The 72,089-nt window shown below is 37.6% G+C and overlaps 2 protein-coding genes across 3 annotated transcripts; one reads left to right on the forward strand and one right to left on the reverse strand.

The window, feature by feature from the left end:
• Positions 1-2,922: 2,922 nt before the first annotated feature.
• On the reverse strand, positions 2,923-13,565 carry LOC140149529 (uncharacterized). The gene is made up of 6 exons (XM_072171608.1): positions 13,399-13,565; positions 10,166-10,359; positions 7,678-7,838; positions 6,033-6,824; positions 4,273-4,364; positions 2,923-3,051 (listed from the first exon to the last, which is right to left on the reverse strand). Exons 1-6 carry the CDS (start codon positions 13,477-13,479, stop codon positions 2,923-2,925), a joined length of 1,449 nt encoding a protein of 482 aa, XP_072027709.1. The 5' UTR covers positions 13,480-13,565.
• A 1,528-nt stretch (positions 13,566-15,093) lies between these two features.
• Positions 15,094-60,366, forward strand: LOC140150494 (putative methyltransferase DDB_G0268948). Of its 2 annotated transcripts, none has more exons than XM_072172515.1 (7): positions 15,094-15,290; positions 26,345-26,611; positions 30,406-30,575; positions 31,200-31,422; positions 32,496-32,602; positions 33,981-34,109; positions 60,155-60,366. In XM_072172515.1, the coding sequence occupies exons 2-7, from the start codon at positions 26,351-26,353 to the stop codon at positions 60,252-60,254; spliced, it is 990 nt and encodes a 329-aa protein (XP_072028616.1). In that variant the 5' UTR covers positions 15,094-15,290; positions 26,345-26,350; the 3' UTR covers positions 60,255-60,366. The 2 variants fall into 2 exon arrangements, with proteins under 2 accessions (XP_072028616.1, XP_072028617.1); XM_072172516.1 differs by lacking the exon at positions 60,155-60,366 and adding an exon at positions 35,715-36,607.
• The last annotated feature ends 11,723 nt before the right edge of the window (positions 60,367-72,089 follow it).

Here is a 72,089-nt window from a genome sequence, read left to right on the forward strand (position 1 = left end):
GACCACCAAACAAAAATGTTGTGGGAATTGTTTCTCCTTTGCAAATTGGTAATACCGTATTTTGTCAAATAAACGCCCCCGGGGGCGTTACATTTTCCAAACAGGGGGCGTTTATTCAAGGTCAATTTTAGAACAATAATTAGGTAAACTTACAACTCACGCTAAAATGACGAACTATGAACTAGAAACACTGACTTCTGGTTCACTTCCGGGTTTCCAATCCAGATTTTCGCCAAAAAGTGACGCTATTATCGACCATGTGTGCAACTTGGTAAGCTTACTACACAAGATAGCATGGAAATATCAGCATTTTTGAAACATCTTGGTTGAAAAAAGTGGTGGGGGCGATTATTTGAGGGGGGCGGCTATTTGACGAAATACGGTAATTGCATTAAAAAGTGCATTTGCAAAAGAAAGTAATTTGTAATATTTGTAACAAAAATATATGTCAGCAGTACATGTGTATAATATAACAATAGCAGTATAAAAATGTAAAAGTTATCAAATCTTCTAAACTTCTAAACATTATCAAACTTATTAAAACAGAATAGCTTGTCACAAAGATCTATTGAAGCAATTGCACATAATAGTTTAATAACTCTTTGATATGAATGTTGCACCATTTTTTATGTACTAATTAACCATATTTGGTCGCCAAAAGGTGCTGGATTCACTATACTTCAAGAAATTTTTTCCAAGCCCATCCCCCATGTCAAAAAGAAATCAACTGACTGTGCAGCAGTGCACAGAGCACCAAAAAAAAAAAAACCTTAAAGAAATTATTTAACATATGCACATTAGTAAAGAAAGTGATTTGTACCAAAATATTCTTCAGTAGTAAATATGTATAATATAATAAAAGCACATAACATGCATAAACAAGCAGCTTCTTGAACCACAAGTCTCACCTGCTTTCGCGACCGCCTGCTTCCGTAATTACTTTTGGTACAAAAATAGGGCGGTTCATAACCGCAAGATCCCCCTGGCTGGCCGACACCTTGGGGGCTGTACCTTGGGGGTCATAAATATTTTAAACATGTTTACAATGTCATAAGGAACATTCCTGATGAATTTGAGTTTGATTGGTCCAACTTTAAAATTTGACCTTTGACCCCTACCTTTGGGGTCATATTTTAAACATGTTTAGAATGTTGTAAGGATCATTCAAGATCATTTGAGCTTGATTAGACCAATTTGGAAATTTGACCTTTGACCCATATTGAACCCTAAACTTTGACCTTTGGGGTCATAAATGTTTTTAACATGTTTAGAATGTCGTAAGTCACATTCCTGTTGAATTTGAACTTCATTGGACCAACATTTAATTTGACATTTGACCCCTAAATTTTTACCTTTGGGGTCATAAATATATTTGTGAGATCCTTTCACATCCTGGGGTGTGTGTGTACAATTGTGTGTGTAATACCCTCTGGTATTTTGGCGTATTTAATGGTAGATTGGATAACAATACCCAAATCAAATAGACTATACAAACAAGCTTAATGGATTATAGATATAGGAGAACCTCAACATTATGAGGATGTCTCATAGTCTGATTTAAAGCCTGATATTACGGGGCCTCAACCTTAAATGCAGGATCCCCCCAGTCTTCAGAACCTTTAAAGTAGTCATTTTTGTAAAAATCCATGAATAATGAATATCTTGTTTTACTATTCATTTGCATATAGTGAAATCTTTTCAAGTTACTTTTGCTGATAGGATGTTGTGTAATGGCTGTGCCCAAGTCCAGTATGGTGGATTTTATCAATTTATAAATAAGGAATATAGCTGCCAAAAGGTAAGTGCTGAATTCAAGTCATCTGCAGTACAGATGAGGTGATGTGAGTAGTGTCTAACCGATATGATCGGTAAAATAATAATCGGCCTGATTTTGACCTTATCGGTCTCTGAAAAATTCTTATTGTTTACCGATTTCCTATACCGATTTCAATAGTGTTGTAGTTTGAGTCAAATCTGTTAAAAATACATTATTACTGATCGTCAGAAGCCAAGAATAAATAAAAGTTGATGTCATCAGACAACATTTTATCAGTAAAATGGTTTAAATGTTGTTCCTAATTTACTAATTGGGTCAATTTCCTAGACGTTGGCGTTTTATTTGATCCTCTCTACATTGCATCAACATTCCACCAAATTAATAAAATAATCCCAGTTCAGTTATTGCAGCAAATTTTAAAATACAATAATCCCGGTTCAGTTATAGCACAAGCGTTAGTGTATCCTTGTATGATTTTTATGTAATCACAATGCTGATGATGATTGACGAATTCTGAGCTGAAATACTCGATCGCGCACGCGAGGTGCATGCTCCTCCGGTTTTTGAGTCGTTTGCCACGTGGCAGATGCCCCTGATCATCGCAGGAATTCCCTTATTCTCACACGGTTGAAAAGTAATCATATGCTGTCACCTTAAGCATGTCAATGTGCTATTCCAGTTGAAATCCATAACCCCCTTATACGGAAGGCATAACATCTTCCACACAGGAGGTGTAGATTCCAAATGGGATTACCAGCATGGGTTACTCTATTTGACATCTACACCCCCCAGTGTGGAAGATTTTAGGTCATATCTTTCACACAAGGTATGGATTTCAACTGGAATAGCTTCATAGATGAATTCCTTATCTGTGTTTACATGTATCACTGCTACAATGTATTATCCAACACATTCCTTACAAAAATGAGTCAAGTATCTCAGTGCTCATCCTACACAAACATATCGCCAAAAACTGCTTTTGTTGCAAACCCCCATATATCAGTGATTTTTTTTTGATGATTTTTTGATGTGGTCTCAAAATTGGGCAAGTGGATGATAAAGGGGTTTTACAACAAAGCTCTTCATGCTATTACACATACCTCTGTATGCAGAATCTACTGTGTCCATTGCGAAAACAAAATAGGTTAAATTTTTCTTCTGGTGTTCCGAGACACTCGCAATGTTCTCTGCGTTGGTTGACTTGCATCGGCATTTGATTCATCAGAGGGTGCTGCTCTTATTGGTTGAACAGCTCTATCAACAGCCTCAGATACCTACAGAAATGTCAATAATAATTAAAAGAAACATAAATTCTATTCCAATTTTCTGTAAGCCAACCTTACTGATTGGCTATTCTAGTTGAAATCCATACACCCCTATGGAAGACAGGACCTTAATCTACCACACAGGGTATGAGAATTTCAAGTGGGGTTACTTAAATAGGTGACTCCAACTGAAATCAACACCCCCTATATGGGAGATCAAGGTCATGTCTTCCCCATGGGGTATATGGATTTTGGAATCTGTCATAAGCATTTTAATTTTGATCTCCACAAAAGGGGTTTCAAACCAGGTTCATCAACAGAACTTGATCTGTCAATCACATCTAGGCCAAAACTAAACCAGCTACGCCAAAAGCATTGCTATACAATACAAAAAGCTTGAAATAAGACTGGAAAAAATGTGCATTTCCCGGAAAGATAAACCAAATTTCACTCTATGACAGAAAAGTTTTCATTAACCCTAACACCCAGCCTTGCTTTTTGTTATCGGAAGTTAAAGAAGATCCGAAAAAGGAGAAAAGATGAAGAAAGAAGTCACTTGGCACCCGCGGGATTTGAACCTTAGACCCCCCCCCCCCACATGCCAAGCACACGATCATCACAGACCCTTGGATTCACGCATGCACAGTGGTTTTTATCATGGTATTTTGTGGTATCTATGGCTGTTAGGTTTATTATAGACTTCAATCTGGAAAAATATATACATGTTATCTACCCCTAACAGTAACACCCAACCCTGCTTTTTGCTATCGGAAGATCCGAAAAAGGAGAGAAGATGAAGAAAGAAGTCGCTTGGCACCACCAGGATTCAAACCTTAGACCCCCCATGCCAAGCACACGATCACGGACCGGTAGCTTCACAGGTTACGCTGCCCCGAGCAGCGATTTAGTGAGCATATAACACTTAAAGTGATAGTATCATCGCTGACCCTGGGATTCACGCATGCACAGTGGTTTTTATCATGGTATTTTGTGGTATCTATGGCTGTTAGGGTTATATAATTTCTTGTTATGTATTTATGCCATGAAAAAGTGAAGTCCAAATTCTAAATTTTCCTTCCAAATCCTGTAATTCCTCATTCCTCATAAACAGGCTTTTAAATTCACCTTTACTGCACATCCAAGATGGCCACTCATGCCATGGCAGCCATCTTGGATTGCATGGAATGGAATAAAAGTTGTGTGCGCATGCAGGAAGTGTTAAGTACTTACAGCTCTCATTCTGCTGCGTATATCTTGTACTGTGTTGTCTAATGATGCATCACCTGTATTAGGTGCAGGATTTACCACACTAGAAGGTGCCACTGTAATGTAACCAGAATTAAAGAGAAAATCATTATTATCAATATCAGGTTGTGAAATCCGCCTGTATATCATATAGCAAGCCAAGAGAAGTATTGTTTTTTTCAATCAGAAATCAAGAAAATTTCACCATTTTGTAAGATTAATCACTAGCAGTGCTTTTCAGTGAGAGAATGGGTGAGGATTAGGGTGGGCCGAAAAACACCTTTTTTCTCGGATCGACTTGGAACTCTCGGAGAATTTTACTAGGGTACATACTACTATTGTGCTAAAATATCAGTAAGATCAGACATGTTTAGCCCAGGCAGTAGATTTTCAAAAAGTCCCTACTTATTTGCCATTTCTTACTGTATAACTCTATATAGAGAAATCAGTAGAAACAACCTGGGAAAAGTAGGCATTGAGATGACATCATAGCCAATATTAAACAATTTGGGTAGTTTGTTTAGACCCTCCAGAACATCACCAAATAGCAAGCAGTCTCCAATTGGTTACCATTATTTTTTGCTAGAGACCTGTATTTAGTTAAATGTTGATGATATTTGAGTTGCTAAATTAAGGGGTAGGGGTAGCATTATGGAGCATTTCCCCAGTTCTACTGAGTCAAATTTCACAATCTTGGTCTTGTTGGGTAGATATGAACTGCAAAAGTACAAACAATACATGAGATATGAATTTAGTGCAGCTCTGACATGACCAGGGGTTAAAGGGCCATGTGACCCCTGATATGTAGGAATTTTCCAGGCTGTGTGGCCTTTTGACCTCTGGTCAAAACATGGATAACCGAAAATCATATAGCATTTATTTTTGGCAATGCTGCAGTTCATATCTGTGCAACAATACCGCATTTGTGAAATTTGACTGAGTAGAACTGGGGAAATTCTCCATAATGCTACCCCTACTACCCTTAATATAGCAACTCAAATATCATTAATATTTGACTTACATGCGTGTCTTTAGCAAAAATAATGGTAACCAATTGAGACGGCTTGCTATTTGGTGATGTTCTAGAGGGTCCAAACAAACTATCCAAAATGTTTAATATTGGTTAGGTGGCATCTGAATGCCTACTTTTTCCCAGATTGTTTCTACTGATTTCTATATAGAGTTATACAGTAAAATATAGCAAAAAAGTAGTGATTTTGTGAAAATCTACTGCCTGGGTAAACATGCTCCAATATTACTGATATTTCAGCACAATACTAGTATGTACCCCAGTAAAATTCTCCAAGAGTTCCAAGTCGATTCGAGAAAAAAAGTGTTTTTTGGCCCACCCTAGTGAGGATGTACAATAAAAAACAGTGTATATAGAAACATTTGTCATGACAATTTAAATTTCTGAACGCAGCAATAAAACAGTGTGCCTTATGGTCAGTTTTTCACCAGATGAGTCAACCTCCCTTTTACATGGTACTAACCAATCACAGGCTCTGGAGAGTTTGATTGACAGGATTATCTGATGCGAACTACATGTATTTTCTTTATCTCAGACTATTATTATCATTCAGGCTTTATAGACATTGCTATATGTTCTCTGTGTCTTAGAGTGCCAGCAGTAAATCAAGTCTAGTAATCAAGACACATAATAGGCCTATGTACAGAACAAAAGGGTAAATATTTTGACCACAGACAACCTGTTGAGTACTCTTTTCCTCATAAAACACACTTACCAGCAGCTTTATCAGACTCTATTCCCAAAGCATCCTTCACCTCTTTCTGTTGCTGTGCTTGTACTTTGTGTGGTACAAACCCAGGACCTCTTGTACCGCTGTGAGAGGCTCTACCACTGGGAAAACTACACCTGTCAAGAGCCCTTTGTTTACTAGGACGTCCAAGACTCAAGTCCGATCCAGATGGTAGCTGTTGATCGTCTCCTGTTGTATAAATATCAGAGCTCTGCCTTTTCCGACCTAATCTCCTGATATCGGAATCTGATTGCTTCATTGTTGAACTAGTACTTTTTGGTTTTGCACCTTCTCTGTCAAAATCTCTTACCCTGGTGGTTTCAGTTTCTTCACCATATGAACGGAAACCTGGCGGTAGTTGAGGTCCGATTTCTTCTGAATGAAGCTCAACTTTAGGCACAGCACTTGGCATAGGTTTGCCATGTGGGTACGGATTGAACCCTTCTGGGAGTGTTGCGTGTGCTGTAGAGATCCGAGGAAATTCTGAACTCGGTTTAGCTGGACCAGTCCATTCTGATCTGGGGAGGATTTGTGGTGGGAGGGGTATTTGTGGTAGCAAATCACTTTCAACATCATCTGTACTTCTTGCGTTATCAAGATCTGTATTTTGAGATCTTCCAGTTTGACCCTTTTCTGTCCTTGAGTCTGGTTGTATCAATGTTTCATGGTCCCCGGTTCCAATCTCATCTGGGTTAAGAACCTGTTCTTTGCTAGTAGATGCAGATTCATCTGGTGCTATGGATGATGATGCAACATCAGTAGTTCCAACAGCAGAATCTGCAAAGACAAAGACATTAATTGGAAACAGCAAATAAGACCTTCCTGATATGAAAGTTTGCATCAAGATTTTAAAAAAACAGATCAAAATACAGATTTTGCATCATATCAATACATAAACTATACACAGAACAATTTAGATGTCTTAGGCAAACTTTGATGCAAAGTACATTGTTGTTTATATTCTACATTTAACACATTGTGCCAAAAATGTGTACCAAGTGCACAGCTGAGTATGATAATTGCTCAAGCTTCAAGATGCAAATTATCATTCCATTTTGGGCTGCTGCAGATACATACTGGAAGTACATTATGTGCCCTCCATGAGCAACAAACCAAAATGGCAGATTTGTGTTACACACAGTACCATTTTAATGACCATTTCGGTAAATCTCATAAACCAGAGATGTCGTAACTATGCTCGCTAAATGATGTGCGATTGGCATGACGCGTACTGACGTCAAATGACGACATCTCAGGTGTACTCGCAAAGGCTTCTGGGATTTACCAAAAAGGTCAATAGGGTCAATGTATTGTGAAATACACAAAATATTTGGCAATTTTAATTAAAATTTTTGTGTTTCAGTCTGGTAACCAATAGTGTAATGAAATCAAATCGCCCATGATGGTGACCTAGCGCCGACAAGGGCAGCTCTTTGGTCAAAGGGTGACGCTGTCACACAGCCATGGAAACACCCAGGAAATCACTGACCCGATAGGCATAACCCGGAAGTGCCTCCATGTGAGGTCAAAAGTGTTTTCTTACCGTTTCACATCAGAAAACTTTATTTTAGTCCAAAGTATTAATTTAAAAATATTTTGAACCACCTGCAGAGAAATAGTCTGGCTATACCTTTTTGTTGCGTTTCCAACACCCTGATTCTCCTGGCAATAGCCTTCCTCCTGTCTTGAAGCTTGAGTCTTGTATCATCTACTGTCTCATACTCAGGAGCATAGGTCACATGAAGGATGCCACCATAGAATGGTCGGTCATCTAGCTTACGCTTTGCAACTCTGAAGAAAGAAGCACATTTTAAGTAACTCATACTCAATACTCATGTAACAATTGTCATAAACAGATTTGCATGAATCAATTGGACGTTTTAAAGTCTGCACTGTACAAATATCAAAAAGATTACTATCAGGGATACCAGTGGCCTCCTGAAGTTGGGAAGGAAAAAAATATTTCATAAAATACTAAATGCGAAGCGTAGCGAGCGGAGCTCTCGTCCCTCACGGCGTGGGGTCCAGGGGCTCGCTTAAGGGCCCCTGGCAGGGTCGAGGGAAAAGCCCCTGTTGGGGTCGAGGGGCAAAGCCCCCAAGCCAGATGGTTTCTGCACATTTAGCACCACAGGAAAGGCCATTTCAGAGGGTAAAAGAACATTTCAAAGCTCCTGGCTTGTTCTACACTTTTAATAAAAAGTGCTTCCTTCTTCCAGAAAACATGCTTTAAAGTTTTGAGTTTCCTATACTTTTATGCACAAGAGACACTCTTAAAAAATGTTTTTTGGCTTTTTATTATATGACCAATATGGCTGTTGTTGATATATGTGAAGCAGAAAAATAAAACAATAATTAACAATTTGTGCTTGGCATCCACTGCCTCCCCACCCCACCCCACCCACCCCCACCTCTTGGTTAAAATTTCAGGACGACAAACATTTTAGCAGATTTAGCACCCCAAAAGAGACCATTTTTGATAAAAAAAACCTGTTTGGGACTTTTTTGAAAAAATGCTTCCTTCATCCTAAAAAAGTGGTTTTAAATGTTCTGTTTCCTATACTTTTGTACACGGGAGACATTCTTCAAAGTGTTTTTTTGGCCTAATAACATGGCCTACATGATTGAAATTGATATATGTAATGCGCAATATAAAAACAATGATTCATCAAATTTTTTTACCCCCCCCCCCCCTTCGGGTATGTGGGAGGGGGCCCACATGGGGGGGGGGGGGTACTTATGATTGTGCATGAAGAATACATTGTACCCGGACATTGTATGATAAGAGTAATTTGTAAAATTCGGTATGTTAAACATACAGAGACAGAGTGATGTCACTACAAATTGGGACTAAAATAGTAGGCCTAAAAAGGAAATACATAGGCCTACACACACTCAACCACCCCCACCCAACCTCCCCCACCCCCATGTTCACAACGACGGCTACACAAAGCCAAAGGATACAGCTAAAAGGTTCATATCAAACCTTTGACCGAAGTTCATTTCCATTTAGACTTAAACATGACTTGATATTAGAGTATAGGCCTATACGGCATCAGCATCATCAGTCCAGCATCATCTCAAACGTCATCGTTCATTAATACACATTACATACTTCTTACTTGGGTAATATTTGTTGAGGAAAAAGAGATGAGTTTTTGAACGCAAAAGCCGACACACTCAGTATAATATGCTGGTCCGATAATGGACTAAAATTCATCAATTTTGGGCATGAAAAGGTGTTCTCAATAATATAAAAATTTGACCACATGCATGTTAAATGAGTACCATTATCTAGTTGAGTCATCCAGTCATGGTCCTAAGGAATTTTCATTTTAAAATTGGAGATTTCCTCAGATTTTTTTCCTTCCAACGGGAGATTTTTTTGCGACCGGCCGACCGGAATTTTTTTTTTTTAAACGTGCGGTCCGGATTTCCGGAAATATCCGGAAAACTGGCATCCCTGTACTATATAAATCTTTTACAGGAACAACATAGGCTCCTTACGGTTTTTGACCATGATCATTTTCATACATTAAAAAAAAACTTTACTTTTTTCTGAAGAGGCTAAATGACCCTACATAATGACCAAAAGCTTGACAAATCTGAAAATCTTTTTAAATTTTTTCAAAAAAATTCAGTCAAAATCAACTATTTCAGCAAATGATTGTTTTAATTTTCCCCACAACGCAAAAGCTGGGTCTGTCGGGCCCATAGAACAGGGTTTTCTTTTTCATCCCCTTATTTTACATATCCCGTACTGACTCGAGTAAGTCCAATCTCATTTTAACTTGAAATATTTTGAAATTTGGGGTGGGACTTTACTCAAATCTTGGCCAAAATGTTTTAATAGAGGGAAAAACTATTTAAGTAAGCTCTTTTTTTTAATGGCCTATCAAAACAAGGGCCTATTACAAAATTTATAGGGTCTTTTACAACCAAATTGTAGGTCTAAAAAGAGATGTTTCCCCCTTCTCATTGCCCAGAAATGTCAAAATTTTAGGGTGGCACTTTACTAGGATCTAGGTGGATTTCTGGAATTTTGCCAAAATTTTTGGGGACTTTACTCAAGGGTGGAACTTTACTCGCGTCAGTACGGTAATTGTTTCAACATCCCTCACCTTGCAGCCTGCAGCTGTTGATACTGTATCCAGTAAACTTCAGTGAATTCTTCCTTATCAGGGAAGTCATCTAATAGTCTATACTCCTGAATGGCACCGTACAAAGAACACTGATCTAGAAGTTCTTTGGTAAGTTTAAGGGCTGGTACACCTTGCACCAATAGAAAGCGTGATTCATCATTGATGGTGTACACCTGAACAAAGATAAAAAAATGAAAGACATTTTAAGGATTCAGATGATATTTTAGAGTACCATTGACATCAATGTTGGAAATACTATATATAGTTGGGAGCTCAGGGGTGGCAAATTTAGAATTTGTCTACACAGGAACCCTCAAATTTTAATTTTTTGGGGCACCCATTTGCAAGGCCACTGGGCAAAGACAAAGAAGGGCACCAAGGCCAACAAGTGATGAAGAATGCCTTGATCAGTTGACAAAGATCTGGGGCACCAAAGATCCTGCTGATGTGTCATTTGAGTAACTTTTTCGTGATCGGCATTATTTACTTCAGAATCTCCACTGCTTTACATGGGGTCATGCTTCACTGATTCTGATGTGATTTAAGATAGCTCTGAGCTGTAACCTCACATCCATCGTCAGTTATCAGTTGCCTGCCCTGGACTGAGGATAGACTTCTTGATCAAATCCTCCAGTCCTCACGTACGACCATGAATATCTGCCATGTTTGATTAGCTGTCCAAATTTCAAAATTAACAGAATAAATAACCTCCATCCTCCGGTGCCAAAAATTGCACCGCTGTCCGACTGAAAATCGATAGCAAAGCACTCTAGCATTGAATGCGTAACTATCGTGTGCAAATTCAAAGCTAGAGTTCTTGAGTAAGAAAATGATTGATCGAGAAGTCTGTCCTCAATCTCATGCGACATACTACGTAAACGGTCCCTGAGAAATATGCCACCAACACGTATAGTAACAGAATTTAAAGTAGGTAAAAGGGGGTTATTTCAGGCTATGTTTATCATGCTTTATTGTCATTATAATTAAATATGTGGTTTTACGTAATATGTTTACCTCCCAAAGCTATACGAACAAACATTAGCCACGGATGTGAGGGCATCTGTGAGTAAAGATAGTGTTTCTCGAGCAACTCAAATGACATGTCGGCGAATTGCTAACATTGACGGTTAACCTCTTTAAATAAATTAATAAATTTCAGCGACATTAAACTTCCCAAATAATTATTATTTATACGTTTGAAAATTGGTGACAATCGACTGAATGAAGTACCGGTACGGTATTATAGTAGATTTTGTGAAGAATCATATAATTTGCCTTTGTTTGTGATATTGCGGGAAACATAACAATAAACATTACCTCGGCCTAGCCAAATTTGGTGGTCAGTGCCGTTCCAATAATTGAAGCTCCGACCGGGAGTTCCAACAGGTAGGGGAGATTGGGGTTAGTTGAAACATTTTTCACAAAATCGTCTTTTTAACGCAAACCGATTACTTTCAAGAAACACTAACCATATCAGTAAAAACATATACATACATGCTACAAATACAGCCTTAAACTTTATTGGACCTGCTTATGATTATTCATATAATCCAATTTGAAAATTTGAAAAAAAGTGTTTCAACTAACCCCACCCCTGGGGTAAGTTGAAACATAGGGTAGGGTTAGTTGAAACACGGCTTGTAAAAATTTCAAAATAATAATTATTGTGTTGTTAGGGTTATACTTCCCTTGAAGGCACCCTTTAACATACAATCAGTGTGAAAAAATGAATAAATAAATATGTGGTAGTGCGGGTCAATACTTTGGACACAAGGTGACGAGTGTCACCATGGACCAAAATATGAGAAGCCTAAAATATTATAAAATGTACTTTCTGTGTGCACTTTTTGCTTGTATTATTGCTTTTTAACCGTATTAAAGCAATATTGAAGAAATGGTAAACATGTTACAAATTTTTAAAAAGTCAAATTTTTAACCATATTTTTCTATGCGATTTTCATGTGTCAACTAACCCCACCTCAAAAGTTTCAACTAACCCTGATGCCTATTTTTACATTTCAAAGTTCATTACACAAAATAAGAAATACAATAAAACTTTTATTTAACATTATTCTGGGACTTACTACTAGTGCTTATGATACTCAAAAAATAATCCCCTGAATCTTCAAACAACATGGAGATAACGCATCTTTTCTGAGGGGTATAAAAATTAGTCAGTACCGGTAAGTCAAAAAACAGATATTCCTTTCCCAAGCCAACACTGGTGGGGCATCGGTGCTGTTGCTAATTTGGTGGATGACCCTTACTAATACCTATTACTAGGTGCCAGTATTTTACCAAATTAATTTTTTGTGTCAGAAAAAAATACAATGTTTCAACTTACCCCGCGTTCCAACTAACCCCAGTCTCCCCTACTGTGTATGGTTATGTGTTTAATGTGCATTCACATACACACTTAGCCGTCGGTACGAAGAAATCGTTGCTCCCAAAATGATTGCAAATTACACATTTGTAATCATTTTTCACCACAAAAAATAATATGATATGATTATGAAAACACAGGTGAGCAATGTACAATGTATGAATATATGGAGAGGTCAAACAGGTTGTTATTGATATTTTGCGGCATTTATAATGAAAACAATTAACACTGAAGACACCCAATGGCACCTGCTACAACTTGAGAACAAGTCCTCAAACGTTCGAAATTTGTAGTTACTACAACTGGTGTCAATGAGGATTGAGTGCTCATTACAGACCGCATCTTATGTGTGAGTTACAGTTTTAAACAATTGGATGGTTTATATACCAGCTCCATACATTAGTACATTCGTAATTCATGACATTCGATGTATAGAATCAGAATCAGAATCATCAAGGATATCCCGCCTATTAAATTCAGGCACACCCCTTCAAGTTCGCTGTCACAGCTGTGTTGAAGGGTCCGTTGAGCGAAGCTTTATTTTTTCCTTAAAATCTTTAGTCCATCGAGATCTGTATAATGACGAATCCAATACAAATGGCGAAGAAAGCTCATTAAAAACACATCAAAATCCACAACAAAAAGTAAATGCTCATAGGGTCTACTCTAATCTAAGCTCTACTATAAAGTGTAAGTTCGTGCAAAGTAAAAAAAAGTACAAGTATAGATGATTTCTTGATTACAATAATCGAGAAAATACAATCATTTTGAAGACATGGAAAATGAATGATCGTGGAGGGTGTGTGACTGAGTCTTGTCTACTTCTCACCTTTACAGCTTTTTCTCTCCTTCCTTCACGGTATGCAGGTCTTGTGTGACAAACCTGCATACGTCGATGATGCTGAGCCATCAAGATTATTCACTCCACAAGTAAACAATGAGGAAACGTCATTTTTTTAAGACAAAATTGTGTGAACTCAAAAAATTACCAAATCCAAAATATGTTAAACGCAGCCCGTTGCCTATTGATAGACTTTTTAAAGTCTGCAAGAACGTTTTGTTATTTACCAAGACTTGAATGCAGACATACGATCGCGTAAGAGCTGAGTAAAGACTAACTTCAGGATGCATAGCGTTAGACACGGGAATATTGACAATACTTGATAAACTTTCAATTCAATGCAATACGCATTGAATTGGAATTGGAATTGAAATTATTTTAGTTGATCAGGAATTGAATTGGAATTGAATCAAAATAACTTTGTGTGTATGAGTCTATGAGAAATTGGAATTGCCAATGATTTTGATCAAATTGAAACCTGAAACGAAAGAATGTACCCCAATTCAACTTGAGTTCAGCCCGGGGAGTTCAGTCAGTACTTGAAACCATCAGTGCTTGACTGCTTGTGATATTGGGAGGTATAAAAGGATAGCCTAATTTACTGGGTGAGCAATTTAAAATTATGTTTGCCCTCAAATTAGGAAAAATAACTTACTGGATGGGCAGCAGTAATTACTATGGTATCCAGGCATTCGGACTTTCAGAAATCGGAAATTCTTTGCTTAGAATTTCGGGCAAGTTTGATGTACAACGTACCCTCCCCCTAAATGCATCTTTGGACATTTAAAAATCTTATAGGGGCCTACTAATTATCACTCACCATTACTCCTAGGTAGTAAACGCAGTAAATTTAGATGGGAAGGACTAATAATATTCTTATTTGGTATTAGAGTGAAATAATGTTTTTACTGTGTAACTTTTTGTCACAGATATGACTCACAGATTAAAGAAATAAATTTAATTATACACTCTCAGAAAAAAGGCTCAACTTAGAACCTTTTTTGTCCTGTATGCAGAACCCTAAGCAGTAATAAGGTTCTGAAACCTTAAAAAGTTCTATAAAGAACCTTTAAGAGTTAAATAGGACTGGGGACATTCTAATTCATTCATTCAGGGACTCATCACAAAGTTAAGAAAAGTAAAACGTAGTGTTAACCTTTTTTGGTACTAAAAAATTTATTTTCTTGGATAAAAAAAAACTTTTTTTTTCTGTTCTACTAAGAACCTTTTGAGGGTTCTTTCTTTAAGATTGCTTAAAGGTTCTTCAAGATTAAGGTCTACAAACTAGAACCTGTTTCTTGGCTACAGAACTTTTTTTGGTTCTACAAAGAACTCAATTGAAACCCAATGAAATTCTTTCAGGTTTTGAGAAGAAAGTGCTCAAAATAATATTAAGTTTTAGCTTCCTATACCATGTGTAGGCCTACTTTGTGTACATGTTCCATGGTACTAGGTAATATGATAATACCGGTAATATTATATGGTGCTCAATTTTTTTTTCTTGGGGGGGGGGGGCAAAATAATTTACTGGATGACTTTTGGGCAATGGGCAAGTTGTATTTTTTCCCCGTGATTGTTCATTTCATGTGGTACCGGTACATTTTGCACTGGGAAATATATTTTCTTGCATTTGGGAATCCCAATTTCTGGAAAGGACATATAGTGGTATGCACCCTGAAGACTGTACGACATGCTGCTTATACCTGGGGTTATTTTTTGTCAATTTCGGCAGCGAGTCTGATGCCACAAAAACACCCGAATTTGTGTTCTTTTCAGGTTTTGTCCACACTTGCAATGTGTTTAATGTGTTGATAAAGGTATAGGTGTATTCATAGTGACTTTCGTAAATCAGACACTGCGATTGAACCGAAAGGAGAAAGGTAAGCTTAAACGTAATATACGGTAATATAAAATCAAATCATCAAGAACTTTGAACTTGGTGGACATACCCTATACAAATAATGCGTAACATGCACGATTTGAGGTTGAGGGTTAGGGTACTTGTATCTGTTGCGGCAACACAGCAGACGTAGGAGCTCGTAGGGCATATGAATGTACATGTATTCAAAAAAAAAATATAAAAATTGTACCTCTATCAATTGGCTAGTTCACCACGTAAACTTATGGCTCAAAATTCGGACCGCTCGCCAATAAGTTTACTGCTTTCTATGTTTTGAAATTTGTTGACGTTTTAACGATCCCAGATTCCCGGTCGCTTATTTTAGCCGTGTCACGTCACATGCATGGCTGGTGGGTACCAACCAAACTTCAGAAAAAAAAAACCTCGATCGCCGATATAACGATGTGATATGGGACTTACATAGGATTACACAGAGATATTTCTTGCCAAAATTTGACCATTTCTAGGCAAGTTGGCTCTACTTTGTCTGCGTTATATGAAAAAGGACAGTCTTAAGTAAGTATAAGTGCAACGCTTTTGATGTTTTGATGTTTTGGGAGACTGGGAGGATCAGAACAAAAAAATGATGGAGCCTATTCTTGACTGTGTAATATTCCTTCAACCAGTTGCCGTGCGGTAACAGTCTTATACGATGGACAGATAGTATCAGTTTGTGAATGAGGACATCGTATAAGTTCCTTGTACTATCAATTGGCAACAGGGCAACAAAGTTACAAACACTTAATTCGCTAAGCATTATTCAATGCGCAGCAACACGGCAACACGGCAACAAACACAAAATTCACTAAAGAAAAGTTTATACGGCAACAAGGCAACAAACACTACAATCAACGCAAAAACAGAAAAAATCATCGCTCAATCTCGGCAACACGGCAACAAACATGAAATTCACTAAAGAAAATTTTATACGGCAACAAGGCAACAAACACTACAATCAACGCAAAAAAAAAAGAACAAATCATCCTTCAATCTCGGCATCACGGCAACAAACACAGAATTCACTAAAGAAAAGTTTATGCTTCCTTGTTGCCGTGTTGCCCTGTTGATGATAACTTTTGCTCGATATTTTACCTTCTTGTTGCCATGTTGCTGGTCAATTTATTTTTTTAAAAATTAATGTATTTTAGTTCCCTCGTTGCCGTGTTGCCACGTTAAAGATAACTTTTGCTCAAATTTTTTTTGCACTCATTCATATTCTGCCTGTTTGTTGCCGTGTTGCCGTTAACTTTTGCTCGATTTTTTAAAATTTTGATTCCAGCTTGTTGCCGTGTTGCCCTGTTGCTGGTCAGTTTTTTGGGTTTTTTTCTTGTTATTAAATTAATTTTATCTTGTTGCCCTGTTGCCCTGTTGCTGTTAACTTTTGCTTGATTTTTTAAAATTTTGATTCCAGCTTGTTGCCGTGTTGCCCTGTTGCTGGTCAATTTATTTTAAAAAATTTAATGTATTTTAGTTCCCTCGTTGCCACGTTAAAGTTAACTTTTGCTCAATTTTTTTTGCACTCATTCATATTCTGCCTGTTTGTTGCCGTGTTGCCCTGTTGCCGTTAACTTTTGCTCGATTTTTATTTTCCCTGTTCATTTTTCACCTTATATTTTTGCCCACTTCAAAATTCAATTCCAAATTTGTTCGCTACCAGTATTCGTCACACGTCACTCATTACGCGTTGCCGGGCAACAAACACAAGTACCCAAACCCGCAACCTCAAATCGTGCACTGTCTAAAATAATGATTCGTACCCAATGCACAGCATGGGTACGAATAAGAAGTATCCAAAGACAGTGTACATGGATATCCATGGAGGAGCTGTCAAAAATTACATATTTCAAAACCAGGATAACTGCGCCCATTATGAAAATTCACACAAACCCATCATTTTCAAAAATCACTGAAACCCTATATTCCATTTTTGAAAAATATGATCCCTAATGTTTACTTACTTTTGTTCAGCAAAAACCAAATTCCAGTATGTCAAATTCATGTCTCAGAATGTTTATATTTTGTAGACTGATAAATGTTTCCATATATTGCACCCAAGTGTCAGTGCTAAACCCCTCATGTGGAGCAAATAATATTACAAGAAGTCAATTTGACCAACCACATTATAGATTAGGCTGTTCTTCCCCCATCCATATTGTTTTGAAGCATGAGTCCAGCAACATCTTTAATCTACTCAAGGCTAAATGACAGCATGACATAATTTCATTGGCCAACATCAAACATGTGATACACATGGTAGACCTAAGCCAAGCTCTTTCAGTGAGTATGAAATCTCTGTTACCAGTGTATTGAAAAGCACATGTTCGGTGAAGTGCATCAAAGAAATAAATTGTTTTTTAAAGACTTGATACAGACTATTAGGCAACATGCTGTAGGGCGCACACCACTAAATAATCATCCCATTGAAACACGTGTAAAAACACCGGTTTTCTTTGCTCATTTTGAGGCCTTTTGGGCTCGTTTAAAAAAAAATTATGATGACCATTCGATTGCAAATCGATGAAAGTTTAACATATGTTTCAATGTATGGGGGTCCTTCCACCTCGTTTTACCCTCTACGTGGGCGCGAACAGCGCCCTCACTGTTTTTGACATGCTCTCAAGACTGCAAACCCGATTCTGCCATTTTTTAATTCGCGGACCTATTTTCTCAATAATTTTAAAAATGCGACATTTTCGGCGACTCAAATTTATGTATAGGCTTTACACTTTTATTTAAGCTATAATTAGTCTAGAGACCAGCCCAAAATACCTCAAAAGTTTCTGTTTTTTACGAACTCATTAGGGTTACACAAATGGCGCATTGATTTAGTGGTGTGCCCCTTCAACGGAATAATGATGTTCATAAAATCGAATTTTGTTATATTTTTCTTGAAATATAAAATGTTGTGAGTAAAACACTCAAGGTTTGAGTGCTCTGTGACATCCACATCAAGAGAAATGTTCTATCAAAGATACGTGGTGCATTCCAAAAATGTGCACATTTTCAACATTTTGACCATTTGTGCTTATTTCCCTAAATTAAATGTTGTGAGTAAAACACTCAAGGTTTGAGTGCTCTGTGACATCCACATCAAGAGAAATGTTCTATCAAAGATACGTGGTGCATTCCAAAAATGTGCACATTTTCAACATTTTGACCATTTGTGCTTATTTCCCTAAATTTGCATTAAATACCAATGCTCAACATATAGTCTTTGACCGTTTATCTGCAAAAACCGCTTTAAAATGAAAAGAAATTAGGTTTCATAATGGCAAAGGTCTATATATTAATGATTTTGCAACAATCACACCCCCCCCTTATAAAATAATTAAGATTTGAGAGGTTCAAAGACTTGTGCCGATTTGTCACCTTAAGACAATTTTGCTTCAAATCTGAGAAATCTTAGTTTTCTCACAATTTTGGACAGTTTCTTTAACTTTGAAGGCCTCTGAGAGAATAAACTTAGCGCGACTTGCATCTAAAACGCATTAAATATATTCACTAACATAAAAACTATCTATTTAAATCAAAAAACCGCAATTTAATCGAAAGCCAACTTCAATTTTGGCTGAATCTCTCAAGAGCACGATTTACGCCTAGGCCCTTGAAGGGCGCACACCACTAAATAATCTTCCCATTGAAACACGTGTAAAAACACGGTTTTCTTTGCTCATTTTGAGGCCTTTTGGGCTCGTTTAAAAAAAAATTATGATGACCAGTCGATTGCAAATCGATGAAAGTTTAACATATGTTTCAATGTATGGGGTCCTTCCACCTCGTTTTTCCGCTTCTGAGGCCGCTTGAACACCGCCCTCACTGTTTTTGACATGCTCTCAAGACTGCAAACCCGATTCTGCCATTTTTTAATTCGCGGACCTATTTTCTCAATAATTTTTAAAATGCGACATTTTCGGCGACTCAAATTTATGTATAGGCTTTACACTTTTATTTAAGCTATAATTCGCCACTCTTTCTGATTAATAAGTCTAGAGACCAGCCCAAAATACCTCAAAAAGTTTCTGTTTTTACGGAACTCATTAGGGTTACACAAATGGCGCATTGATTTAGTGGTGTGCCCCTTCAGCGGAATAATGATGTTCATAAAATCGAATTTTGTTATATTTTTCTTGAAATATAAAATGTTGTGAGTAAAACACTCAAGGTTTGAGTGCTCTGTGACATCCACATCAAGAGAAATGTTCTATCAAAGATACGTGGTGCATTCCAAAAAATGTGCACATTTTCAACATTTTGACCATTTGTGCTTATTTCCCTAAATTTGCATTAAATACCAATGCTCAACATATAGTCTTTGACCGTTTATCTGCAAAAAACCGCTTTAAAATGAAAAGAAATTAGGTTTCATAATGGCAAAGGTCTATATATTAATGATTTTGCAACAATCACCCCCCCCTTATAAAATAATTAAGATTTGAGAGGTTCAAAGACTTGTGCCGATTTGTCACCTTAAGACAATTTTGCTTCAAATCTGAGAAATCTTAGTTTTCTCACAATTTTGGACAGTTTCTTTAACTTTGAAGGCCTCTGAGAGAATAAACTTAGCGTGACTTGCATCTAAAACGCATTAAATATATTCACTAACATAAAAACTATCTATTTAAATCAAAAAACGCAATTTAATCGAAAGCCAACTTCAATTTTGGCTGAATCTCTCAAAGCACGATTTTACGCCTAGGCCCTTCGAAGGGCGCACACCACTAAATAATCTTCCCATTGAAACATGTGTAAAAACACCGGTTTTCTTTGCTCATTTTGAGGCCTTTTGGGCTCGTTTAAAAAAAATTATGATGACCAGTCGATTGCAAATCGATGAAAGTTTAACATATGTTTCAATGTATGGGGTCCTTCCACCTCGTTTTTCCCCCTTCTGAGGCCGCTGAACAGCGCCCTCACTGTTTTTGACATGCTCTCTCAAGACTGCAAACCCGATTCTGCCATTTTTTAATTCGCGGACCTATTTTCTCAATAATTTTAAAAATGCGACATTTTCGGCGACTCAAATTTATGTATAGGCTTTACACTTTTATTTAAGCTATAATTCGCCACTCTTTCTGATTAATAAGTCTAGAGACCAGCCCAAAATACCTCAAAAAGTTTCTGTTTTTTACCGGAACTCATTAGGGTTACACAAATGGCGCATTGATTTAGTGGTGTGCCCCCTGTACATAAAGGCCTACAGGCTGCAGTTTGCCAAATGAAAATGGTGGCAAGTTTGATCAGAAGAATTTATGTGGTGGAATTAAAATATTGATACATCTTTTTTGGCAACAAATTTCAACCAAAATGTTATTTTAAAAGGATATTCTTACAGAAGGACTTCTCCTTATCAAGTTTAGCAACAGAAGACATTGGTGAGTAAGTAACTTGTTGTAAAAAATACCTGCTGCACATGGCCATGTCATGGAAATCATGATTTCCTAGTTTCCATGTGGATTGTTAATTGATACCATTTTCCGCGTATAGACATACCCGGGGAATACACCCATCGAATGTGTGTAATCAGTCCTCATACACACACATACAGGCATAAGTTTATGCACTAGTAGCATGTTTTGTTGACATTTTTTTTTACTGTTTACTTCCATGACAGAAGTAATCCCATTTTTAGCAACTTCAGTTGGCAAAGTCAGATTTTTTTTTAAAAAAGGTAAAGGAGACGATCCTGTATAAACAGTGATCGGAGTGCCCATCTCTCTTTCATTGGTGATTGGGCCAGACTCCTCTATGTTAAATGTTGCTATAGGAGGATCGCTACACCTCCTCCACAGCGAATCTGTTACCTTCCCAGCATTTAAGAACATATGAATTTGTCGTGTTCACTCAAGCTTCATTTTCAGTGCGACTTGTTTTCGGGTCAGAAAAGGCTTGAAAAACCTGAAAAATGGCCAATTTCACACAGTTTTTAGTCCGTTCTTTTGAATGGAAAGGTATTTTGTCATGGACGAAAAGGGTTTGTTGAAGCTTAGTTTGTCACCGATCTTGTAGTATAAAATTTATATTTATATCTTCTAAAAATCCGCCGTCATTTAATTTTTTCTGTTCCCAAGTTTCGCTAAATTTCCTGTGGCATGATCATTTTTAGTCAATGGTGACCGGCCTCCTCTGAGTATAAATACTCCGGCGTGTATTATTTATTTTGGACGAAAGGTCAATCATTTAAATTGATAAATGCCCAGTGAATTTACTATACAATTTCACTGAACAAAATTGCATTGGAGAAATTCATATGTGCCGGTACCCATTTAGGTTATGGGAATTGAAGTAGTAGATTTGCGTCCAGAACTTTCTGAAATCCCACGCAGCTTTTTATCATTATTCATTATTCATTATTTCTATTCTATTGGGCACAAACGAACTACCCCCATTCACGCTGTACAAAGTTAGAAGTAAAGGAGCCGGTTAGCACGCCAGGCACCATAAAGCATGCAAAGTGCATAGCATCGGAATTTTGGTGATCACCGTCATCTTTTTTACCGTTTGAGGCAGTATCGCGCTGCACATTAAATATTCATGAACCCAATCACGTCACATTCACATGGTCTTAATCGGTAGCTCGGAGTGGTTGGGATTGACCAGGCATGTTTTTATGAATGAAATTGTGACCTTAACAGGGGTCAGGCATTAGCATATTCATGTGGGTTTTTTTTCAAGATGGCTACCGGCGTTGCCTGGTCATGCTTGTTGTACTGAACTACACGCCCGGGACTCGCGGTGAACAACCAACACGGGTGAACAACATCATTGCAGACTCATTTTCACATTTTTATGACTGTTTTACCAACTTCAAACTTGCTGATTTTATGTTTGAAAGCCATTTTTTCTTGTTTCTGGTAAATAATGAAAATTTTTGTAAATAATGAAAAAATATGTGGTAGGGTTTGGAGCATGCGGGCGGTGGACGCAAATCTACTACTTTAATTCCCATGGCCTTATACACCTGGGTGGAGAGGAGTAATCGAGATAAAGTGCCTTACTCAAGGGCACAACATGATGGCGTTGCCGGGGCTCGAACCCACAACCTTCCAATTATGAGTCGGAGCCCGTTCCGCTCGGCCACCATACTCCCTCTGTTGCGTAACATTAAGGGTAGACGAGGTATTGTTGGTCGAAGCAACCAAAAAAAAAATTGATTTTCATTATCTAGATCAATATATTATTGAAAATTAACACATTGATGTTTTGCAAAAGTTCATTCTACAAATCGTATATTTTGCAAACTTGCTTAATTTATTGTTGTTAATGAGTAATGTACGTTTTACAAAAGTGTTGTTGCTTCAGCCCTCTTTACAACTTAACTCAAGAACCGCAGGACCTATAAAAGTATATCTGTGATATTTTAATTCTTCTACACGCTTGCTATGAATTGAGCAATGCAGTTTTTGCCAAAGCGCACTACCATTAAGTAAGATGCTGTGAACTACCAAATCACAACAGTTTAAAATAATTAATAACCTTAAAGGCGTAATGTTGCGCAATCAAGTTTACAACACTATCATTGCAATCACTGACAATGAGCAATGATTCAATGTTTACATGACGGCAGATGCAGTAGACCCCATCACCCCTAGATGAACATATCAGGTATTTCTGTATCAAACCGTGGAATATTTGAATACATAGGTTTGTATATTTTGAAGATTTTGTACACATTGGGCTTTGTACTAAAGCATTTGAAGGGTACGCAAAGTGTGTGAACTCTCCCCAGATGTCATTTAGCGAGACTGAAGAGGTTCATCAGGTCTGTTAATTAATCAGCTATTTAAAGTTAATTTGTCAAGACCAAGTGAAAAACTTATGTTTTTCTGCTGACAGTTTCACCAGAAACCTTCTGGCTTTCTCAAAGCATTGATGATGTTTAATGATCCATCTGCTTGGAGTGGGTACCTTGACCGGATGTTTTGATTTTCCCGGAAGTAGTATTCCTGTCTCCAGCGGTGGTCTTGAGCAGAGGATCAAAGATGTGACTCAGAAAGAATGTGCCCTCGTCTCTGTTCATGGTCTTGTCCCCTCTCTTGCGAATCCAGATCGCTTCCTGTACCCATCTTGCTCTGTGATTTTCTTCTCTGTCGATGATTGATGAACTGTCCCAGTTAGCGAGTGCAGTCTTGTGTAATACAGGAAAGTGTCAGAGCTATTCGAAAAGAGAAAACCATCCGTGGTTTCTGATATCTACAATCCAGGCACTCTCGCCAAGTACCAAATGAGAATTCAGTATACCATTTTAGCCCAAGTTTCTTATTCTGCTATCATTATTGTGCTTGAAATGTGTTAGTATTTCGATCAACGAGACTTACCTGTGTAGCCATTATATTTTGTACTGGGTATTTTCTGACTAGGAGATTTCTGGAAGTTCGGACAAAGGTAACCAAAGGGTTGGGGATCACAGTTTTAACTATCTCTAAATGTTTTAGAGTTGAGTTTACCCAAAGTCTGATTTTATGGGGACTGTGTTGGGTGTACATATCACGTTTTGATTAGTGTGTGGAGAAGTGATCTGAATAGCAACAGCACAAGTACTGGGCCTTTCTGCCACACAGCCAATATGCAGTATTCATTGATCGTGCATATACTCTACACATAAAACCTGTGCGTTAATATTCAAGTCAAACATTGAGGTACAGCACATAAGGATGAAAAACAATGAAGACATTTTTTGCAAACCATGTTAAATATTTTGTTGATGTTTAAATTTGGATGAAAGTTATTTTGATGAGTCAATTACTGTATCTTTTAGAGCAAATGTTGTTTTAGAGCAAAACAGTCTAAACTTGAATTGAAGTGCAATTTTGACATTTTTGATGCAGTCATCCATCGTGATCGGCAGTATTTGCTTCCATTGTTTTACACAGTGTCATGCTTCATCAAGTTATACTAAATTGCGATAGCTTTGGACTCTAGCCTCGAAAGTTACCTCTATCAGTGAGCAAATTCAAAGCTATACTTATCGAGTAACAACCAACTCCAATTTTGGGTTCTAGGGAACAGACTAGACGAGGCAAAAAGTAGGGTCTTGGGAACTTATCAGCTGAGCAAAGAAAAGGGTCTTCAGAACCGATGTACTCTCTAAATGTGAAAGAGTGAAAAACAGCTCAAAAAGAGTGGTTTTTCCACTCCTCCTTGGAGCTGTATGATTGACCACTCCTTTTAGAGTGAAATTCACTCTTCAAAGCAGTGAGGAAATTCACTCGAAAAAAAAAGAGTGAATAAAATCACTCTTTAGTGAGAGTGAATTTCACTCCAAAAGGAGTGGTCACTCATACAACTCCAAAGAGGAGTGGAAAAACCACTCTTTTTGAGTTAATAGCTCTGAAATAAAGAAGTGAATGAGACTGACAAAAAATAATCACAGAAATAGGCACAAAATGTTCATTCATTCATGTATTTTTGTGAGCAAAGGAATTACAACACAATAAGTGTTATTACATGTTAATTAAGATTAAAATGGTAATTTTGGCATGATTAAAAGCTTAGTGACGTAAGACTATGGGCCTAGCATCACACATGCAGATAGACGTGCTGCAGTATATAAACATGATAAATTAGAGACTGGTCAGAGATAACAGGCCTATGCTTTGGCCTGACCCTATAGCCTATAAGCCTAGCTAGAGGCCTATAGTCCTCTGACTTTTGGCATCACACATGCAGATATAATGTGCTGCAGTATATAAACATGATAAATTAGAGACTGGTCAGAGATAACAGGCCTATGCTTTGGCCTGACCCTATAGCCTAAGCCTAGCTAGAGGCCTATAGTCCTCTGACTTTTGGCATCACACATGCAGATATAATGTGATGCAGTATATAAACATGATTAGAGACTGGTCAGAGATAACAGACCTATGCTTTGGCCTGACCCTATAGCCTAAGCCTAGCTAGGTATGGCCTGGCCTTGCTGCATGTGATCCTGTGGCTACTGGTATGTATAGCATGACTAGCGATCGGACTCAGAGATGTGATCGGGTACATACTAACAATAAAAAGGCTGACTCAGTATAACAAACACTACAATTATTACACAAGTACACTCAATCATTTACAGGTTTATGAAGTAATACATGTACCAGGTATGCAAAGCAGTGCATGAGTGTGCTACCGTAATGCCGGACCGACAATGTGAATCAATGTGTTCAACAAATGAAGAAGCTTCATGGGTACAATTATCACCTTTGAGACAGTAACATCAGATTTTTAGTTGTCGATTACAATCTGCAATGATTCAACATATAAATAAAATAGTTCAGCGTATACTTACCGGCGAAAATATTGGCTATTTCTTCGCCAAACTGCTACTGACAACTCCACCGCCATTGCTGCAGCGACTATTAGCCGAATGAATAATCACAATTTTTTCGTGGCTCTCAGCGTGAAAATCCGGCTTTCTGATTGGCTGTACGAACTGTGGATTCACTCCGCAAAGAGTGATTGTAATTTCACTCTGAAATTGAGCGGTAATTTTGGATCACTCTGTAAGGAGTGAATCTACATTGACCGAGTAGAAGCTTTTTTCACTCTAAAAGAACGACTAACCGCTTTCGAATAGAGTGAGAATGAAATCACTCCAAGTTCCGAGTGAAATTTTCACTCTTTTACATTTAGAGAGTACAGCTCTAACAAAAGTCGGGTTTCTGCCAGGAAACTGATCAGCTGATCAAGACTCAAGACAAGGGTCTTTATATATAAAGTAAATAATACTCCACTACCACTTTCATTTTCCCAACTTTTCAACAAAGATTCACTTTCATCATTTCTCAATTCATTCATCTGCTGATTCATTTTTGAAAATTTATCATTTTCTGATATTATTATTGATATTTTGACAGAGAAATATGCCAAAATATGGCCCAAAATGCAGCACAATTACTGTACTTCATGGACAGTCACTCAGGTGGTAGAGAAAACAACTGGCCATTAACACAGGGTGGTATAGAAAAATTAGCAACTTATTACCAAAGTACAGTACATCAACATACATGTAGGCCTACAATGTATTTATTATTTTCTATCTACATTTAGAACCAGATGATGCTCACATCACAAGTCTGTCGTCGATTTCACTGTCTAGGTACGTTCGAGTGGCAGTGTAAAACTCTGTTGCATTCAAGATGTGCGTTACAACGATGCTGCAAACAACCAATCTGTTCTTCACTGGTCTCATCAAGGACTTATTCATCAAGTGGTGAATTTCAAGGTCAGGAACATGCTGCATTATACAACAAGTATAGACCCAAGCCAGATGAAACACTGGTTAGCAAGATTGTCATGGATTATGTCAGGAAAAAGGTTTGTTTTTGTGCATGTGCATTAAAAGTTTATAACCCTCATGGCTGTCAAAAATAGTGGACCAAAACGACGACATGTTGGGTGGAGGGTGGAGGCATGCGCGGATCCAGGGGGTGCTTTGGTAGCTGCAGCACCCGGGGGAATGAAACATACACAAAAAAGACAGAGAAAGAGAGAAAAAAAAAAGTATGCACCAAATCGCGCAAATTGAGTTCAGAAATGCAAAATTTCCCAAGGCAATGGGACGCTGCCCCCTTACAACCCCAGCCAGTGGCAAGGGGACCAGCACCCTGAACCACCATTTTGGTCACTAACTTTACAGCACCCCAGGGGGAAGCAGTCCTGGATCCGCCGGTGGGTGGAGATGGGGTTCACTAGTGTGTGTCTGCAAGGACACGCACAAGACTTTTCACATACTATATTGCATTAAAAGTTTAACTAACCCTCATGGCTTTCCAAAATAGTGAACCATATTGAGGTAAGGGGTGGGGGTTCACTAGTGTGTGCCTGCAAACAATGACACATACAAGACGTTTCACATACTACATTGCATGTTTATAACCCTCATGGCTGTCAAAAATAGTGAACCAAAATGACGGACATGTTGAGTGTGTGTGCAGTGTTCGAAATATGCCTCAAAAAGTTACAGGCCAGCCGGGCTTGACCTTAAAAAGTTACCGGCCAGCCGGGCCGGCAACTAGATGCCAGTCAGAAAAGTTACCGGCCAGGCCAAAAAGTTACAGGCCAGTGGCCGGCCGACCGGCCCTATTTCGAACGCTGTGTGTGTGGGGGTACGGGTGTGCCTGCAAATAAGGACACACACAAGACTTTAAATCATGTGCCTATCTGCAAACAAGCACCGCCTTGGTTTCTGGAGGTCTGTGGTACAGTACCAGTAGGTCATAATTGCATATATTGTATAATGTGAGGTCATTTTTATTTTATTTTCATTTGCAAATTATTATGAAGCTAAATAATATTCATATAGTCAGCTTTATTCTGCATGAATATTCATACAATGAATAGATAACCTTAATGACTGTCAAAAATAATGAACCAAAATGAAATTATTTTGCCCTGATTGCAAGTGACCTTGATAGCTTTTAGCAATATTAAATATAGTTTTTATATTCAATTGTGTTTGGAGCATATAAATACCATCAGTACATTAAGCGCGCTTCAGACTCCATATTGTACGTACAATATTGTATGTACAATACTTTTCGTGACGTCAAAAAGTATTACACGTGCAATAAATAGTATGTACCTGGAAAATATATATTGTGCTACAATCATTGGTTGCTTAATTGATACGTAGTTGCCAAATTTCTAAGAGTGGTAAATTTAGTGAGTGTTCGTAACGGAATGATGAACATCTTTTATGTCTTTTGTATTCAACTGTACTTAATATTAAAAGGCCTATTAATACAAACGATATTAATAATATTAAAATTGTAATAATAATATAAATGGCACATTCAGTTCTTATTTATTTATTTATAGATTTATTTATTTAGGCCTATTTGTTTATTTATTTATTTGTTTATTTATTTATTGATTGATTGATTGATTACTGATTGATTAATTGATTTAGCGATTCATTTATACTGACATTTAGTCATATATTGATTTAGTCAGTTTCTTAAGTATTATTTTTGTAGGCCTATGTATTTATTCTGGTTTTGATTTGATTGATACTGATATTTTTATTGTTTTTTAAAGTTTTGGCATATAACATTATACATTATAACACGTTGTGTTATGAATTTGCAACAACTTTTTACATGTTGATATCGTTGAGGCATGTTATGATGGTGTATGTTATAGACCTACTTATGATCATCCCAATACATCCATAAGCGTGTTAATGTGAAGCGAGATTACTTGAAATATATATTTCAGAGTTGAAAGAGTTTCAACTATCTGAACATAATTCTGAAATATGTCTCTCTGATTGGTTGATTGTCAAGAGGATTACGGCATCCTCAAAGCCTCTTGCTGTAATTCTCTAATCGATATCTATTATAGGACCGATCTTTTGAAATCCATACAACCGTGTCAAATGAAATAGTCTCGGATCATAGTTTGTGGACGATACAACATTGATACGTCAGATTTCGGAATTGTATTAAAAATAGGCACAAATCACATTGAACAGGTTGAATGCTGGCAAAAGTAGATAAAATAACTATGGGTCGAATGTACATAAATCAGTGTCCTGGGCCAGGATAACATTTAGGACTCCTTCGCATTCTAAAACAATACTTTGAACACCAAATGTCCTTGCTTTCATTTTCTCATTTAATTTGTTTTAATTGTAATTAATTTCTTTGTCCACTGGCTCTGTGGTAAATCCGGTATTGCCAAATATTTATCGTCCATTACCCGTGTTAATCTATTTATCTATTAAAATGCACCATCTATTAAATTCCTGTAATACAATGTATAGGCCTAGTGTATTTGATAACAAATTTGTTTTTATTTTTTATTGGAATTTGGGTGCCATTACACGATTTCATATATATAAAATATGTTTGGGCATGGCGGAATTAGTATATGATTAAAGATAGACATACTCTTAGGCCCCCCTTTTTTAATGTTTGTACATTATTAATATTAATATTTATGTACAAAATGCAAACGAATGTATATATATTCGATTGTTTTGTAAACATTAAATTTGATGTTTACTCATAATTATGTCTGGAAAGTCAGAGAAAAACTAAGGAGCATCGGTATTTAGTTTCCTGGGAAAGTGGATCAGATGAGCAGTGAGTAAAAGCATTTGCCCTAAATCTTTATTTGATTATTATTTTTGTATGAATTTATTAGGCCTACTGGTAAAGTGCAGAAAAAACCTCAAAACGCACTCTAGGATTTTTCATCAGCAGCAGTAGAAATTTATCTTGCATAGATTTTCTGGTGTCCTCGCTTGGATTTAGCAAACAATGAACCGTCAGGGTTATAGCGCGTTATTTAATCTGATTCAACGTGTAATACTTTTTGACGTCACGAAAAGTATTGTACATACAATATTTTACGTACAATACGGAGTCTGAAGCTCGCTTTATGTCATGCAGAGCTTAAAGAAGCACACATTTTAAATCAATTTTGCTGGGTGATGATAATCTGGAGGCATACCCTATTTTGCCCTCCATGAGTGATACGCAAACATGGTGGTGTCCAAAATCTTTTAGTCAGTAATACATCACTTCCATTATGTTATTGGTGTTGGTAATGTTTTTCAGGGGTGTAGCAAGAGCATCAGGGGCCCATGGACAAGGAGCAGTATGGGCTCTTTTAACCAGGGCAGGCTTTTACCTTATGGGGGCCCTGGGCTAGGCCAAAATTTGGAGGCCCGAACTCACGTGCCGAGGAAGGCATGTGCACTCAAGTCAGTGGCTAAGTTTTGGTTTACGTATAATATAGAGGGGGACTTATACATATTTTGTTCCGATGTTACTAGGACATTTGCGTGCAAAGCACACGAAAACATTCAATTTCAGACTATTTTAGCCCCAGATCAACATTAATTTTGCTATTTGAATGCGCGCGAAGCGTGGAAAATTTTACAATTTTGCTCTATTTTGGCCAAAAAAACATTCTGATATTGGGGTTAAAATAAAGATGCATAGGCCCAATAGTAAATCCAGCCCTGATGTTCATTATCAGCCCTTATTTAATTTTTGCTTTTGTGCTCGGAGCCTCTGATCCCTCGTGGCCCATGGACTTTGTCCACCCTGTCCTCCCACTTGCTACGCCCCTGATGTTTTTCCATTGTTAATTTATTTTAGACTGGCCTTCATTCTGGGCGCCTTGGTATAGCAGTAGATGTTGCTTGCGGAAGTGGTCAAGCAACAGAAGTCGTAGCAGGTCACTTGAATAAAGTTATTGGTGTGGATGCGAGTGAATCTCAAATAACAGAAGCGAAAAGAGCAAATACAACAGGCAATATTGAATACAGGTATGTATTTGACAGGATGCTGCCTCTAACCTTCAGATTCTATAGAATTTGGACAATTGTTTGACCCATGTATATATACCTCACTCTCAGACATCTCTGGACGCTGGAAAATTATCACAATTCAGTTATGCAACAAAATAGTTATTACACCTCAATTCATGATATCATCATTTACATCTTATTTCTTTATGATGGCAAAGCACTTTCTCTAGGTTATAATCCTACCAAGTTAATAAACTTTGCAAAACTTTACAAAATTCATCCTCTATGCCAACAAGGACATCACCAAATTTTTGGGTTGTTCCCTTACAGATCTTACTTACAGATCTTGCTTGCCCCCATATCCCTTATGGAAGATTAGTCCCTGCAATCTCAGGTCTGCAGCTGTAATATTTTTCATGGGGCTATTTTGTGAAATTTTCGGGGAAAACCACCCGTAGCATGTGTGAATTTTGAGTCAAGTGTCACAAGCTTTGTATGCAAGCAAACATTTTGAAAATTGGGGACTACCCGACAGAGTACTCCACATAATTCTCACATTACCATATAAAATTGAATATACATCATTACATATAAAACTGGTTTATGTAATTTTAGTTGCTGTTCCATTTCATTTTTGCCCAGATGTGGATTTGCTAACAGTCTTCCTGTGTCTGATAACTCAGTCAATCTAGTCACTTGTTTCCAAGCTGCACATTACATGGATTTGGATTTCACCAAATTTTGCCATGAAGTTTCCAGAGTTCTCACAAAAAATGGCTGCCTAGCAATTTACACTATGGACAAGCATGACATCATACATGCAGATGAAAAGATTGCAGAACAGCTGTCTGGCTTTTATAATCAGGTATTGTGTATTATGGTATAACCACAGACGAGAGAGAAACAGACCGTGTGCAATCAGTCAAAGTCACAGCATCACCCGATAATGAGGGCCGATTGTTCCATGAAATGCGACGGGCGAGACTGCTGCGCAATTAAAGCGTATTTTCACAGTCTATCACGTAATCACGAAAGCATGCTACACTCTATCGTGTAAGACACGCAACGCTGGCGTGATTGTTGGACATGGCACGATCAAACAATCGGCCTTCAAGAATATGCGAGAACTCACATCATATACTTCACAGGGACTTTGACTGGTTGTACACGGTCTGTATCTCTCTCGTCTGTGGGTATAACATTTGAAAAGATGTAGACATCAATTGAAGTCACAATTTCATATGTAGCAAATATTTATAGGTTAATTAATGTATATCACCTGTTGGGACTGAAATTGTACAAAATAATGCATGTGTACTGAGATCGTGGGGTTTGTGCATTAGACATATCAACATCTCAGTACAAATGCATTATTTTGTACAATTTCTTGAGCAACAAGTGTTACACATTTATTTCATGACTTTTGCTATTTTTATAGCAAAATTGTCATTAAAAATGTTGGAAAATACAAGCAAATAGAAATACATCAGCCCACAAAATGAATGCATCCAAAAGCACTGCATGCAGTATGTGGAATGCGCACCTGTGCATTATAGACAATCAATGCATGGTTCGCATTTTTCTAACCTTTGCTCTGTGTTGATCGCGGCAAAAATAGAAGTAATCAAAGCACAAACATACTTTTATTACATCTTTTTGATGTCTGATTTTGTCTCTATCAGATTGCTTTATGTTTGCCATTTATATGCTTCATTAGCAGGTCTATTGTAAGCTTGCTCCAAAAAGGCACAAATCATGAAACTTTGATGACTTTTGGGTGTTCGGGTTGATGAACCCCCACTGATAATCCCTTTAAATTTTGCTGAAACATTTTTTGGCAGTGACGAAACAAAAGAGAGGGCAAGGTTTGGGATATTTTATGTATTAAAGCATATTATGAAACTAAAATTATTTGTTACTTTTATTATTCCTTTCCAGTTGTACCATGGAACTCTGAAGGACTACTTTGTATACGATTGTATGAATCGGCAAGATCTGTACATGCATAAATTTGTTATTCCAAATCAGTTCAAGGGTGTCAAAAGGTAAGAACAAGTTTGTTTACTTCTATTTCACCTCTGATATAGGATTTGGTATGTATGTGTGATACAGGAATAAATAAGGAGTAAAAACCATTAATTTGCATATATGAAAAGTACATCATTTTCCAACAAGTATGTCATGGATTTTGGGATATCAACATGGGTGTAGTGAGCAAATTGCTTGTTTGCTACATGCCTTAATTAGGCATGTCCACGGCTCCCATCTCATTTTCCGCTATCTTCAGCACTTTGCTTTAGTCTCTTGTCCTTTAGTTCATCAAGCATTCCCATTGGGCTTTGGGTGCTGAAGCCCCCCCGCAGTTTGTTAAAAATCATGAATTCTGAAAGCCCCTCTGAGCCCCCCCCGCGAGGAAAAGATCTGCTGGTGTCCCAGACTACCCAGTGCCGTAGCATCATAGGGGTGTGTGCCCCTAATCGATTTGAAGATTTAGGTAATCCTATAACAAAATTGTCGAAAAACAGCTTGTGCCCCCCAATCAGACCCAGTGTCCCCCATAGAATGACTCATATGCTATGCCACTGAGACGACCCAGGTATTGGAATTGCTTGAGCAGTTAAGTTGGTAATGGTAATAACTCAAGTTGTTACCAGTACTCAAAATTCAAGAGTTCCCCTAAAGACATTTTATATTTGCCAAGGGGAGGGGTACACAGTACAAATGACCATACAGGGATGTGCCACAAACATGGTTTACATTTTCTGCCATTTGGTAAAAAAAAAAAAAAGCGCAGTGATTTATAGTGCGCTATGCACAGGCACAATGCCTAGACGTTGGTCCACAAGCCTCAGCACACTTTACAGGTTGTCGCTGACCACTACGGCCCCACATCATTCCATAAACCATTAACCAATCAGGGAATTTGCTGCTTCAAGAGCGCACACCCTAGACATTCCACAAGTAACCATCGCAACCAGGATCAGCTCCCTGAGTTTCGTACGGGTTACAACAAGACAAATGAGCAGTGAGTTCCTTGTCCAGGGGAATTTCAAGCTAACTCAATTTTTCACGAGGCGTACTAGGCACCGCCAGGTTCGAACCCACAACCTCTCGCACCATAGTCGAACGCCTTAACGATTGAGCTAACTTGACTGCTACAATCATTGACCCCTTCTTTTGAAATTTATCAAATCTAGTTACATTTTGCACAATCTCACTTGAAATTATACATTTTTGTTTGGAATTCCAAAATCTTCCACACTCTTTCAGCTTTTTATTGATGAAAATGGTGGGATCGGGAATTATTTTAACTGTCAAATTTGGTTGGAATCCCAACATGTCCACAAGGGTGTGGTTTTCAAATGGAATGTCACAACTCTTTAAAGTACTTGTAACCTAATATATTATTTGCTTGATTTGCAGATACCAATTGATGACTATGAATACAATGACAGTAGCTGATTTCATTGGTTTTATAACATCATTATCAGGCTATCAAAAGCATTTGAGAGAGCATCCTGAGCAGGATATAATTACTGGCTTTCAACAAAGGTAAGTTTGAAAAGTTGATTACACTACAGTCCCAAAGTGTTGAATAGTTTTAACTTTTAAGTTCATATACAGTAAGACAAAGTTGTACCAGTTGTGTGCACGCCTGTATATCCTAAATAAAGACAAATATGTCAAAATTAAAACAAGTAGCCAATACCTGTAGTCTTTAGCTCTGATTTAAGACATTATTTGTTGAAATTTGTTGGGAATTGAAGAAACGATGATCTAAAACTTGAGCAGAAACAAAATCAAAAGTTGCACTATTGTGTTCTAATCAATGAAAGCACGGCGCTACGCTAGTTTTGACGTGCTAATCAATGGAAGCACGGTGCCAGTTCTTTTGTTCGCAAACGCGTTATGTACAAATCAATAGCGCATTCAATGGAGAAAACTGCAACTTTTAAATTGGCATCTTTCATGGGATTTTGGATCGTTGTGTGTTTATTTCTAAAACAATTTCAACAAATGAGATCTTAAATTTGAGCTAAAAAATGCAGCTATTGGCTGTTGGCTCTATTATGACATATCTGTCTTTGTTTAGGATATACAGGGGTGAACATAACTGGTACCTTAATTGTTTGGCTTACTGTATAAGCTGGTAATAAACAATTCAAGAGTTTAAGGGATCTGGAATGAGCGTTTTGAGCGTTTCGACAGTATTTTTTGTGGGACATGAGAGCACATCAGACATATCGAATTGCATTCTGAATACGAAGAATGTCTTTCTGATATCAAATAATTTTCATCTTTTGAAATTCACGATATAATACAGATTTTATGGCAAATTATTAAAATTTGATATTTTTCACATTTTTGATATATAACAGTCCTCGAAGTAAATTTTATAAGTCTAATGATATATTCTTAAAGTGTATGTAGCTGGGAGGAAAAGCCGACAATCAATTGAAAATTTGACCTTTCATATTGAAGATATGGATTTTTCCCCCAAAAAAGACCTATTTTTGGGTGTTTTGGGGAAAAAATCCATATCTTTAATACGAAAGGTCAAAATTTTCAATTGATCATCGGCTTTTCATCCAACCTACATACACTTTAAGTATAAATCATCAGATTTATAAAGTTTACTTTGAGTACTGTTAAATATTAAAAATATCAATTTTAATCATTTGCCATAAAATGTGTATTACATTGCTAATTTCAAAAATGAAAATTATTTGATATCAGAAGGACATTCTTCGATTCAGAATGCAATCGATATGTCTAATGTGCTCTAATGTCCCACAATAAATACTGTCCAAACGTTCATACCCCATCCCTTAAACTGACTTATAAGCACACAAATTTTCAATGTGTGACACAACGTCTGCATCATCAAACATCTTATCAACATCTTATTGGTCATCATCTTCATCTTCAACAACTTATTCTTCAATGTATTAAGACTGAAGGTCACCTTAAGGTCAAGTCCATCCCAACATCATAGGACTTCTTCTGATGAAGATGTTGTGTTACACATCGAAAATTCAAAGTTAATTGAATATTCAATTCCTGTGCTGAAAGTTTTCTGAACTCATTCTTATCATTGTTTTTTTTTTATATCAGATATCAGATTTCTTGATATATTGATTTTCTTTTTTTCTTCAGATTTCTTGAAATATTACAGGTAGAGACATCAGCTGAGGAAACTATCATTCAACTGACTGCACCTGTGTATATCATATTGGCATCCAAGGAAGGCTAACTTACCAAAGTTACGCAAAGTTGTTTCTTTTTCAAAATCAGAACTGACCATCATAGATGGGATGAGTTAAGGCTAATTATAACATTGTTCCATAGAATAATTTCAGTGCTGATGAAGTCAGAGCCACATCTAACGAAAGCTTGACAATTTTCACACAGTGACTGGCTGCACCAGTAGTACTGTAGTTTTCACACATTTACCGGCTGCACCAGTAATGTGATATCCAACGGCGCACCGGTTTATAAAATCAGTTGTTATGGAATCCCGTTGTGAGAGCCTGTCAAATTACTTGAATAATTTTTGTTTCCCAAACTTGAAAACGTTTCAGGGAATAATGGATCAAACTTATGGAAACTTAAGATCTGATGAGATGAGAGCTATCTGTAGAAGATTCCTATTGGGACACCTGCACAGGTACACTGTCGCCAAGATACCTGACTGGTACACACAGAGTACCTACACAGTACCAATGCTGATACTGCACAGGACCCACCGACAGCGGCACTGCACTGGTACTATACTGGTAATACACAGTACCAGCCAGTACCTTGGAGACATGTACATGTACCTGTGTCGGCAGTCACAACAGGAATCTGGTAGTGTAGACGTATATGATCAGTCCGGTCCGACTGCCTGATCAGGAAGTACTGCCGAATCAGGCAGCATGTTGCCGAGTCAGGCAACACAGGCTTTGGTAACCCTTCCGAATTTGACAGACTAAGGACTAAATTGTTCATGGTGATTTTATAAAAGATCTGTGGAAATTTTACTTTGACACACATAAGCTACATGTAAGTTGACAATTCTTCAAAAAAAAAAAAAAAAATTCCACCGGGAGGAAAATAATTTAAATAACAAAACAATTTCTAATGGTTTTTAAAAAATTTGATTTAAAAATGCAAATTAACTTTATTTCAACTAAAATTGATGAAAAAATACTACTGATTGTACATCCATTGATAATTTTATATATTTTACCTACTTTTTTACTCTAAACCAAGAAATAACAGTATATTAAAAGATGCTCTATTTGAAATAGAGCATTGCATTGTGGGATACCATGTTGCCTGATTCGGCACTATTTCCTGACCAGACTGATGATAGCAACATTAACATAATCTGATAACAGCCATCTTCAAGCTTCAATAGCATTAAGGTGGTACTACACCCCTTGATAAATTTTGTGACTAATTTTGCATTTTCTCAAAAAATAACTACACACTGGTAGGTGTATGTATACCGGCAAGGAATCCAATTACTTCACTGAAATTTCAGTGATTCATTATATTTGTTGAGAAATGAGGTACATTCTACAGTTTGTCCACTCTGAAGTACAAAGTGACAAATTTATGCGCGCGTAAACAGTGCGCAGTTATGTGTCTCTGCTGCATGTATGCGTGCCTTCAAAGTCGGCACAATGTGTGCGTCTGCGTTGCTACTTTGTACTTCAGAGTAGACTGACTGTAGCGGTACCTCTTTTCTTATCATAAATAACATACTGCTTTTCTTGAGTCACTGAAATTCAAGTCTAGTAACTGGATTCCTTGCCCCTATAATATACATAACTTTTGTTACCAGTATGTTATTAGTTTTTGAGTAAAATGCAAAAATAGTCACAAATTTATCAAGGGGTGCAGTACCACATTAACAGAAACTGCAGTATATGTATTATGAACTAGACTGATAAGATCTATTATCAGAAGATAACAGAATTTAAGCATGAAATATTTGATTGGTTCTTTGATTCTTTTGTTTCTCACAAAATGTTTGTTCTCAAAATCACAAAAAAATGACTTAGACAATATCTGATTTTGTCAATTTCCATGGAAATCAGTCCTGGTATATTTGTGCATATTATACAGAGCTCATTCTATTAAATAACATAATTATATCAAAGTGAAAGAAATTGGTCAAGCCGATTTTTCTCCTCTAAAGGTGGTGTAATTTTTGGGCTGATTGATAATTGACAATTGACATCAACAGAGATTCTTGGAAACGTATACCTATCTTAAAATGGACATCGCACAAATATGAGCACCAGTATTGTTTTCTCTCAAAGGAATTTGGTTGAGCAGTTTTGTGATGACTGAAAAACATTAAATATATTATGGCTAATACTGGTGTGTATGGCAAGTGCTAGGCCTGACTGACATCATGCGACTATAAAACATGGAAGTTAGTTTTTCTCTGATCCTAAGTATGCAGTAAGTTTGCATTAATCATGTAAGTTGACACTGTCAGCAGTGTTATCATAGATAGTTTATACCCAGCAAACACAAGACATTCTTAAAACGTTTTAAACATTATATGTTGGGGTTCGTTTTGGTAAATATATTTTAATAACATTAAATGTCAAGTTTTATAAAGGTCATGTTAAGGTTTTACATTACATTTTTATATGAAAACACATAACAACAACATTTGAAAAATGTTTTTAAAATGTTATTGTAAAATATTGGTTGCAACCATTTTTGCCAAATATACCATTTTTGCCAAATATTTCATCAACACTTAAACGTCATGTTAGAATATTTTGCAGTAAGTTTCAAAAAATGTTTTTGAATGTTGTGAAAATGTTTTATACCCTTTATATGTGACCCGATCTGGTCCATGGAGGCCAAAGGAGACATTTTTGAAAATTCAGTTACTATAATTATTACCTTATACAAACATTAGGCTATCATATACTGAAAACACCAAAGGTCTAGCTTACTTGGTTCTAAAGTTATGAAGTTTACTCCATATTTTTGCCTTTATCTCAATTTCAAATTTGCCGCCTTTGGCCTCCATGCACCAGATCGTGTCACACATACCCTTTGTAAACCCGACATTTAAATGTTTTCTGGCAACCTTTTGCAAATAATGTAGAAATGTTTTGTGTTTGGTTATTAATTATTGTGCACACTATTGTGGAAAAGGTTTTTATTATTAATAATGTATTTTGCACTGAAATAATAAGTGAATGTACAGAAAAGGTTATATTCAATGAATTAAGTAGGGAGAAAATTTGAAGTAATTAAAAATTGTAAAAAGGAAGATCTAGATATTGCTAGAAAGGATATGATAAAACATAAAAAAAATGGTTTGCTTGTCCTCGTCCGACTGACTGTCTAAGCAGTCCCGACCATAGAACTTTTTTCAAAGTTTTTTAACAATTTCCCAAAAAATGTCATGAAATTTTCATCTAAAAAACTAAAGATATAAAAGAAATGTTGTAAAATACCATTTCCTGCTTGTTTGTATCTGTCACATAGTTTTATTTTCATGGCCTTTGTGGTGAGCGCAAAAAGCGTGAAAATTTATGTTCTGCGACAATTTCCCATTTTACAATACTTCTTATCCCAGGTATATGACCCTGGACAAAAATAGAACTATAGTTGGACTTCAGATATTTGCCCTGATCTAAATATAGCTTTACAGAACTACATGTAGTTTAGACCGTGGTGATCCATAACCATGCTATACATAAACCCTGGCTATACCCAGGAAGTGCTGGAGCAGTATCGGTGGTTTTAGCAGTTCTCTAGTATTTTAAAAGGCTCTATAGTAGGGCTACATTAGCTCTACAGATTACAGTGGTTTTGTAAACAATGGGCTATTCCAGTTGAAATTCATACATCCCCTATGGAAGACATGACCTTAATCTCCTACATAGGGAGTGTAGCTTTCAAATGGAGTTACCCATTCAGGTAACCCCCATTTTAAAATCACACTCTCTGTATGGGAGATTAAGGTCATGTCTTCCATAGGGGGTGTATGAATTTCAAACAGAATAGCCCAATTTATATTTATCTCTTTCTGTTAATATGAGTTTTCCAAATTGGGAACAAGTTTGAAAATTGGTAAACTAAGTGGGGAAAAAACCTAGATTTTATTCTTAACATGGGCAGATGTTAAAATTGGATATGAACATTTCTGCCCATCTGTATTTTACACATAGGCCTATCTTTTAGAGCTTTTTAGGATTAAACAATTCACCAAACTTGAATTAAGAATATATTAATCATTGCAGAAATAGGCAATGCATAATTCAGAGCAATATTTTTAACCCAACTTGTTTCCCATATGTTTTGTTCTGTGTATTTCTTACACTAGAGCAGTTAATTTAAGGCTGATGATGTTTACTTCACAAGTCTGCCATTTTCAGCACCTGTTCCTTGGATGGCCATGTAGAGCCATCTTGACTTCAAGATGTGCATTACAACGATGCTGCAAACAACCAATCTGTTCTTCACTGGTCCAATCAAGGACTTATTCATCAAGTGGTGAATTTCAAGGTCAGGAACATGCTGCATTATACAACAAGTATAGACCCAAGCCAGATGAAACACTGGTTAGCAAGGTTGTCATGGATTATGTCAGGAAAAAGGTTTGTGTTTAGTCGTGTTCACATTGTCGGACGTACGCCCGGCGGAACTTGGTCGGCGCAAGTTGCTAGGAGTAGCGGTAGGTGCTGCCAGGAGTAGGTGCAGTGTGAACGATGGTTAGCGTAAGTTCCGCCAGGCGTACGTCTGATGATTTACTCCTGACAAAAGTCAGGAGTAGCGAGCTGGGTGTAACTTCCGCCAGGCGTAAGTTGCAATGTAAACGCAGATTACGCCTGGCACCTGGAGTAAGTTTGACCTTTTGTTGGTCGGAACTAAGAAATTACATATTGCGCGGTTGATAAAGGTCACAGAAACACCGGAAGTGGTAGCCAATGTTTACGCCGACCAGAAGTGAATACTTGGTGGAACTGGTCGGCGTAATGCTAGGAGTAGGCTAGGTGTGGACACGCGGTAGGAGTAGGGAAAATATTTGTGGAATTTTGATCAATGTTAGCGTAAATTTACGCCGGGTGTAACTGAAAATGTGAACACGACTTTTGTGCATTAAAAGTTAAAAACCCTCATGGCTGTCAAAAATAGTGACCCAAAATGACATTGTTTAATTATTTAGTACAGACTAGACTGGCACCTCCTTAGCCCATGCATAATCGACCAGTAATACTAAATGATCCTGTGTCATATACTGGGGTACCCAAAAAGGTGGTTTTGTTACATTTTGATGTGCAGCTTGGACGTCAAAACAGTGTCTCTTGAGTATTCCTTCACTTAGAAGATTCAATTAGGTCTTAAATTGAGGCTGATTTATTCTATATTACTCATGTTTTTATCTTGTTTTAAAATAATTTTTAATTATTTTCTTATGATGTTTTACATGAAATGTGCCAAGGGTGGCTGAGGTTTAGGGGAGGAGGATTAGGGGGGAGGGATTCGTATCGTAAATTTGATCTAAAACCCCCATAAAAAAATTTGAATCTAGTAAAAAAATGTCTAAATGAACTCGCAGACATCTAAACCAAGGAAATAAATACAGAAGGTCATTTAAAAGACTAATACTTGCTCAGAATGATTGTAAACAAGGTAAATGTGGAAAAAAGAGGTGGGGTTAAATCCCACCTACTTCGTGATTGTTTTTGCCCGCACTCTCTCATTTTTTAACCGATTTCCATAAAAAAAGGTGTCAAAATGCTCAGGAGGATGCACCACTTCAAATGAGACATGTAGGTAAAATGTTTGAAACATTTCATTTTTTCACTATGTAACACAAAGGTACCCCAGGTTGTGACACAGGACCAAATACATTTTTTTTGCAAAAACAACATTGGCACCACACATACAAGTAGAGCACACAATTTGAATCAAAGTTTGCTGGCCATGTGGCGAAATAATCCACATGTACACTATTTTGTCTTCCTTATACTACACCCCCTGATAAATTTTGTGATTAATTTTGTATTTTTCTCAAAAAATAACTACACACTGGTAACAAAAGTTATGTATATTATAGGAGCAAGGAATCCAATTACTTCACTGAAATTTCAGTGATTCAAGACAAGTGGTTCATTATAATATAGAAATGAGGTACATTCTACCGGTACCTCTATTATCATAAATAAAGTACCGCTTGTCTTCCAGTGTAGTAACTAGATTCCTTGCCCTATAATATACATAACTTTTGTTACCAGTGTGTTATTATTTTTTTTTGACAAAACTATGCAAAAATATAGTCACAAATTTATCAAGGGGTGTAGTACCACCTTAAGCTACATGCAAACATGACGGAGTGCTGAATCTCTTGGTGTACATGGCTTATTGTAAACCTTTGTAACTCTCAAGCTTAAAGATGCAAATTATTGTTCAATTTCAGGCTTTTGCCAAACAATATTTGCCCTCCAAGATTGACAAAGCAGAAAGTCAGAGTGTATACACATGCCTAAAAGGGCAATTTGCCATTGCGAAATCCAACATGGCGTTACTCTCAACTTGAGAAGAGATGCACTATACATCACTTCTAACAGATATTGATGTTGAAAATGTTTTTCTGTTAATTTATTTTAGACTGGCCTTCATTCTGGGCGCCTTGGTATAGCAGTAGACATTGGTTGTGGAAGCGGTCAAGCCACAGAAGTCATAGCGGGTCACTTGAATAAAGTCATTGGTGTAGATGTGAGCGAAGCTCAAATAACAGAAGCAAAAAGAGCAAATACAACAGGCAACATTGAATACAGGTATGTCTTGAACCTGATACTAGGCTGCTAGCTCCTTAACCTTCTGATTTTATACAATTTGGACATGTTCGTTGTTTGACCCATGTCTCAATACATCTCTGGAAGCTGCAAAAGTAGTCTTGGTCCCAATCGGTCCCAAACAGTCAGGTGACAAGCTGAAAATAACAAAGTCAGCCAATTGGCTATGGAACCATGTAAGTGCAGAATTAGGATGTGACTTGTGTACTATAGTTGGACTCTTTACAATAATAATAATAAATACATTTTGGATTTATAAAGCGCCTTTCTCCAGATCTTAGAAGACTCAAAGCGCTGTAATTTCGCTGCAATGGTGAATCATCACAATCAGATCGCATCAACTAGGTTGCTGCTGAGCGGCGCACACCTATCCGCATTTAGATTGTAACATCCACCAATTATCTGTGCAGCTCCCCAAATTCCATTGGGTGAAGGAAGTTTTGATAACCAAACAACTAATCACCGATTTTTGCGATACAGGAGGAAACCGGAGATCCCGGAGAAAACCTGCGAGAGCGAGCATGGAATCGGGATAAACCAAGTGCACATGAGTCCTTGGGCGCACCGGGCTTGAACCGGGACCTCAGTAGTGCAAAGCGAGGAATTACCGCTGCACTAACTCGCCACCCAGATGAGCTACAAACTGAAAACCCCAAGCGCAAAAGTGTACAATAGGACGATAGACTAGGGGCAGCAGCCACGGAGGTGCCAATCATCTGATATCGCATTTCATGCCAGAGAAACCATGCACAGTGCGTACAAGTGTCCATTGTGTGGATTTATAACACCGCATGGCTGTCAATCAACCACTGAAGCCCAGTGGTTGATTGACAGCTGCAGGGATGCTGATGAAAACCCAATAATTCCAGGTTCAGTTTGGGCCAATCATAAAAACATACTTAGTAGGGTAACTGGACATTTCATCCCCTCGCATTTTCATCCCCTGGACATTTCATCCCCTGGACATTTCATCCCCTCATGTTAAAACGCTACTGTAGCGTTATTTGAGCGTGACAGTAAAAAGATGGCATATTAATTGTTTAGGATCTTTAGAAGGAAATAATATAAGGAAATTAATCTTTATTTAAAATTAGTCTTATTTATCCAATGTATGCACCGTGTTCTGTATGAGCTATCACCAGCTGATCACACATATAAAAATCGATCGATGTTGAATGGCAATAGTGCAATGAATTTACCTATTGAACAGTGCGTGTAGGCCCCCTACACGGATGATTCTAATTCAGTATTACGCCTATTATTATTATTAAAAGTATTATTATTTTGTTATTTTACCGGGTAGGCCTATCGTCATTATATAATTATTAATATTTTTATTATTAAAGGGGCATTTCGTGATCCACAGCCTCATCCCCCCACTTTTCTCAAAAAAAGTTGAGATTTTTATATCACTGGAATACTCTGGCTACATGATGTTTATGTACAAAATATTTCTTGCAGATTAATTCGTTTAGCAAAGATATATCATGAAATTTGAATTTCGTTCTGGTGCACCAGAACGAAATTACAACGTATTGTCTATGGAGCAGTGTAATACACATAATCATGCATATCTACAAACGCAAAATCGGAATCAACTGCAATTTTGGAAATAAGCTTTTTTCGTGGATATCTACTGAAAAATGTCATAAAAAGAAGATGCTAGGATCACGAAATACTCCTTAATACATAACAATAATTGGTCTGAGCTATCAACAAAAAACCCACAGTAAATAATAATAATAATAATGATAATAATAATACAAATATGCCTAATAATATTAACAATAATAGTAATATAATGATAACAATACTCACAGTAATAACAAAAGATATGTGCGTATGCACTGTTCAATTTAGGTAAATTCATTGTATGTATAAACTATTATTAACTATTTAGTCTATTTAATATAGGCCCTGCTGCCATTCAACATTGATCGATTATTATACGTGTGATCAGCTGGTGATAGCTCATACAGAACACGGTGCATACATTGGATAAATAAGATGATTAATTTCCTTATATAGTTCCTTCTAAGTTCAAGATTCTAAACAATTATTATATTCATATGCATTCTTGATTCACTGTCACGACTGTCACGCTCAAAGAAGCGTTTTAACACGAGGGGATGAAATGTCCAGGGGATGAAGTGTCCAGGGGATGAAGTGTCCAGGGGATGAAGTGTCCAGGGGATGAAGTGTCCAGGGGATGAAGTGTCCAGTATTCCTTAGTAGAGCTTGTTGACAGACTGTTTAGTGACGATGGAGCGCAAATCAGCTGGGACCAAGACTATTGTACAGTTTGGAATAAACACAACTGTTACAATAGTGCACACCTTTACTCCATGATTTCACAGGTAGTAGAATATGAGATTGCCGGAGTATTTCGTGATCCTAGCATCCTCTATTTATGTCATTTTTGGCTCCAAGCTTGCTTGATGAGCCATCGTGATCGCACTAAGTGGACGGTGTATTTTGCTTCATTTTTCGGCCACTTCCGATGGTGCTTTTTTATGCTAAGGTTATTTCTGTGTGCGATATGTGCTTTTAAAATTGAGTTCTAACTTTCTAAAAGTTATTTTTCAATCGATTGCACTCCATATTGAGTTGAAATGAGGTGGGAAAAGTAGTTATTTTATGAAAGAAAAGTCCGAAATCGTCATGAGAAACGAGCAATTTCAATCTCTTTGCTTGGTTCCCTGTGTGTGCTAGAGATTATTTTGGTCTGTATAATTTAAGTTGTGAGAAGATGACGGAAATAGACGGATTGCACTCTTTTTCTTTGGCAAGTCAAGTGCACCTGTTATCTGAACACGGACCGAAAAGTCATGCAAGCTGTTCGTATTTCATCACGCTCTTCAATTTGTAGATTGTTAGAATATAGTTAAAAACAGTAAATTAAACCATATTGTGGACATGATTCTGAGGAAAAATTATATTTTCAATGGGATTTACCCCTCTTCGCAAAATTGAAAAATTTTCGTATTTTTCTATAGCAAAAACAGTCTAAATAAATGATGTTCCACTTTGCCCAACAATTTTATACTTCAGAATATCAAAGATTAATATGTTTTCTCCTGAAAAACAACATAGTTTTTAGGCCAGGACTTCTTAAGAAATTCAAGACCACGGTTTATTTGGTCGATGTTACATCCACTGTGCCGACCAATCTCGCTATTTTTAACTGTTTATTTTGGTTTCACCACACAAGGGTCATGACCTTACGGCGCATTGATTGATCATGTTGATTCTAATTGGACGGTCCCAAGGTCATCACAGTTATGAATGAATAATTCATAAGGGGGGTGGCAGAAATAGAAAAGTTGAAATAAAAATAATTTTTGAATTAAAATGTGACTGAAGTTAGTGGTTTCAGAAATCAATGATCATGTTGATTGAAAGTTGCCAAGTTTAATGTTTTACTCTAGGCTGTGTAATATTAATCATGAGCTAAGTTTTTGAGAGAAATCAAAAGGAATGTCAAGCAATCAATGACAGCCCGGGGTGGGGGTGCGGTGGGGAGAATCACTTTAAAAAAAATCCCCAATCAGAAAAAAGTTACAAAAAAAAATAATTTGACCCGATTGCTTCGAAATTAGTAACAACTGTCGTATGGGCATGAAACTGGGGTGGGTACAGTCAACATTTGGAGTAAAATTTTGGAAGGTCAATTCAGGGTCACCAGGGTCATCTGAGGTCAAATTAGTAAAAACTATCGTATGGGTATGAAACTTGGTGGGTACTGTCAACATTTATAGCCAAATTTTGTGAAGGTCATTTCGGGGTCACCAGAGGTCATCTGAGGTCAAGTTAGTAAAAACTGTCGGATGGACATGAAACTTGGTGGATACAGTCAACATTTGGAGTCAAATTTTTGGAAAGTCATTTCAGGGTCACCAGGGGTCATCTGAGGTCAAATTAGTAAAAACTGTCGGATGGGCATAAAACTTGGTAGCTACAGTCAACATTTGGAGTCAAATGTTTGGAAGGTCATTTTGGGGTCACCAGGGGTCATCTGAGGTCAAATTAGTAAAAACTATCGTATGGGTATGAAACTTGGTGGGTACTATCAACATTTAGGCCCCCTATAGCCAAATTTTGTGAAGGTCATTTTGGGGTCACCAGAGGTCATCTGAGGTCAAGTTAGTAAAAACTGTCGGATGGACATGAAACTTGGTGGATACAGTCAACATTTGGAGTCAAATTTTTGGAAAGTCATTTCGGGGTCACCAGGGGTCATCTGAGGTCAAATTAGTAAAAATTATCGGATGGGCATGAAACTTGGTAGCTACAGTCAACATTTGGAGTCAAATTTGGAAGGTCATTTTGGGGTCACCAGGGGTCATCTGAGGTCAAATTAGTAAAACTGTCGTATGGGCATGAAACTTGCCCGTACAGTTAGAGCCAAATTTTGGAAAGGTCATTTCGGGGTCACCATGGGTCATTTGATGTCAAATTAGTAAAAACTGTTGTATGGGCATGGAACTTGGTGGGTGCAGTCAACATTTAAAGCCAAATTTTGGGAAGGTCATTTCAGGGTCACCAGGGATCATTTGAGGTCAAATTAGTAAAAACTGTCGTATGGGCATGAAACTTGGTGGGTACAGTCAACATTTAGAGCCCAATTTGGGGAAGGTCATTTCAGGGTCACCAGGGGTCATCTGAGGTCAAATTAGTAGAAACTGTCAAAAGGGCATGAAACTTGGTGGATACAGTCAACAAAGCCATTTCAGGGTCACCAGGGGTCATCTGAGGACAAATTAGTAAAAACTGTCGGATGGGCATGACATTTGGTGGGTACAGTCACCATTTAGAGCCCAATTTTGGGAGGTCATTTCAGGGTCACCTGAGGTCATCCAGGGGTCATTTGAGGTCAAATTAGTAAAAACTGTTATATGTGCTTGAAACTTGTTAAGTACAGTCAAAATTTTTTAGACATTACAGTCTAATTTTTGGAAGGTCATTTCAGGGTCACCATGGGCCATCTGAGGTCAAATTAGTAACAATTGTCTGATGGGCATGAAACTTGGTGGGTACCAGAATGGTCGTCTGCAGATCCGTCGGATAACACTTTTTCAATGGGAAATGAACTTCGCTGCTTGGATGATGTCACGATGAGGTTAGCATTTATTCCGTATTGAAAAGCGTGTTCGGAAGGATTTGCTCTCAACAGCTCTCGTACAGTCAACATTTGGAGTAAAATTTGTGGAAGGTCATTTCGGGTCACCAGGGGTCATCTAAGGTCAAATTAGTAAAAACTTTTGAACGGGCATGAAACTTTGTGGATACAGTCAACATTTATAGCCAAATTTTGGGAAGGTCATTTTGGGGTCACCAGGGGTCATCTGAGGTCAAATTAGTAAAAACTGTTGTATGGGCATGAAACATGGTGATACCGTCAACATTTGGATTTCAAATTTTTTGGAAGGTCATTTTGGGGTCACCAGGGGTCATTTGAGGTCAAATTAATAACAACTGTCGGATGGGCATGAAACTTGGTGGGTACAGTCAACATTTGGAGTCAAATTTTTGGAAGGTCATTTTGGGGTCACTAGGGGTCATTTGAGGTCAAATTAGTAAAAACTGTCGGATGAGCATTAAACTTGGTGGGTACAGTCAACATTTGGAGTTAAATTTTGGGGAGGTCATTTCAGGGTCACCTGAGGTTATCCAGGGGTCATTTAAAGTCAAATTAGTAAAAACTGTTATATGGGCATGAAACATGGTAGGTACATTCAACATTTAGAGCCAAATGTTTGGAAGGTCATTCCAGGGTCACCATGGGTCATCTGAGGTCAATTTAGTAACAGCTGTCATATGGGTGTGAAACTGTGTGAGTACAGTCAACATTTGGAGTCAAATTTGTGGAAGGTCATTTTGGGTCACCAGGGGTCATCTGAGGTCAAATTAGTAAAAACATTTGGACGGGCATGAAACTTGGTGGATGCAGTCAACATTTGCAGTCACATTTTTGGAAGGTCATTTTGGGGTCACCAGGGGTTATCTGAGGTCAAGTTAGTAAAAACTGTCGGATGGACATGAAACTTGGTGGATACAGTCAACATTTGGAGTCAAATTTTTGGAAAGTCATTTCAGGGTCACCAGGGGTCATCTGAGGTCAAATTAGTAAAAACTGTCGGATGGGCATGAAACTTGGTAGCTACAGTCAACATTTGGAGTCAAATGTTTGGAAGGTCATTTTGGGGTCACCAGGGGTCATCTGAGGTCAAATTAGTAAAAACTATCGTATGGGTATGAAACTTGGTGGGTACTGTCAACATTTAGGCCCCCTATAGCCAAATTTTGTGAAGGTCATTTCGGGGTCACCAGAGGTCATCTGAGGTCAAGTTAGTAAAAACTGTCGGATGGACATGAAACTTGGTGGATACAGTCAACATTTGGAGTCAAATTTTTGGAAAGTCATTTCGGGGTCACCAGGGGTCATCTGAGGTCAAATTAGTAAAAATTATCGGATGGGCATGAAACTTGGTAGCTACAGTCAACATTTGGAGTCAAATGTTTGGAAGGTCATTTTGGGGTCACCAGGGGTCATCTGAGGTCAAATTAGTAAAAACTGTCGTATGGGCATGAAACTTGCCCGTACAGTTAGAGCCAAATTTTGGAAAGGTCATTTCGGGGTCACCATGGGTCATTTGATGTCAAATTAGTAAAAACTGTTGTATGGGCATGGAACTTGGTGGGTGCAGTCAACATTTAAAGCCAAATTTTGGGAAGGTCATTTCGGGGTCACCAGGGATCATTTGAGGTCAAATTAGTAAAAACTGTCGTATGGGCATGAAACTTGGTGGGTACAGTCAACATTTAGAGCCAAATTTGGGGAAGGTCATTTCGGGGTCACCAGGGGTCATCTGAGGTCAAATTAGTAGAAACTGTCAAAAGGGCATGAAACTTGGTGGATACAGTCAACAAAGCCATTTCAGGGTCACCAGGGGTCATCTGAGGACAAATTAGTAAAAACTGTCGGATGGGCATGACATTTGGTGGGTACAGTCACCATTTAGAGCCCAATTTTTGGGAGGTCATTTCAGGGTCACCTGAGGTCATCCAGGGGTCATTTGAGGTCAAATTAGTAAAAACTGTTATATGTGCTTGAAACTTGTTAAGTACAGTCAAAATTTCATTAACCTATGTTAATCATCATTTTTAGAAGCTTGTTCTTTATGGCAGTACAGTCAAAAATTTTTAGACATTACAGTCTAATTTTTGGAAGGTCATTTCAGGGTCACCATGGGCCATCTGAGGTCAAATTAGTAACAATTGTCTGATGGGCATGAAACTTGGTGGGTACCAGAATGGTCGTCTGCAGATCCGTCGGATAACACTTTTTCAATGGGAAATGAACTTCGCTCAAGAAATATTTTGTACATAAACATTATGTAGCCAGAGGTTTCCAGTGATATAAAAATCTCAACTTTTTTTGAGAAAAGTAGGGGGATGAGGCTGTGGATCACGAAATGCCCCTTTAAATCTGTTGCCACTGAGATACATCACAATCATTTTGCTTCAACACTCTTCAGTTATGGAACATAATAATTTACATTTTACTGTTTTCATTTCATTAACCTATGTTAATCATCATTTTTAGAAGCTTGTTCTTTATGGCAGTACAGTCAAAATTTTTTAGACATTACAGTCTAATTTTTGGAAGGTCATTTCAGGGTCACCATGGGCCATCTGAGGTCAAATTAGTAACAATTGTCTGATGGGCATGAAACTTGGTGGGTACCAGAATGGTCGTCTGCAGATCCGTCGGATAACACTTTTTCAATGGGAAATGAACTTCGCTGCTTGGATGATGTCACGATGAGGTTAGCATTTATTCCGTATTGAAAAGCGTGTTCCGTCTGATCTGCACTCGACAGCCCTCGTACAGTCAACATTTGGAGTAAAATTTGTGGAAGGTCATTTGGTCACCAGGGGTCATCTAAGGTCAAATTAGTAAAAACTTTTGAACGGGCATGAAACTTTGTGGATACAGTCAACATTTATAGCCAAATTTTGGGAAGGTCATTTTGGGGTCACCAGGGGTCATCTGAGGTCAAATTAGTAAAAACTGTTGTATGGGCATGAAACATGGTGATACCGTCAACATTTGGATTCAAATTTTTGGAAGGTCATTTTGGGGTCACCAGGGGTCATTTGAGGTCAAATTAATAACAACTGTCGGATGGGCATGAAACTTTGGTGGGTACAGTCAACATTTGGAGTCAAATTTTTGGAAGGTCATTTTGGGGTCACTAGGGGTCATTTGAGGTCAAATTAGTAAAAACTGTCGGATGAGCATTAAACTTGGTGGGTACAGTCAACATTTGGAGTTAAATTTTGGGGAGGTCATTTCAGGGTCACCTGAGGTTATCCAGGGGTCATTTAAAGTCAAATTAGTAAAAACTGTTATATGGGCATGAAACATGGTAGGTACATTCAACATTTAGAGCCAAATGTTTGGAAGGTCATTCCAGGGTCACCATGGGTCATCTGAGGTCAATTTAGTAACAGCTGTCATATGGGTGTGAAACTGTGTGAGTACAGTCAACATTTGGAGTCAAATTTGTGGAAGGTCATTTTGGGTCACCAGGGGTCATCTGAGGTCAAATTAGTAAAAACATTTGGACGGGCATGAAACTTGGTGGATGCAGTCAACATTTGCAGTCACATTTTTGGAAGGTCATTTTGGGGTCACCAGGGGTTATCTGAGGTCAAATGAGTGAAAACTGTTGGATAGGCATGAAACCTGGTGGGTACAGTCACTATTTAGAGCCAAAGTTTTGGAAGGCCATTTCAGGGTCACCTGGGGTCAACTGAGATCAAATTAGTATAAACTGTCGTATAGGTATTAAACTTGGTGGGTACAGTCACTAATTAATTATAGCCAAAACCTTATTCAGACAACACTATTCTTGACATTGACTTATGCATACCGCGGAAACATGGCATGTTGCCTCAGGGGATCGACGCTAAGTCAGGTACCGCGTGAGCAAACTCAAAAATAGCGCAAACAGAGCGAGCGTATACAAAAGAAACTTGGCAGCGTAAGATAAGCGATGTTGCCAGGTCTGTACGCTGTACCAAGCGTCAGCTGAATTCGAAATGCACGCTTAGAAGGCACAGGAATGAAAAATTCCAATCTGTGTATTAATAATCTAAGGGCTTATGTATTTTGATACGTTTTGATCAGTTTCGGTCCATTTGGACCAATTTCTATCCAATTCCACCAGATTCGATCCATGTCGCTAAATAGTAATTCCCTAAATTGATTGATGTATTCTTGTATGCTCTGTAAATGAGATAGCTACCAACCAACCAACCAACCAACCAGATGTACCCATTGAATGTGATCTGTCACATTGCACAATCGATTCCAAGAACAATTACTTTCACTGTCACCAAAAAGCGCAGAGCCACAGCGCCATTGGTGCTCTTGTTCATTAGATATCCACGAAAAAAACCTATTCCCAAAATTTCAGTTGATTCCGATTTTATGCGTTCATGAAGTTATGCATGATTATGTGTATTACACTGCTCCATAGACAATGCGTTGTAATTTCGTTCTGGTGCACCAGAACGAAATTCAAATTTCGATATCTTTGCTAAACGAATTAATCTGCAAGAAATATTTTGTACATAAACATTATGTAGCCAGAGGTTTCCAGTGATATAAAAATCTCAACTTTTTTGAGAAAAGTAGGGGGATGAGGCTGTGGATCACGAAATGCCCCTTTAAATCTGTTGCCACTGAGATACATCACAATCATTTTGCTTCAACACTCTTCAGTTATGGAACATAATAATTTACATTTTACTGTTTTCATTTCATTAACCTATGTTAATCATCATTTTTAGAAGCTTGTTCTTTATGGCAAAGTACTAGATTCAAGGACTAGGATCCAAGCATTCTTTGTCAACTTTGCAATATTCTTCCATTGTGTCAACAAATGCAATCATTATACTCCATTTCAGAAATAATTGCATTGGGTAGGAATCCCAATTTTAAACATTGATTTGCCACAAGTTCGGTAGTGCATGATGCACTTATGGTCCATGGCAAGCCCGATTCGACCTTTGTGGCATTAAACCCAGTTAACAGGATATTAATCCAGTAAATCGATTCAGTAAAGCAAATAAGCTCATGCATTCGATCACTAACGACAACCAGCTTCGTCGATTACCCCAGCTGCAGCGAGTGTAAACTCTAATTTGCATAGAGGCTGTACGTGAAATTATGGATTGGCTCCAAACAAAGGATTTGAACCGGTGCACCGTAATCAAGTCGCAGTGCAGTCCATTCAATCAAATGTTGTCATCAACCTATTTGATCGCAGTGCATTGTTATGTGTGTGAGACGAACTGTCGCGGTTGATTGCAATCAAACAAACAATGTCTTATGTATTACTTTGTTCAGTGATGAAAATCGTGATGTTTTATTTAATCACTCTCGAAAAAAGTATTTCTTTTGTAGGCCTATTACTTTGTTTTGTGATGAAAATTGTGATGTTTTATTTCATCACGCTCTAAAACAAACGATTTCTTATGTATTACTTTGTTTCGTGATGAAAATCATGATATTTTATTTCATCACTCAAGAAAAATTGATTTCTTATGTATTACTTTGTTTCGTGATGAAAACCGTGATGTTTTATTTCATCATCACGCTCTAAAACAAACGATTTCTTATGCATTATATTTGTTTTGTGAGGAAAATCGTGATGTTTTATTTCACCACGCTCTAAACAATAATTATAGTTAAATGCATTTTAAGAAAAAAATCTTATTAAAACAGTATGTTGTTTAGAAAAAATGTAGAAAGTGATGATGATGATGATGATGATGATGATGATGATGATGATGATGATGATGATGATGATGATGTCTCCAAAAGTGTCCCGGTTTTTTCTTGCCCTAAATCGTATGCGTATCTATTAATAAGGCACTTCAATAATCAATAATCAGTCCCGTGACGGCCTCCACTAACTAGCTACTAACTTGGGTTATGGGCGCTGCATTTCATGTTCACTCTCACTTACTCATCAGCGACGTACGACCCTTTGTCAACCACCTGCAGTACCCAATTTCGGCATACTATGTAAGAAACTCATCATGATGATCGAACAGAGAGTACTTTAAATGTAGCTTGTACCGTTTTCGTGTGGCATTCTTCAGAAGTGAGCGGTCCGTTTACCAACATTTTCGGTCAAATCTCCATTCAATTAACACGGGACGTTGGCTAGCTATGTCTTGCCCTCACTCACTATTTTACCAAAGTACGAATATTTCTGAGCATCTAACCTAGCTGTAATTTTAGGTCATGTTAGAGGAATATATGTGCTAGAAGTTTTTGAGAGTACTTTTAATATTGGCCGGTTATTTTTCACACATTGACGTTAACTAGACAAATGCCTATCTTCTAACATGACACGATTTGTACAGGTCACAGCTCAATGGTGAGAGCACTGTGTATTGTGTATAGGAAAACGGACAGTAACTGCAGTATGGATGTCCTGAGGTGCAATTTTGTTTTGTGTAGTATTCAATTTTGCCAGTAAAGTTAATCATGCAGAGTGTACACTCACACATACAAGGGTGATTTGTTGGCATGCTTGCAGTGGAACCGTAAAAAGGCATTAACGTCACTACCGAACTTGAAGTTGAGGTGCACCAGAGAATATTTGTGTTTTTTTTACATTAAAGCGTGAGATATAACATTGCTTCATCCTGATTTCATATCTTACTTACAGACCATCTCCCATTGGTTTACGCTCTTTGTCAGTCAGACATTATCCATCTTGTGGAAGATTCATCCCTGGAAATGAGCTCAAATCTGCTGCTGAATGGATATTTTATCATCACACCTAGGATGTGATCACAATTCCTCCCACCAACTTTACGCTCTGTCAAAATGAAATCACTTCATTAAATCACTTCATTCTTTCCATTTCAGCCCATCACTCATTTAAAAAAACATTTCATAAAAGGATCTTTGAATTAAAAACAATTGGAATTGCAGACTGCAGGTGTTTGACACAGACTGCTGAAGGTATGCCTACCAAGTTATTCCTGTATTTTCCATTATGTTCCATTGCCAGTTTTTCTCAATTATTCTCCTCTTTGGGTACGCACACACATTGTCCGGATACTGCCTTTTTTGGATGCTCAAAGACTTAAAGCCATATTATAACATTTGCTGAGGAAGACGCCCTCACTGAATTTTTAAAATTCCTTTTTTACACGATTAAATTGTACTTTGTTAAACCAATATACCCTGCAAAAATCAAGACTCTAAGTGCTGTAGTTTTGTCAAAATCCGTGATTTTGAATTAAAGGCTGATTCAGTGCTTTATTATTACGATGGAATTATTAGTCGAACGCATACACGATGTTCATAACACACAGTACGTCACGGCGTGCGGGACGGTGATATACACAACAAAGGGTCGCGTACCACAACATGACCGAAGGAGTGGTGCGTATTGGCATATATGTGCGCTGGTAGTAAATTCCAATTTTCTTTGCTTTGCCGTAGTTGTTCGCTCAAAAATAAAAGGGATATATCTGACAGTAAAAGCTAACATTTTATGGCAAAGAAATGCTAATCTATTTTGTTTGAAAATGTTATAATATTGCTTTAACACAATGTTGCTCTACATGTAAATATACATGCTATGTTACCATTCTCATCTTTTGAAATGCAAAATAAAGTATTTTTATGTCTGGTATGATTGAGGAAATCTTGCACCTAAAAACCTTGCTCCTGAGGAAGAAATCACAATTTGCACCCCTGACACATGCATACACACACAAAAATGGCAGAAAATATCCTTGGTATGTTGATTGAGTATGGATTGAGACGTCCACGTTTGATACTCCTAAACTGTGCCCACGTTCGGAGGTGATTACAATTCATGTTGGGGTGCTGGGTATGTATGTGTGTATTTGATTTAAGTTTGTAAAATAGATGCTGGTATATTCCAAAGGTATCACTACTAGAAAAATCAAAGTTGGTGGCAGTGATCATTGAATATGTGAGACCAGGTGGGCGAAAGCGCATAAGAGCAATGTCGATGTCGGGTCAGTGGTTACAAACAATATTCAACCTAAGATACATCATTCCGCCATTTTATAATAATGCATGATATGGTCTGTTTGTTAACGTTTCCATCAGATAGTCTATTCAATTCTGTTTTCTTATATACTCCTGATAAATAATCACTTCTGTGTGCAAATTAGGGTGAGTCTTTTATCCACTACCATTTTTTATGTATATCATAACAGGACTGATCCAAACACTTTTTCATTACAAGGGTCATATTGAGCAGAGCTACCAAAAGTAGCCCTCTTGTGTACCTTTTGGCATTACCAAAATATTAGGGGGTGGGGGCTATTTTGTGAACTTTTTGAGAAAGTGTTCTTTGAGCCCTGCATCATAAAGCTTTGTATCGAAGCAAAATGTTTGGAAAATTGTGCACTATAATTGAAGACCGAATTAAAAAGACTACTTTGCCTATCACGTCCTGTCAACCAGCCCAAAAATGCCATACTGCGCAGATCGGCAACCAATCACGCCGCGCCTTTGCCCTGACGTCAGACACAAACCAGTCTTTTTAATTCAGTCTTCAATTATACCTTGTTGAGTACTTCTTCAAATTGCCACTTAATTTTCACATTACCATTAAACTCATATAACATTAATTTTATTTGCTGTTCCATTTTTCCCAGATGTGGATTTGCCGAAAATCTTCCAGTGTCTGATAACTCAATCAATCTAGTCACTTGTTTCCAAGCTGCACATTATATGGATTTATTTTTCACCAAATTTTGCCAAGAAGTTTCCAGAGTTCTGACACCAAATGGATGCCTAGAGATCTACACTAGGGACGTACATGACATCATACATGCAGATGAGAAGATTGCCAAACAGCTGTCTGATATTTATAATCAGGTATGTGTACATGGTATAACATGTATAAAATCAATTACAGTCACAATTGAATACCTGAGTGGAAGAAGGGTCCAACTCCATCAAAACTGTTTTTGAGATATTGAGAAAAAAACTTAATATTTGGAAAAGTTTTATAGACAGAATGTTTTCATCTTCAGGGGACCTTTAATACATGAACATACAATATTACATTCAAAATTGTATATGATGTATCCATGGCAATGGTACAGGTCTTACTACGAGCTGGAGTTGGGCCCTTCTTCCACTAATATACTGCAAGTGCCAGTTCCGCAAGTAGATGTGTTATAAATAGCTACAGAAATTTGGTAATTATCCATTAATTGCACAAGTATAGAAGCATGTAATATGTCAGCAAGAAGGTTTATTGTAGTGAAAAGCAGATTTCATGAATGAACAAAATTCCTCTTTAACTCAATATTTGTGGAAGAAGGGCCCAACTCCATGGAGTTGGGCCTTTCTTCCATGAAAACCATGATTGAGTGTATGTGGAAGAACAGTCTGCTGGCAATAAAATGATGGGTCTAACTCATTTTTGTAAAAAATTGGAGTTGGGCCCTTCTTCCACTCAGGTATTCAATTTCATATGCAGCAAATATTATTTAAGGGTGGTCTTAAAAACTAGATAAAAATATCTAAGACCCATTTTTTTATATTTTTGAATTTTAACCAACTTTGAGAAATTTGTACCAAAATGGTTGAAAAATGCTCAATTTTCAAAAAAATCATAAAAAACAGGAATTAATAAAAAAAAAATTTGACTCACATATTAATTCATCAAGTCTTTGCCATTCTAAGTATGTATACTTTTATATACTTTAGACCAACAATTTAGCAGTTATGAGGCCCAAAAGTTTCCATATTCCAGGGTTAAGACCACCCTTAACATAAAGTCCACATTGCGCGAAAGCAAATTAAATCATTTTGTGCTCAGCATATTTCAAGTTTCAAGATAGAATGGGAAAAGCGCCTTTTGATGGTACAAAGTGACAAAGTTACACAAAGCTCCTCTGAACATATTGATTAAACAATTGTATTTAGTGACAGACAAAAAGAGAGGGCAGGGTTTTGGTATTGCATACTCTATGTATCAAAGCATATAGAGGCCTTGCATGTGACGTATCATCCCGTAAATATGGCGGACTACTCAAATGCATTCAACAAAAGCATGATTGCAATCTACCGTGACAGTTCGTCTCACACACATAACCCTGCACACATCGTCATCATCCCTATATCTTTGTGTTAAAAATTGCCGTGATAGTACAGCGAATCCTCTCGTTTTTTAACAGCTACGCATCGCGATTTTGTTCGAGATAGGCCGAGCGACTCAGGCTAAGCATACCATGACTATCATATGAGATACCACAGCGTTTCTATATTCTACACATTATTACGATTTGTGCATGCTCGATCTAGTACCCCATATGATGTTTCTATTACAAGAAAAAAAATTGTTTTCAGGTAAAACCAGGGGTTTGTTTCCAGTACACTCACTCGAAAAGCAGTACACTAATTAGCGGGGCCTTGCAGCTTGCTGTGGATATCTTTTACTGCGTTTTGAAAGTAAAAAATTTGAAATCCAAAGTAAAAATTGAGATATATTTAATTTTGAGAATGACAATTATACTTTATAGGTATAAAGGAACGTGTTTAGCCCATTCAGTTAAGTTCCAGGTGTACGTCCTATGACACAATGCATATGTAAACTTTCTTTATCTGTGTCAATAATAGAATATTGATTTCAACGGAGTATTGAGCTGTATGGAAAAAAATATTTATAATACAGGGTGTTGACACTGTGCTGCACTACGATCAAATAGGTTGATGACAACATTTGATTGAATGGACTGCACTCCGCCATAACTACGGTGAAGGACACCGGCTCAAATCCTTTGTTTGGAGCCAATCGATAATTTCATGCAGGGCCTTTTATTATGAAACTAAAATTATTATGTTGCTTTTATTATTCCTTTTCAGTTGTACCATGGAACTCTGAAGGACTACTTTGTATATGAACCTAGATATCTACAAGATATGTACATGCATAAATTTGTTCTTCCAAATCAGTTCAAGGATGTCAAAAGGTAAGAATAGTTTTGTTATTTACTTGTGATTGGACCATGTCGTTGGACAGATGTTTCAAATGGACAAATCAGATGTCAATATTGTCAGAAGAGTCTGGAGAATCTTTTCTGCCATGTTGGCAAATTTGTAATCTGTGCATTCTATTCCATTTCCATGGCAAGGGTTATGCAACTATAATTACATGGTGCGTAATTAAGGTGGCCCCACACAAAGGTGTGTAAATAAGATAGGTTTGTAAATACAATTAATATGCAAATAAGCTCATTTATATTCATATAGGCCTATGCAAATAACATGACACAAAACTATACCGCACATCAGACTACCATATCAGTATAGGGGTCATGCAGCCAAAAGTGCTCTATGCAGCTGCCGCGAAAATAAAAAACATGCAAATATGTTCTTTTTATGTATAGGTCTATGTAAGAAGACTCAAAATCATGAATTTTCAAATAAGTGAAATTGTTAAAAATCAGCGAAACGCAAACAATTACACATGCAAAAATAACTACTTTTACAGTAGTTTGTTAAAATCCAGTTGAAAATTGTTTAAATTTATAAAATCTAGTTCAATTTTGTAAAATCTCACTTAAAATTGGACGAGTTTGTTTGGATTTCCAAAATCTACTACACCTTTTCCACCTTTTATTGATGAAAATTGTGGGGTCTGGAATAATTAAAATAGTTGAATTCCAACAATTTCCACAAAGGGTATTGTTATTTAATGGAATAGCCCAACTCTTTAAAGTACTTGTAACCTAATGTATTATTTGCTTGATTTGCAGATACCAATTGATGACTATGAATACAATGACAGTAGCGGATTTCATTGGTTTTATAACATCAGTTTCAGGCTATCAAAAGCATTTGAGAGAGCATCCTGATCAGGATATAATCACTGGCTTTCAACAAAGGTACGTATTAATATTAATATTAATATTTGAAAAGTTGAGGGAGAACAATACAGTCCCAAAGTGTTGAATAGTTTGAACTGCTTTGTGATGAGCAGCAGAGGAAAGTAGTCACACTAATTATTATACAACACACAATGATGTAGTTATGTTCATATGGGAAGTAGTTACAAGCATCACACTTGTCCATTTGGATAATTGAATAATAAGATGTCATGATTACAGCAAAATTGTATCATTTTTTAAACCAAAATTCTAACTATGCCACTCAGTTCCAATATTTTTATTAAATCAGGCATATCTAGGCATTTACAGTTGAAATCTAGCAGATAACGCTGTTAAGACTTGAGCCAGGCACAAGTGACCTGGTAAAGGGGGCCGCCGTAGAGAAAATATTGAAGGCCTCAATCTTGTTTTCAAATGTTAAGTTCATATGTACTGGTAATAAACAATTCAAAAAGTTTAAGGCGACTTTCAGCACAGGAATTGAAAATTTGACTAAACTTGATTATCAATGTGTGACACAACATCTGCATCATCAAACATTGTATCGACATCATACTGGTCATCATCTTCATCTTCAATAACTTATTTTTCAATGTTTTAGACCGAAGGTCACCATAACGGTGAGGCATCATATGGTGAGGCATCATATGGTGAGGCATCATATGACTTCTGATGAATACGTGTCACACATCAAAAATTCAAGGTGCTAAAAATTTCTGTGCTAAAAGTTTTTTGAACTCATTGTTTTTCTTTTTTGTCAGATTATTTGGAATAATGTTTTTCTTTTTTTTTCAGATTTCTTGAAATATTACAGGTAGAAACATCAGCCCAGGAAACAATCATTCAACTGACTGCACCTGTGTATATCATATTGGCATGCAAGGAGCAAGGCTAACTTACAAGCTACACTGGAAAAGTTATTTCTGTTCCTATATCAGAAGTAATCACCATAGATGGGTGATTGTTACTAAGAGCAACTCAGCTAAATTTTACCTTTGGTTTATATAATTAGAAAATATAATATATAACTTGTTACAAATCAACATGTGTAAGAACTCAGCTAATTGGTACCTTGGGTTTATAATTTGAAAAAAAAAACATAATATGTGACACGATCCGGTCCATGGGGGCCAAAGGAGGCATTTTTGAAAATTGAGTTACTGTAAGTGTAATTATTACATTATACATACAATAGGCTATCATTTACTGAAAACACCAAAGGTCTAGCATACTTGGTTCTAAAGTTATGAAGTTTTTTGATGTCTATTTAAGTTATGTATTTTACTGTTTTTTACTCGGCCATATTTTTACCTTTTAATATCTCCGTTTCAAATTTGCCGTCATTGGCCCCCATGGACCAGATCGTGTCACATATATAACTTGTTACAAATCAAAATGTGTAAGGACATCACACACCAACATCGCCTGGCTAATAATTACTTGGTACAGCAGAAATACTAAAATAAATAAGGTCAGTCACCGGGCTATTGTCAGTAGCCTTAGTCAGATGTCCTTCGGCCCATTATGCATCAAAACTATTAAACAGGTCGGAACAAAATGGCCATGCGTGGCAGTGGATTCAACCTACCATGGCGATTTCTGCCATGAAGATATCGGGGCGATAACACTGTGCATCATTCACCTGTGTATATCAGAACTGACCATCACTAATAAGCAGGCCTGTAGCCAGGGGGGTTCGATCACACCTAAATTTCTGCAAAAAAAAGGAGAACATGGTAAATTGTAATTGACCCCCACGGGACCCTTGTTGCTCTGCTCGTTTCACTCTAATTGGATAGTTAAGGTAGAAGTGCTCACCAGGGCTGTCAACTTTTTGGAATTGCTTGGCGTGAGATAGAGGCGTACCGGGATTTGCAGATTCCAATGTTCATTTTGAACCATGATTATTTGAGCCACAGTGCTCGAGGATGTGAAAAGCAGGGGGGGTAGGATCAACAAATTATTCATGATGATGCGTGAGATTTTACTAATTTTCCAGCTTTTTGCGTGAGACTTACTACCTAGGCATGAGATTATACTACCTTGGCGTGAGACTGTGAGAAAGTGACCTAATGCGTGAGACTAACGCCCAATGCGTGTTAGTTGACAGCCCTGGTGCTCACCACCTCAGCACAGACAGATTGCTTGTGGATAGTGCAGAGGCTCTTAATTAGAGGCTATGAAATAATAAATGGATGTAAAGATGTAAAAAGTTATTTTGAAATAGAAAGGAAAGATGAAGAAATTAAAATGAAAGGAAAAAAAAAATTTGCCGATTGGTGACTTTCTTTGAATATTGATATATTATGATGATGTATAAATAGGATTACCTGTACTGGATGTTAATGAGTACAATGGTAAGAATATTTTCACAGTTCATATTTCAGCTCTCAAAAATATTCTTTCCATTGTACAAATAAAAAGCTTTATATACCTCATCTAAAGATTTTGACTATGCCCGCAAGAGTAACTATTCCCCGGGCATAGTTCTGCTTGTGCTTTGTTCCCAGCGTAAAATGATATTACGTATGCATTAATTAATGTTTTCGCGCGCTATAATTACGCAGAAATCGCAGATTGTAATCTGTGCCGTTCGCATTGAAACTATCAATTTCTCTTCCCAAAATCAATGGATTTAACCAAACAGATGACAAGAATCTTAAGATTTGGTATATAAAACAAATATTGACTGCTTTTTATTCGGGGCATGGTTAAAATTTTAAGCCCGTGGTGATCTCAAAACCATAACTATGCCCTTCGGCTACGCTTTGGGGCATAGTCATGGTTTTGAGATCACACTGGGCCTATAATTTTAACCATGCCCCTCATAGCAGTCAAAATTTGTATAATAGTCCGTGTTACTCATTCTCGAAGGTTGATTTCTCATAGTTGAGAAAGTATTTCAAAATAATGTGCACAATACTAGTAACCAGTGATGCAAGTGGGTAATTGCTAAATTTCCTGAATATCGAACTGGCCCTTGGCTAGACAGCTGTGCGCTTGTGCGCAGCATTGAACATAATATGGGAGCTTGTCCGAGGAATAGGCTGGGGGTATCACCCTCCCTAAAAGTTTGTTGCTCTTTCATTTTATAACAAAATATCATCATCAAATGCCAGGAAATTCCAGAATTCTTTTCTTTGTTCAACACCTTGCATCACTGACCTTAAAAAATTGTTATTGCAATACGCCTCATTCTTCCAGTAATGTACCCTTCCAATTCGTCAATGAGCGCATGATGTTGCAGAATACACTGACCTTTTGCTGACAAAATATATGAATGGGGGAATTGTGATTTTCCCACACACACCCTCTATTACCATGCCTAAGTAGCAATTACAAAGGTATCTAATTACAAATAGCAAAATTCATACACAAGATAGCCAGCCTTTGGATATATTGTATGATTGACTTTGAACTACTCATTATCTGATCTAGCTCAATTTCTTTCCACAAACCCCATACACTAAAGAGATACACTGATACAGACCATTGGGCTATCCAGTTGAAATCCATACACCCCTTACGGAAGACATGACCTTAATATCCCACACAGGGACTGTGAATTTCACATGGAGCAACTTAAATGGGCAACTCCAAATTAAAATCTTCACCCCCTGTTGTTAGATTAAGGTCATGTCTTCTACAGAGGGTTGTATGGATTTCAACCGGAGCAGCCCATTCAGCAACAAGTCAAGTCCCTGTGCTTTGTATGCTGAGAATTCTCACATAGTTCGTATGAGCCAATCGTTCGATTGTGCACAACGCTCTGCAGGGTCTATTGTTCTATTGTTTCCGATTAGAGCACTGACATATAGAGGCCTTGCATGTGACGTATCATCCCGTAAATATGGCGGACTACTCAAATGCATTCAACAAAAGCATGATTGCAATCTACCGTAACAGTTCGTCTCACACACATAACCCTGCACTACGATCAAATAGGTTGATGACAACATTTGATTGAATGGACTGCACTCCGCCATAACTACGGTGAAGGACACCGGGTCAAATCCTTTGTTTGGAGCCAATCGATAATTTCATGCAGGGCCTCTATTGGAAAATGTTGCCAATCAATTTTCATGAGAGTGTACATTCAACGTCCAGTTTTCGAAATTGGGTGACTTGTATTTGGCAGGTATGAAATACATCTGACTGGGTGTTTTAATTACGTAACAAATAAAGGCATTGACATCATCGAATGGCTGCCCAGTGCTGTTGTGTTTAGTTATTATATAGGCCTATAATAATTATTATTAAATGTATTCATCATTCCTTTCTTTAGCTGTACTTATTCTTTCCTAGGCCTACACTTTATCACTCCCTCGCTCTCCTTGTCCCCTCTCACCCTCCCTCTCTCATTCCCATCATTTTCCTTATATTTCTATTTATCTACTCGTCTTTATTATATCTTTTCATTTCTCCCTTCCTCCAGCCCTCTCACATTCTCCATATCCCTCCTCCCCTCTTCCTCCCTCCTCCCCTCCCAAGACTTCTCACAGAGGTGAATCTGCCCCTCCCCAACCCCCTTCCCTCTTTGGGTACGCCACTATTTCTATACCAATCTCCTTCTTAAAATAAAATTAAATGGAAATTTCTTAAAAACAACCTTTATAGGCCTATACTCTTACATGTATACGTATAGCGATTACCATTATAGTGTAATATAGATATATGGACTGGACATGGCAGCCTTCATACATTCTAATGTGTAATCGATCAGCAAGAGCATTCAATTTATTTAAATGAAACGCCTAACGTCAGGTGGGTGGTAAAGATGATTGCATCGACAGCTAAAGCCTCCTTACAGACTTCAGACCCACACAAGCACACATTTGGGATAGGCCTACATGAATACAATGGTACAATTACACATGACTGCCCTTACACATGACTGTAGTGTGGTCACATATTGATACTCGCCTGTTGTGTGGCGGAACCCCTTTATTGAAACAATGGTACCACTTTTATGAATAGCCTGTCGCAACTTCTAATCGGCATCAAAGCGAACAAAAGATTATATAATCTATTGCGACTCTATTTCTATTTAAAAGCTCTTTGGTCATACCGTCTATCTACTGCTGATAGAGCCATGGATAACTGATCGGTATTGCTATCTACTGCTGTTTGATGCATGGATGACATACTGGCATGTTAGGGACGCACCATTAGATACTCGGGGGGGTAGGAAGTTGGGGTCGGGGAAAGAATTTTTGTTTTTAATTTCATGCATTTATACACAGTTATAGGTAGGGAAAGTTTTTTTTTTTAGTGTTGGTGGGGAATTTTTTTTTGCTCATGTAGTGGGTGAAGTTTTTTTTTTCAAAAACTTCCTACCCCCACCCTGAGAATCTAATGGTGCGTCCCTTATCTACTGCTGATAGAGGAGGCAAGGATGGCATACTAGTGCTAGTATTGCTATCTACTGCTGCTGATAGAACCATGGATGACATACTAGTATTGCTATCTACTCTGACAGAGCCATGGATGAAATACTAACTAGTATTGATATCTACTGATGATAGAGGAATGGATGACATACTTGCTTTCTACTGCTGATAGAGGCATGGATGACATACTAGTATTGCTATCTACTGCTGATAGAGGCATGGATGACATACTAGTATTGCTTTCTACTGCTGCTGATAGAACCATGGATGACATACTAGTATTGCTATCTACTCTGACAGAGCCGTGGATGAAATACTAACTAGTATTGATATCTACTGATGATAGAGGAATGGATGACATACTTGTATTGCTTTCTACTGCTAATAGAGGCATGGATGACATACTAGTATTGCTATCTACTGCTGCTGATAGAACCATGGATGACATACTAGTATTGCTATCTACTCTGACAGAGCCGTGGATGAAATACTAACTAGTATTGATATCTACTGCTGATAGAGGCATGGATGACATACTAGTATCTACTGCTGATAGAGGCATGGATGACATACTAGTATTGCTATCTACTACTGCTGATAGAACCATGGATGACATACTAGTATTGCTATCTACTACTGCTGATAGAACCATGGATGACATACTAGTATTGCTTTCTACTGCTGATAGAACCATGGATGACATACTAGTATTGCTATCTACTGCTGATAGAGGCATGGATGACATACTTGTATTGCTTTCTACTGCTGATAGAGGCATGGTTGACATACTTGTATTACTATCTACTGCTGATAGAGGCATGGATGACATACTAGTATTGCTATCTACTACTGCTGATAGAACCATGGATGACATACTAGTATTGCTACCTACTGCTGATAGAGGCATGGATGACATACTTGTATTGCTATCTACTGCTGATAGAGGCATGGATGACATACTAGTATTGCTATCTACTGCTGATAGAGGCATGGATGACATACTAGTATTGCTATCTACTACTGCTGATAGAACCATGGATGACATACTAGTATTGCTATCTACTGCTGATAGAGGCATGGATGACATACTAATATTGCTACCTACTGCTGATAGAGGCATGGATGACACGCTAGTATTGCTATCTACTGCTGATAGAGGCATGGATGACATACTAGTATTGCTATCTTCTGCTGATAGAGGCATGGATGACATACTAGTATTGCTATCTACTACTGCTGATAGAACCATGGATGACATACTAGTATTGCTATCTTCTGCTGATAGAGGCATGGATGACATACTAATATTGCTATCTTCTGCTGATAGAGGCATGGATGACATACTAGTATTGCTATCTACTACTGCTGATAGAACCATGGATGACATACTAGTATTGCTATCTTCTGCTGATAGAGGCATGGATGACATACTAGTATTGATATCTACTGCTGATAGAGGCATGGATGACATACTAGTATTGCTATCTACTGCTGATAGAGGCATGGATGACACACTAGTATTGCTACCTACTGCTGATAGAGGCATGGATGACATACTAGTATTGCTATCCACTACTGCTGATAGAACCATGGATCACATACTAGTATTGCTATATAGACAGAGCCATGGATGAAATACTATTAGTTATCCCCTGTTTGTTCATGCAATACGAAAAATATCACTGGTTTGAGGTCGTATCACACGCAGGCCGAGGTCGAGTGTGATACGACCTCAAAACCAGTGATATTTTTCGTATTGCATATGAACAGACAGGGGGTAACGAATTTATCATTCAGTAGACATGAATTTAACACAAATAAATAAATAAAATAATAATAAATAAATAAATAACACCACAATCATAAAAAGATCAAGTTATATAGGCCTACTCCAAACTATTCCATACATGCTTTACAGTTTTCTGTCATGCAACTACCGCCAGGCCATGTAATACAGCGCGCCATTGCCAACGCGCGACGCACACTTAGCACGCGACACAAGGTAGCGCGTAATTGCCGTCTCTACCGCATACGCGATCAGCACAGTGTACAATACAAAGCGAGTATGCAGGCCTGTTAATTGCAGTTACTGATTAAGAGCTGAATAATACGGCTATATATTGTACGGTAATTTATGAACGCTGAACAATACGAAATTATATTATTTGGCTATTAACCAATGAAATGTCGTTATTCATGTCTACTGAATGATAATAACTAGTATTGCTGTCTACTGATGATAGAGGCATGGATGACATACCTGTATTGCTATCTACTGCTGATAGAGGCATGGATGACATACTAGTATTGCTATCTACTGCTGATAGAGGCATGGATGACATACTTGTATTGCTATCTACTGTTGATAGAGGCATGGATAACATACCTGTATTGCTATCTACTGCTGATAGAGGCATGGATGACATACTAGTATTGCCATCTACTGATGATAGAGGCATGGATGACATACTTGTATTACTATCTACTGCAGATAGAGGCATGGATGACATACTTGTATTGCTATCTACTGCAGATAGAGGCATGGATGACATACTAGTATTGCTATCTACTGCTGATAGAGGCATGGATGACATACTAGTATTGCTATCTACTGCTGATAGAGGCATGGATGACATACTAGTATTGCTATCTACTGATGATAGAGGCATGGATGACATACTTGTATTGCTTTCTACTGATGATAGAGGCATTGGTGACATACCAGTATTTCGAATAAGGACAATCAAACAATTTTTTTGGGCCTTAACAAAACTGGAAGTGGGTAAAATTAACATCAATATTTGGAACATCATGTGTGAAATGCATTTAAGGCTTGAGGAATACTAATAACTTTAAAGGACAAAATAGTGTTATATTTTAAATTCTGAAACCAAAAAGGGAAACCAAAGGGAATTAACTAGCAGCGGAGAGGTACAGGATTCAGAGAAACAATGGTGACAAGTAAATAACAAACGGAATCATGGCTTACATTTCTGAATAACATTTTATTTAACATATTATATCAAGGTGAACAAATGTATCAAGTTGGTACGAAATATAAAATTACCCCATGGGTAGACAGTTAAAAACGCAATGATTTATTATGCGCTACGCACAGGCACAATGGCTAGAGATTGATCCACATACAGGTTTTCACTGACCACTACGGCCCATATCGTTATGAACACGGCAGAGTGCCGAATACGCAAAATTGCTGTTCTGAGTAAACGGCGTTTGAAAATCTTGGTACCATTCCATTGGTCCTTCTAAAAATTTAGAACATTCGTGAGCACTCATTTGAAATGTTTATTAGGCACCAGAAACAAATTTGTTCGATCTTTGGATCGACCGTTGATGCTGCTTCGATGCTTGTTATTAATGAACTATCAACAAATTAATCAGATCTAACGCTAAATTTAAATGGGTCAATATCACTACTGGCACATATTATTATTTTATCACAATTATCAATAAAAAAATAATTGATTTCATAAATAATAAGGATTGATCAAGCATCGATGGTCGATCGAAAGATCAAACTAATTTGTTTCTATTGCCTTATAGAAGTGAATGTACCCGAATTATTGGCAATACTTGCATGTTCTGAAATAATCGATATATCCCTCAAAACGCGTTTTAACAGCTATTCGGCTTTATGCTGTATCCAAAATGTCTCTACCACTGCGCAGAGAGAGGTCGAATATGCATTCAACTATGTGTAAACCATAGCACGCATTCTTGATTTGGGGCTTTTGTGTAGAAATTACTGGTTGTCCTAAGGCTATAAGTTATAAATAGTCATCCCTGTAATATTTAGCAAAAACTCTTGGATTTTAAAGCAAAAATAACAATATTGGCCTATATTTTGCGTATGATTTTCCGGGATTTTCCAATTTCACGGGCGGGCACTCACATTATTAAACCACAGTAATATCATGTGGGGAATGTTTGTACTTATTTTGGTATCACTGGTTAGAAGATACCTACAGCTATACGTTGGTATAAAATATGTTAGTATAGGACATGTAATATAGAAAATTCCTGGTTTCCCGCTATAGATCAATATGATTTGTACAGCTAAGTATACGATTCGTCTCTCTGCCGAATTCATTTATCGCACTTACGCGCGATTAGTCCAAATCAAAATGTCAATAACTACGCCGGTGAGTAAGATTTACCATTAATTTTTGGTGTAAATAAAAGATAACCTGAAACATAATCATAAGCATACAAAAACTCAATTTGCTCAAAATTCTCGATTCGTCACTCTGCCGAATTCATAACGATTATCATTCCATAAACCAATTAACAACAACTCATGGACTTTGCTGCTTAGACGTGCACACCCTAAACATTATACAATCGATCATCGCAACCAGGAGGAAATGATGGTGAGGGGGAAGTGGTGCGCTTACACATACCGCCTTTCTATACATAAAATAAATAATCTTTCTTTATTGAGGGCAATACCACTTCATTGTCAAGCACTGGTTTCCAAGCAGGCCCTCGTACAATTATAAATACATGGCATGATTATAATACTGTAATACATATTGGTAAGTGGTAAATTTACATTTTATACACATGTTAAATCAATAACATATGTGACTCCTCAGCACAACTGAGCCCTGAAGTCGCCAACCATCATTTTTGAGATATTCAACCAAAATATTCTGCTTGAAATTAGCTTTAAAATGATGTATATCATGTCTATAGTACTTGACATTTAAGTAGTGAAAATCAATAAAACAGTCAATAAATCCTTTGTTTCCTATTGTTTATTGTTAAGTTCAATGGAGCATATCTCAATAGTGGCACTGGCGACATCCGGGCTCAGTTGTGCTGAGGGGTCACATATTGGTTACATGGCAAAGGTTATACAAAATACAAGCCAAAATTAAAATGGCTTTATAAAAGGAAAAGAAATCCCATGTTATTTAGCAGAAATATTTGTTTGTGCTTTAAAATGATACAAGGACATATTATTCAATTCTTTGTTGATTTGAGGTGCAATTCCATTATAAGTATTAACAGCTCTGGTATGGAATGTGTGCTTGCCTGAATTTGAATTACATTTGGTACAACCATGGACGTATTTAAATAATAATATTTAGTACGTCCATGGTACAACTAAAGTATTTGATGTATGATTCCTGGTAATATGCATGCGTGTACATAAGTAGGGTCTTTAGTATATTTTAAACTCACATATTCTTTACACAAACTATTTCTATAGGATCAGTTCCCTGAGTTTCATATGAGTTACAACAAAACAAACAATTAGCAGTAAGTTCCTAGTCCAGGTGAATTTCAAGTTAACTCAATTTTTTCATGAGAGTGTACTACACCACCACCAAGGGTTCGAACCCACAACCTCTCGTACCATAGTCGAACGCCTTATCGATTGAACCTAAAAATATGACTAAAATCTTTGCTTTGCTTAAGGAATTAGCCTTTTAGAAGTATGGCGGACACAATAGGATGGCGCTGCACGAAGTCTTTTGTATTTGGCGGGTTTTACCCATATTGAATACTGCTCTCCTATTGTGTACACCATACTTCGAAAAGGCTAATCGGATTGCAATGTTTGCACAGTATTTTTTGTGGGACCTGAGAGCACATCAACAGAGCTAATTCAGTTGAAATGGCTAGGAGTGAGATTCCATCAATTATGACCATGCTTGCGGTCATGGCGGAACATCAGACATCGTGGGTGTAGGATGCACTGCATGTCCCTTGATGCAGGGGGTGTCTGAGTCAGAAGACATGATGGGTGGGTGTAGGATGCACCGCATGTCGCTTGATGCAGGGGGTGTCTGAGTCAGAGACATGATGGGTGGGTGTAGGATGCATTGCATGTCGCTTGATGCAGGGGGTGTCTGAGTCAGAGACATGATGGGTGGGTGTAGGATGCACCGCATGTCGCTTGATGCAGGGGGGTGTCTGAGTCAGAGACATGATGGGTGGGTGCAGGATGCATTGCATGTCGCTTGATGCAGGGGGTGTCTGAGTCAGAGACATGATGGGTGGGTGTAGGATGCATTGCATGTCGCTTGATGCAGGGGGTGTACCCAGCTCATAAGTTGGAATATGTTTTCAAAATGAAGTGCCAATTGCGACTTCAGAAGTTTTTACAGTACTGTTGATAGAGGCATGGATAACATACCTGTGGGTAAAAATGGGTTTCGACCACACACCACTGACAGCCACTCACTTCATCAAGCAAGTCAAACATTTCAAGCTAAGCAATTTGACACTGTGTGATCTGATTGAAGCCGCAATTTTTCAGACTGCGCCAAGTTAAAATATGATCACTGAAACAAGTGTGGACTTTCGTTTTGTGCTTTGTTTAAAACAAACTGTATTCTGCACACTTTTTGCACCACATTTACATCCAGTGACAGCAGCAGGATTTATTTCTTGGTAGGGGATGGAGGGAAAAGTGAAATCTGCCTAAAATTTGACAATTTCAACCAAAATAATTTTCAGTGATTTTTTTTTTCTGATGGGGGGGGGGGGTAAACCGGGAAGAGTCCAAGTTGTTTTCATGGAAAATCCCCCATGGCGCCGCCTGTTTTCACTTCCACATCCATTCATAACTATATGTCAAATGATTCATTAAACAGTTCCCACTGCCTATATACTATATACATTCACAATGCATAAACCAATTGCATATTATTTTCCAAAATTTGCAAAAATCAACACTGTAGTTGTGATAACATCCGATTTTTTATAATAATAATAATATAATACAGCATTTATATAGCGCATTGTGAATCACAGATTCCTCAATGCGCTTTACAATATCAAAACTACCAAACTTAATCTCAATTTTACAAAATATGAATAAAACATAAACATTAAACCAATATTACCATCTGTATAAAAATAGCAGGCCAGCTGCAAGCAAATCAAATAAAAAGATGTACAAGGGTAACACCACTGAGAGGGCCACCCACAAAATCCCCAAGGGGTCCCTTGGTACGGTGTACCTCACACAGGCATCATCGATACACCAAAATTACAACAAGATAAAATCACAGACCAATATTGGAAACCTAAATACGAATTTATAAATAAGTGAGCAAGAAACAGAACACAACCATGCCAGGGTATACAAAAGTGTGTAGGAGATATTAACACATCCATGCAGCCAGTGGCGAGTGTGGGTCATCACATTGGGGGGGCACCGACCATGACCGGGTCTGATGGGGGGGGGCACAAGCCGTTTTTTGGCACTTTTCCTGTGGGATTTTTTAAAATTTCAGATCGAATGGGGGCACTTGCCCCCCCATGCCCCTATGATGCTAGGCCACTGCATGCAGCCTCCCACACAT

Source organism: Amphiura filiformis, chromosome 4 (genome assembly GCF_039555335.1).
Source record: "Amphiura filiformis chromosome 4, Afil_fr2py, whole genome shotgun sequence".
In the NCBI taxonomy this organism is placed as follows: domain Eukaryota; kingdom Metazoa; phylum Echinodermata; class Ophiuroidea; order Amphilepidida; family Amphiuridae; genus Amphiura; species Amphiura filiformis.

Bases quoted from the DNA above. Each gene is read 5' to 3' on its own strand.
- LOC140149529 (XM_072171608.1), bottom strand. From the start codon at position 13,479: ATGGCTCAGCATCATCGACGTATGCAGGTTTGTCACACAAGACCTGCA. The intron at 4,365-6,032 runs GTAAGTGTGTTT...GTTACATTACAG, and splicing joins AGAGTCTGATAAAGCTGCTG to TGGCACCTTCTAGTGTGGTA. The intron at 3,052-4,272 runs GTAAGTACTTAA...ACATTTCTGTAG, and splicing joins TACGCAGCAGAATGAGAGCT to GTATCTGAGGCTGTTGATAG.
- LOC140150494 (XM_072172515.1), top strand. From the start codon at position 26,351: ATGATGCTCACATCACAAGTCTGTCGTCGATTTCACTGTCTAGGTACG. The intron at 30,576-31,199 runs GTATGTATTTGA...ATTTTTGCCCAG, and splicing joins ACAGGCAATATTGAATACAG to ATGTGGATTTGCTAACAGTC. The intron at 34,110-60,154 runs GTAAGTTTGAAA...TTTTTTTTTCAG, and splicing joins ATTACTGGCTTTCAACAAAG to ATTTCTTGAAATATTACAGG.